We start from the raw sequence: 72089 nt of genomic DNA on the forward strand, positions 1-72089 counted from the left end.
ATATATATATCACATCGTGATACTAATGAGACCAGTAGTAGATGATGTAGGTGAAGACCAAAAGGATAGCAATCAAAGTGGTCCTAGTGGTAGTTTGAAGACCAATAGGAGAGCAACCAAACTAGTCCTGGTGGTAGTTTGAAGACCAATAGTAGCTGGTGTAGACCTGTGCAAACAATAAAACAGAGAGCAAACAAGTCAGTGCGCTTGGTCTTTCCACATACGGGTAAAGATATTTTTTTTAAAAATAATCCCCGCCTATTTGTACGAAAAACCAAATTGTATGACACCACATACATCCACACGTGGGATCATAAATGTACACGTGTATTCACACATGCGGTGGCCACACACGTGTGACCCCACGTCGACATGTGGGTTCCCATGTGTGGGCTATTTCACACATGCGAATCGCAGGTGCATGTAAATGGCATGGCCATGTGGTGTCAGTACCATTGCCACGTGGCCTCACGATGCTATAAATATCTGGTAAATTTGGGAAAAACATTTTCACCTCCAAGCTGCCCATTGCCACTGAGATGCCCTTTTTACCCATCCCCGTGAGATGCCGTTTCCCCCCTAGCCCTCTAAGCTGTGCCCAGCCCCCTTAGCTACATCCAGTAGCATTCTTGTGTCCCATAATTTTTCTCAATCAATTGCAAAAAAACTGCACGAATAGGTGGTTTGGATTGTAGTATTTGCCCTGTGTTTCCAACTCTCCTTGTTGCCACGCTGCCCTTTGCCCTCTTCTCATCTAGATGCCCCTAGCCTCCTCATCTACATCCAACAACATTCTTATGTCTCGTATTTTTTCTCCATTAACTGTAGAAAAATGGCATGAATAGGCGGATCCTGGACGTTCAGATTGTAGTATTCGTGCCTTGTTTCCAACTCTCCTTAGCAACCGAAATCCTATCTTCTCTTGTGCTACACCGTGCTAAGGTTATTTAAAGGTATTGTTGATGGAAACTTTCTACTTGGTTGTCCCACCTACCCCTATAGTTGCACCCAGGAGCATTTTTGTGCCCCCACAACTACTCCATCAATGGAAAAGAACGTGAATAGGGGGATCCTGATCAATTGGATTGCGGTAATCATGTCATTTTACCAACACTCTCCTTAGCTATTGAAGTCCTTGCTGCTATTGTGTGCTCATAAGCTACAACCTTGTAGGGTTCTTTAGAGGTGCTGTTGGCCGGATTCAAGGTTTACTACATAGAGATGGGTTCAAGTGATGAAGGTGTTCCTGTGACAGAGGAAACACCAATAGAGAGACTTTTTTACTTGCTACTGATTGTGCAGGTGCACAAGATTTGTTTGAGTGCTATAGGGAATGCTTCAATGAAAGATTTGAAATTAGTTTAGTGATTGAACACTTCAAGGAGTATTATGAAGAGAAAATGCAAGCTTTCTTTGCATTGAAAGATGACACTGCCATTCTATCTAAAGGTGTGAGGTTTGATCATCTTAGCATGTTGTCACATACATCTTCAGAGAAGGCCAGATTGCAGAAAAAATATGACATACTTCTTGACTATGTGAAAGTCACTATGGCGCATTACAGATTATATAGTAAGAAATGCAGGTTTCTTCATCATCATGTGGCTTTTCTTTTCTATCTTCATGCAAAATCAAGAATTGAGGATGCTGAAAAGAGCAGTCTTCATAGTTCTAGTGTCTAGCCTGTAGCATTTCTAGGGGACATTCAAAATGAAGAATAAATGCATGATGTAGAAATGGTTATGGATAAAGAGCACGAAGAAAGAATGAGCAAGGATTTTGATGCTGTAAATTTTAAAGCAAGTTTAATTCTTCCATAAGAAAAGAATGTTTCTATAGAGTATTCAGATAAGGATATCCTTCTCCCATGCTTACCATTGTTTCCACTAAAGGACAATAGAAGGTCTGTACAAATAGATATCCATAAGCTCTTGAATATAAGGGAGGACTATTGTCTTGGTGTAATAGCAGATGGATGCCAAGTTGCATCAGATCTTTTAGATCCAAATGCCACTGATGAATTTTCAATGCTTGATAGAGAAGTAGCCACAGTGACAATTTCGTCCGTGCACCTAAGGCTATAGAAATGTGTATAAGAAAGTTTGAAGAACAAGAAAGCACTCTTCCCATAGAAGAATAATTTTTGGCTATTCAAGAAAGCATGGGAATCTCTCATATGGGAAGGGAGCATCCAAGGATTCCATGCTTAGAAGGAGAGATGCCTCTACAAGGTTCAATTGACTTATGGGAGGATAGGCAACGTTGATGATGAGAACAAAAACAATACATATAATAATAAATTCATAACATTTTTTAATATTTGTATTGTTGTAAAGTAAATTTTTTCTGTTTATAGCTTGAGATAGTAGATAAAGATGTATTCCTCGGATGAGGTGGAGGTAAATGAACTTTTTTTGGCAGAGACAGCCCTCAGCCACTATATTTCAAGGATACCTTCAGGCGTGTTGATCATTTACCATTCAAAATATTCAGATGATCCACACATTCAATTGATGCCCTTAAAGGTTCTATCTACTTAAGATATGGAAGGATACAACAACATGCAAAAATGATAATTCTAATAGAGAAGCAAGAAGCTATACATATTTTTAGATATGCACCAGGGTTGTGCGCATTGAGGGCGGGGTATTTTTTGTGTTATGCGGCTATGCAAAGGTGGTTCCTGATTTGAACACCCATGCTTTTGGAGGTTATCAATCCAAAAGCTATTAAGGTATAGAGGAAAACTACCCAAAGAACATGAGGCTAAACAGTTATCCTAAGATGAGGGCAAACAACTGCCCAAAGAAAACCCCAAAAAGGAGAGGAGTCTCTTTTTAGAAGTCTTTTGTTACTTATATTGAGAACAATTCGTATTACAATTTGTGTCACTTTGACTTTTTCTCCTTCTCAATCACCATCCTTCATAAAGAAACGCTTTATTTAGCATGATAAGTGTTTATAATATATTGATGCTAATAACAATGACTGTTTTTGTGTTGTATAAACTAACCTGATTTTTTAAGAATTTCATTGTATTGTTACATTTGCCTTTGGAAGAATGTGTTGAAAATCTCTTGTACTACATTTGTTTTTTTCTTTTCCGCTACCATGTTGAGTTGTACAAAAATAGTTGATACGTGCAGCATAGTGTGATTTTCCCATGCCTTGAGTATTCCATGTAGTAAGAGACCCTTGGTTCCTCACAAAGTATGGGCCATGTGCAAACAAAAAATATGCTTTACATATAAAAAAACATATTAATAATCATTTTATATCATATTAATTAGTAAATGTACGAATTACATGAAGCAAAAAGTCTTACTAGGTAGAAGGTTATGTCCTTGTTCTCCTAGCAGACAATTGTTTCCACAAGTGTCTTGATTGTTATTTCAAATTGACCTGCGTAATCGCCTTTAGTCTTTTTTTTTGCATAAGAGTTTTATAAAATTATTAAGCTTTATCTAGACCCTCATACGAATATTTGTCATCCTTGGATCACTAGCTTGGTTAGTTGTGTGCTCGCATAGAGATTTCCAACATTCCCATACTGTTGTAACTTGTTTGTTTTCATAGTTTGACAAGAACCTCCTAGCTTTGGCTCCTCCCATTTACACATCTGCCAGAACATCACCAGTGGTACCTAATTTCCTGTCATCCTTTTTAAGTTGCACATGTCCACCATGAAAGCCCATGTTAGAGAGTAGAATCTCACATTGCTCTAAACATGTATTCAATAGCTGTAATGGCAAAATGGAATGAGCATAGTCAAGATGCAGCTTAATAGCTTGTCCACTATTCTAATTTTCGCATGTAAAGTAAAAATGTGAAATCTCTCTAGCTTTATAGGAAGTATGAGATCCCAATTGGGATCCTCATATGCACAATACATGGTTCACCCTTGAATTTGGTTATTTTTGGTGACTTTGCCTTGCTTGTGGTCTTTGATTTCCCTTTAGCCTTGGTCTAGTCTTTATCACCACTTACTTCACCATGGCTGATTGGACTATTCTTACATGTATAAATAAAGTGTTCCAGCGTGTCTTGCAAGGATTCTTCGACAATATCCTTCCATAGCTATTGTAAATTACATTTTCCTCATATAGAAATAATTGTCACCAGTGTTGACGCTTCATCAAACACTTCAATGTCTATGACTTTGTCGTCCATTACACTTGCGGCTTCCTGATCCATTGGTACCAACTCTCCATTGATGTAATGGGACCTGCTATATCAGAAGGACAAGATAAAAGTCTGAGTTACAATCATGTATCTCATAACTACTCTCTCCAGTGCAATGTTACAATGTATATCGTCGAAAACTTTACTCGGCCATCCTTCATCAAGAAGTCTTGCTAAGAGGAATGTGTCCAAATCTTTGTAGACAAGCATGGTTCTCGCTATCTTCACCTGAAATAAGCTAAAAAGTTCCACAAAGACAATAATTGGTTAGGTAAACAATAATTTTTACTACACGAGTTGGAATACTTCCTCGTAGGGAGCGTTGCATATCCTTGAAGAGCTTGCTCTTTGCTGACTCCATTACACTGAGGGGTCTGGGATAGGCCAATCCATGTAGTTCCACTCAACTTGCAAAGGTATCTCTTGAAAGTGGCCACGATTGTGTTTTTTGTTTAGCAGATGGTAGAAATGATCATAGAAAAAGATTCTTGTATCTACAAGGCTTTTGTTGCTCCTTCCCTCATACTGTAGCCAACCAATGTGTGCATGAACCACATTCATAATTCCAATGATGCACTGAACTGCCTCCCACTCCTCATATGATGAGGGATACACATTTGCAACCATAGACGTGGACAATTTACACAGTTCATTAGACCATTATGAGAAAATGAAAGATTGACAAGTGATAGATTTACTTACAGTTTTGTCTATGCGAAGGCAATTTTTTGTCATCTGGATTCTCAAGCGCAAGCTTATTATGCATATATATATACTGCACTAGGACTTACTTGATGGTTGACCTTCCAGTATCTATCTTGAAGTCTTTTACTTTTCCTTTCCATGACACCCCAAAATGTATTCTTGTTGCTTGTCTTTCTTTTCTTCCTTGACTGCAGAAGGACCCATGTGCCCTTGGCGATTAGCACTTTAGTCCACTGATTTTGCACATTGAGAGAGTTTGATACAAGTATAGCAAACATTGATGATCTTGGTCTCCTTGCCCTCGGAATTGAATCATCTATGATGGCATTAGTGCGGCAAAATTGGGATGATATAAAACGAGATTTGCTACCAATCTTTTCAAGAAGGAATGTGGTACAAAAGCCTGAAGCTTCAGAAAATGGAGTGCAGCAGACGAAGGTAGAGGAAACGAAAAGAGCGTGAGATATTGTTTAAGGCCAAGAGGAAGTTTGAGAGGGGGGGAATTTTTCCTCCTTTGCAAAAAAGGTGTATTTAATACATGGACTCGAATAGAAGTTTCCCTCCCTACAACAGTTCACGTGTGTTTAATGCATTATTCGGGTGTGAAAAGTGAATATCAAGTGTAAGTAGAGTACATTTTGACATGAGAAAGAAGAGTTTTTGGATTTAGAAAAAAAAAACCTATTTTTCAACGTAACGTTGTCTTCTTCCTGAATGGATGCGCTTCATTAGGAACTCAATGGAGTCTTCTTGGGCCCTTTTATTTGGCAGTTTAAGGGAGTCAAACCTTTTCTCTTAAGAAGAAACGTTTTCTAATTTGAAGCTTCAAAACGGCTACTTTATTTGAATTTGAATTTTGGGAAAAAAATGGAATTTAAAATCTAGCAGATAAAACCATATCATGTAACATATCTATGGAAAGCTCTTGATGCGTAGATCACGGATCTATAATCTCCGTTCAAATCGGAGCTTGTATGTAGAAGTTATGGAGGTCCAAAAATTGTAAAATTGCCCCCCCCCCCCTCTTTTGGGAGGAAAAGTGCACCCTTTGACCACTCTTACACCTCTCTTACAAACCCATGGTTTTTGCTTACATGGCGGGCTCCTATTTGTCAAAAAGTTAAACGTTTCAATAACCTCATGGCAAATTAAAAGGCCCAAAAAGACTCCATTGAGTTCCTAATGGTTTTTCTCTCTCTACTAAAAGGCCCTACGTATGACCTCCAAAATGTCCTAATGTGAAGAAAAGGAGGATGATTGGGCCTTTTTTATGCATAAAGAAATGGAAAATTATCTCAAGGCACATCACTCCAAGGTGAGCAACCCATACCTGTTAACACAAATAAGCTACTGGAAGGGTGGATGAAGGACATGCAGTGTTAATAGAGACATAACAACTCATAAAGTCAATCAAGAAAGATCAAAAGAAGAAGACTAACAAGAGGATGAGAGGACTACTAGTGGATGTCACCACAGAATCTCAACAATTGGAAGCGGCTGTGGCATCAGAGATCAAGACATACCAAGAGGCTCTCCAAGAAAAACTTCAAAGCCCCTATGCACAGGAACAGCACCAACACAACAAATATTCAAAGACCTCTCCCCGCTAAAGGATTCACAACTAGCGAAGATGCACACAGAGGAAGCTGGAGCACAAACACTGAAAGATCATACTTTGGAAGGACCAGTACACGAGGAGGCATCAGTTGCACAACAAGATTTAGTGATGTCAGCAGAATCTAGTAAGAGGCCACACTCCCCAGAAATGTCCATGCCAAGCAAATAAAGAACATTGGATGAAGACGAGCCACTGTTGCATCTTGGTTCCTTCAAGGAGATGGATTCTCAACAATTCCTCTAGGATACCTTGGAAGGCCTCGACACACTGTTCAATAATCCCCATACAAAAATAAGTGCAGTGCAGCCACTAATACCAACTGGGAATAGGAACAGAAGGTATGGCGTTGCCATTTGTTAACAATACACATGCTACACGACAGGAACGCCAGCCTACGCAATCAGTTACAAGAGGCCAATGCCCAAACACAAAGTGTGAAAGATACCTTGGCAGTAGTAGAGGAAACTCATAAAGAAGTAATCATAAGGAGTTTACAAGCTGCATAACAACAGGAAACAAGATACAGTGCATTGGAGAGCAATAACTTGGTTTTGAGTCAAACCATTGTACAAAAAATAAAAGAGAATACTGACTTGAATGCAAGGCTGGAGCAAGAAAAGGAGCAGATACAAAAGGAGATAGCTCATGACACAAAGGGCCTAACAACTAGGAATGCCAAGGAAATGGAGGAGTACCAGGAGAGCGCAAAGCATATTGCGGATATGCTTTGACAATAGATAGTGCTCCTCACAACCAACCTCAAAGAGGAACAAGAAAGAGTACAAGGACTGCAACAGGAACGAGAGTAGGTTAACAAAGCACATGCAGAAAAGCTAAAAGCTCTCAATGAAATAATCATCACGAACCAAACAGTGATACAAAGAAGCCAAGAAACAATATCACGACTAGAAAACCAATTACAGGATGCACACAGATTGGCAACACAACAGGTAGTTCAAATTACTGACACCAATCAAAGAGAAGCTACTGCCAGAAGAGCATAAGAAGTGGCAACAAGAAGATTTGAAGCGCTCGATGCTGAATGGATGATCAAAGAAACAACCATTTCTATAGAGCTCAACAATGCTAATATCCGCATGCAAGAACTAGCCTACCAACTAGTCACACAGGAAAGGAGTCGAAGACAGGAGCCCACAAATGACTTACGTACCCTCCTTGAGCACGCCTCGGAATCAGGACAATTTCCAGTAACTCCTCGGGCCCCTTCTCAAACTCTTACCGTATTTTTGTCTACACTAACACTCTCATGACTTCAATATGACATTAACTTAGCTGAAGATATAGGTTTAGGAGAATTAACCCTTATTAAACAAAATACCGAGCGCGATGTTGAGCCAACCATCATTATGGGAAATTTGAGGGGGGATCTGATATTAACTAACCCACAAGATATCTTCTTTTATCCTTTGCATCCAATAGTTTTAACCTCCGTAGTTGGTGTCGCGTCCTACAAAATTCAGAAATTCTGGACAACAGGGTGGTCGACAAACTTGACTTGTTTGTTCCATATGACATACCAGAAACACCAGCTAACTACGAGGTTGTGGCTAATACTTATCAATGGGTAATTAGTCACGGGTGGTTAGAAGTATATAATACCCACCAGCATTTAAATCTTTGTGGGTCTACCTTATATCAGTGGGCATCCTTAAGCTATATACTAATTAATATCCATAAGCATTTAGAAGCTATGCTTACTACCATAAGCAATAATTTTGATGCAACTCACATAAATTACCCAGATGTGGATAACAAAGAAATCTGTGAAATTCAAACCTTTCCACCCACCCCCTAGTTTAGGTCACCGTGAGGATGAGGATCTATCTTCTTTTTTCAAAAACACCTACCCTGTGTATACTAATATCGCCAGTAGGCTTCTTGATACCTATCCAAGCACACCTCCTACTACTTCTTCACAAGGTAGATGCATCTACTCTTCCTTCTCCCCACCAGAATTAGAATTTCCCACTAGCACTCTCGCCGTCGAGGAGATATTGGCACCTATTCCATCTCCACCAAGGCAACCTGAGGAGGGACGTAATCTGCCTCTAGTTGATAATATTACATCTTACGCTAACAGTAATGTTTTGGATTCCATGACAACTGCAAAATATGAACAATAATTCATATAACAAGGCAATCCACTGTTAAAGCCAGAGCTTATGTTCAATGCCCTGATGCATATTACCCTGTTCAATCCTACAAGCAAGATTCTCCGAGAGGCATATTCTGTGGTCATCCCCACTTGGCAACATTATGTGCCGTAGCCTCTCCGGGCCAGTCATCCATAATTACAGGAATTACTACCATCGACTGGAGAAGGAACATTATGGTCCAATGTGGCAAAACACATGAAGCTGGCAAACCCCCATCTCTCAGACTTGTTGGAAATTTGCCTGGTCACATTTATGGTCAGTTATTACAGAAGATGGAGGAGGAAACATCGAGTGCACACCACAGGTGGATACACTACCATACGCACAAATGAAGAGGCCCCACAACTGTAGGATTTTGGAGTGCAACCTTCATGGAGAAAGGAATTTCTAACAGTCACTGAATACAGGAGCATTTACATGAGTGCACCGACAGCATTACGAGTGGATCCACTATACATGCCTATCCTCAAGAGGAGGTGGACACCGCTGGAGTTTTCAACCAGCAAAAGAGAGGGATTCTCATATCTGCTACAATTTTTCAATATTTAACCCAGCAACATTTGCCAATATTCAGGCACAAAGACAACTACTTAGTTCGATCAATATACCAACTGTAGCGAGTGTTTGGTTCATGAAGTTATTAGTGGTTCTGATAGATCAACCTAGAGAACCTTATGATGGCTACAAGGCTCAACATCTACAATTTGACATGAACCAAGGGCCAAGAGACAGAGGTATAATGATATATTACCATCGTCTAAGATGTTTTCCAGGTTATATGCACATAACATTTGAAGACATGATCGACATTGGGTTCTGGAAGTCCCATTCGGCATTCCGGCGCACACTCAGGAAACTCCAGTCTCGCCACCGCAAATTCTATCGCCCATCTTCAGACATCGGTAACAAGTTCTGAGGACATAACCTACTTCAGGAAAGGGGGAATGTTAATCCCATTTGGATTAACACCATGATCCTCAATTGAGGACATTAATAAGTGTTATATAAAGGCACTATAAAGGTTGTACATTATGAGACATTGGCCACCCAAGGCCTAGTTAGTAAGTTTTGGGTGCCCAAGTGTGAATAAGGGCCAATTGTATATAAGGTATTTTCTCATAATTAAAGGACACAATCCCCTTTGTGCTATTGAGAGCTCTTCCTTTGTACTTGTGAGAGAGTGAGAAGTGAGATCATTCTAGCATTGTGCCTCTCTCATGTTTGTGTGTTTATGCTTGTATGAGAGAGTGAGAGAGAGTGTGATTGGGCTATGTGATGGTGTGAGCAACTCCATGGTGACAGTGAGGAGGTGGAGATTGGATTTTTGAGCATATATGCAAGCTTGGAGGCTTCAAGAGACATGAGCTCAAAGCATTGGTAAGTACCCCACGACTGTTGTGTTTCATTGCTCATCCATTAGGTGAATGTGTAGAGTTCCCTCTTGAATATGTGGTTTAGCATAACAAGGAGAAATTTCATTGCCTCTAGTATATATATATATCACGCCGTGATTCTAATGAGACCAGTAGTAGGCTGATGTAGGTGAAGACCAATAGGATAGCAATCAAAGTGGTCCTGGTGGTAGTTTGAAGAGCAATAGGAGAGTGACCAAACTGGTCCTGGTGGTAGTTTGAAGACCAATAGTAGCTGGTGTAGGTGCAAAGAATAAAAGAGAGAGCAAATAAGTCGGTGCGCTTGGTCTTTCCACATACGGGTAAACATTTTTTCTTTAATAATCCCCACCTATTTATAGAACTAGGAGAATAAGACATGTGGCATATGGAAAACCAAATTGTATGATGCCACGTGCATCCACACGTGGGAGCATAAATGTACACGTGTATTCACATGTGTAGCGGCCACACACATGTCACTCACACATGACCACACATCGACATGTGGGTTCCCACGTGTGGGCTATTTCACACGTGCAAATCGTAGGGTGCAAGTACATGGCGTGGCAATGTGGTGTCTGTACCATTGCCATGTGGCCTCACAACACTATAAATATCTAGTAAATCTGGGAGAAATAATTTCACCTCCAAGCTGCCCATTGGCATTGACCTGCCCGTTGCCATTGAGCGCTTTTTGCCCCCATCCCCCTGACCTGCCCTTTTCCCCCAGCCCCTTGAGCTCTGTGCCCAGCCCCCTCAGCTATATCTAGCAGCATTCTTATGTCTCAATAATTTTCTCAAAAAAAAACGGTGCAAATAGGTGGATCTTGGTGGTTTGGATTGTAGTATTCGCGCCGTGTTTCCAACTCTCCTTGCCACAGTGCCCTTTGCCCTTTGCCCCTCCCTTAGCTGCCCTTTGCCCCCAACCCAGTGAGATTCCCCTAGCCCCCTCAGCTACATCCAACAACATTCTTGTGTCTCGTATTTTTCTCCATTAACTGTAGAAAAAAGGCATGAATAAGTGGATCTTGGTCATTCAGATTGCAATATTCATGCCGTGTTTCCAACTCTCCATAGCAACCAAAATCCTATCTGCTCCTGTGCTACACCCTGCCAGGGTAATTGAGAGGTATTGTTGACAAACAATTTCTACTACTTGGTTGTCCCACCTACCCCCATAGTTGCACCCATGAGCATTTTTGTGCCCCCATAACTACTCCATCAATGAGGAACCCAGAATGGAGGAAGGGGTTACAACCAGAGAAGAAGAGGGTAATATAGCCAACTTGGTTGTAGAAGTTGAGGACCAGCTCTATACCAAGAAGGACATAGAGCTAATGATCAATCACCCTACATTCCTACAAGATATGGAGCTCTTAATTACACAAAGACACGTGGAAGCTACTATTGGGGAATCCCACCAGGATACCACAATCGGACAAGTCTACAAACCTGAGATACCAAGAAGAGCCAATATGGGTAGGAGACGAGGTCTAGGAAGGGGGGAACGATCCAACCATGGACCTTAATGGAGCCACAAGGACATACTTGTTAAATATTGCTGCTGAGATGGGTAGGGGGATGGTTAGGGAGTTGGGTTCTACTTTAGAACCTCGACCTTCACAAATGAAGCCCCATATCATCTCAAAACTTGTTCAAAAATTCTCTGGGGATGGAGATCCTATTCACCATGTAGAGATTTTTGAATCTACATGTGAAACCTATGGACCATGCTTTTTTGTGACCTTAGAAGGATAAGCTCATTAGTGGTTCAGAACCCTTAAGCCTGAGGACAAGGTTAACTTCACTAGGTTAAAAAATATTTTTGTGCCTAGCTTTGCACGTAGTGGTGATAGGTGGAGCCCTGTGGCCCCAACTACATAACATCAAATAGAAGGAAGATGAGTTTATGAGAGCCTGTGTTTCTCGCCTGAAACGCTTGAATTCAAGATGCAAAATTCGAGAAGATTGACCGACGATCAATTGTTGCCTTGTTTCAGGAGAGGGGTTAGGGACCATAAAATGCATGATTACTTGGTACTAGCCCGGCCAGCTACCCTTGATGCATGTTGCAAATTGGCAATCGAATATGAAGATAACATGTTAGAATTGCCACAACCTGAGGATGTTAGAACATCGACAGCAACCATGACTTCGCGTGTCTCAAGTCATCAAGAAATTGGAACTCGAAGCAAACAAGTCGGACATATGACTGTGGATGAGCTCACCAATGCTATATTGGGAAAATTAAAGGTAAGGGAAGGAAGAGAGATGTTGGGCCATGGGCATAGTCACCTTTATCCCCCGAAGGGAATCGATGTGGTGCTCCATGTGCAGACTAAACCATACCACCACTGAATGTCCGCAATTACGGGCAAGACCATTTCTCTATTGTGCACAGAGTAAAATTGGGCAATCATGACACATCATTGTGTAGATTTCCAAGGTTTCAAAATATAGCATAACTACAAACAAATAGAGCCCTAATGGCTTTGTCGGCACCACGTGTGAAAACCACTGCCACTGCTGTACAACACTGCTGTACAACCCAACCTTTCTTACTTACCTAAGGGGATGTTCCGGGTACAAGACGCTTTGCCCTTGCCACCACCAATTCTACTGCCACAACCACCACAGGCCAAGATCAATCAAGTAGTGATTGAAGAGCCATCAAAAGATATTGAACTGGTACGAGAACTAGAATTTAGTGGGGAATACTATGAGGATATGGGTGATGTCACGCCAGAGTATTTGTCCTATAGAATAACAAGCCAATACCTGTGTTTCAAGCCACGGTACAGCGGACGGGCAAGGAAATCCACTCAAACTTGAGACCAGGACCTTTACAATGCTATGGTTGTGGTGGGCCACATCGAGTAGCCGAATGCCCAAATAAGAATATGACTCATACACACCAACCACAACAAGTAGTGACCACACCCAATAACATGCCAGTGCTCACTTGCACTAAGTGTGGAATTGATCATCTGATTAAAGATTGTCCCTATCAAGCAAGCGGTTCAGCTTCCACTCCTAATCAGGCCACCATTCATACACCATTAGTGTACAGTCTGGGAAGATCACACCGATCAATGTCTTAACACGAGCTCAAGATCAGTTAGGTGACAAAGGGAGGAACCGGACGGATGCTACTATTTCCAAATCTGGTCGTAGGAGAAGAGTGAAGAATTAGGAAAAGGGATCCACACAATCAAAGGAAGAGGGGGGTCAAGGGATTAATCTGGAATGGTTAGACCGGGGAAAACAGGAGAAAAACCAACAACCCTAAGGGGGGTTGGTGAATATCCTAATGTTGACGAAGAAATAAGGAAGTTAGAAGATGCCAAGGCCCTAGTTGAAAAATACCAACAAATTTATAAAGCTGAGCCTAGGCCCAGCAGAGTAAGGAAGCACAAAAGGAGGCAATAAAAGAGAAGGCACGACAAGCAACTAAGGTAGCAAAAGTAAAATATCGTTGGAAGGGAGGAATCTAGAGAAAGACACCCTTAAAGAAAACCAATACACCCAAACTTAGAAAAACAGGACACAAAAATTGCAACAAAGCTTTAGCAAAGGCAAAATGTGAGGCCAAGAAAATCATGGAAGAAACAAAAAAAGACAATCAAGACAAAACGGATGTACTCTCAATGCCTAACCATTTCAAGAACTATACAATTAATGATTGAAGAGTGGCCCTATTAAACATCCACTAGGTTAAGAGAGGAAGGGCTGTCGACATCATATGATGGCCCGATAGAAGTCAAGGAGGTTGATATTACGGAATCAGGGGAAGAAGCAAGATCTGTATATATTGCCACCAAAGATTTGACCTCTGCAGACGAAGTAGAGCTTATTGCTCTTCTCAAGGAATACAAGGATTGTTTTGCCTAGAACTATAAGGAAATTTTCAAGGGGTACCACCCGAGGTGGTACAACATACGATTCCAATTATGGAAGGATCACGGCCTACCCACAGGCAAAAACCATATACCAGATGAATCCAAAGTATGCAGCAATTGTAAAAGAGGAAATTGAATAGCTCATTGCTGCTAACTTTATCTACGAGATCGAACATATGGATTGGTTATCACCCATTGTGATAGTGCCTAAAAAGAATGGAAAATTGAGAGTATGTGTCGATCTTAAAGAAAGTAAATGCAGCCACTCGAAAGGACCATTACCCCCATTGCCGTATACCGAACATGTCCTGGAAAGAGTGGCTGGAAGCATACAGCTTCTTGGATGGGTTTTCAGGGTACAATCAGGTGTCCATAACACCAAAAGACCAACATAAGACTGCCTTCCAATACTATGTGGGGGACATTTGCTTACAAGGTTATGCCGTTTCGGTCTTACAAATGCCCCGGTAACCTTTCAAAGATTGATGTGTGCACCGCTTTTAAGGACTACTTGCAAAAGTGGTTGGAAGTGTTTATTGATGATTTATGTGCACATTCTCAATGGGAAGATCATTTGAACTGTTTGAGGAAGGTGTTTTTGAACGTTTGCCGATTATATCGGATATCACTAAACCCTTTGAAGTGCCAGTTCTGGGTCAAGCATGGTATGATACTAGGACACATAGTCTTAAAAAATGGCATATCCACTGATGATAGCAAGTTGGTCAAGTTGATCTTGGAACTACCACCGCCCACCAACTACAAAGGTGTGTAAAGGTTTATGGGTCATGTGGGTTATTATCGATGCTTCATCATATTTTATGCGGAGATAGCCAGACCCTTGTATAAAGTGCTCATTGTCTTTGAGTGGACCAAGGAGTGTCAAGAGGCTTATGATCGTCTGAAGAAAGCCTTGACAAGTGCACCCATTTTGCAACCCCCCAATTGGGATCTTATATTCCACATACACATCGATGCGTCAAATTTTGCCATTGGTTACGTGCTAGCCCAACGTGGTGAATTCAAGCTAGACTATCCAGTTTGCTTTGCTAGTCATCAATTGAATGATGCAGAGGTGAACTACACCACTACTGAAAGAGAAGGATTGGCCAGCATGGTCTATGCAGTCAAGAAATACCGACATTATCCCTTGGCTAACAAATTCATATTTTTTGTGGACTATCAAGCTTTGCTATAGCTGGTCAATAAACCTTGCACCACAGGAAGAATCACATATTGGCTACTATTGTTCTTGGAATTTGACTTTACTGTCACAGTAAGAAAGGGAAAACATGTGTTGGCCGACCACCTCTCTAGAGTTCCAAATGGAGAACCAACAATTGGTGTAGATGATGAACTCCCTGGAGAGAGAGAGAGAGAGAGAGAGAGAGAGAGAGAGAGGAGCAATAAAACTTACCTGTTGCCATTTGCTTTCTGGTTACGTGGGCGTGGATTCTCTGTCTGTGGGTTGGGGCATGGTTTCCCACTCGGGGCCTCCGCCTCGAGTGTCTAGCCACAAGACTAAGCTGGTGGTCATTCCGAAAACCAAAACCAGGAAAATTTCCCATGCCCGAAAAAACGGGGACGATTCCACCACACAAGTACTCACCCACCCATAATTGAATGCCTTTCTTAACTTTTGCTTTAGAATACAGATAGGCACATACTCCTCTTTAAACTTTAACTTATAAAACAATCCATTGACAAACAATTAGTGGTTACAAATGTCATAACTCAAAATTTTCATTCAATCCTTGTTTCTCAAAAACATGTATCACTCTGGACTCTGCGTTGAGACCAGAAGGTCAGCAACGAGATCCAGTAACAGATTACAATAATTTTCTCATCCATAATATATATATATATCTTCCACGACATATGCATGGGTGTCCTAAGCACCACGAGCCCGTGCATAGCCTGGTCAAAACCCTCCAGGATCCTCCTTAGGTGTCCTGGCACTTCACTCAGGGACCACTTCCTTGGCCCTTGCCCATCGTACACTGGAAGCACACCATTTTTCACCATACAGTGGTCTAGACCTGGGCAGGCTTTGTCGCGTGAGCTGTCCTTTGAGAACTCCCCCTGCGTGCTATTGCAACTGAACTTCCCTTAGAAAAACACATATACCAAATGCTCCCTCCAGCGTTCTGGCGTAAGACAGTCCTTTAAGAAAACACAGTTTCTATGCAAGTTTTGAGTTTTGATTTTCTTTTAAATACAATGAGTATATCTTAAATCCGTATCCCAATATTTCTAGATCACACGTCTAAAATTCCAATAGAATTTCTTGAATTCTGTAACCTTGATCCTCAGATCAGAATCAAGGGACTTAACTTGATTTCAGATTCGGTGGGTGATTTGAGTGAAATTTTCTTGAACTGGTCACATCGTCTTTTCTTGAAACTGACAAAGGAGATTAAGTCTTGGTCATAGTCTGATTCAGGGTTTGTGTTTGGAAAGGTTCTTGGTCACATCATCTTTTCTTGAAACTGATGAAAGAGATTAAGTCTTGGTCATAGTCTGATTCAATGTTTGAGTCTGGAAAGGTTCTTCTTGAACTATCTTTCCCGAAGGGTAATATTTCAATTACTACTTTACTGAATTTCATTCATTGAGTATTTTGCTTAATTGAATATAAAACTAATCATGAATTGCTATGAATAAATTAATCATTTATCTAAAATTTCGACTTCGATAGTTTTTTGAAAATCTTCTCATTACCATCCTAGAGAATATGAAACGGTAGAATTTTTTTTCACAGAGTATTTACTTATTCATTTACCAATATTCATGGGATTTAAACATAGGATTAAAGAGAACTCTTATTTTGATATAAAAATTCAGTATGTATCTATTTATGCATAAAACCCAACTTCTATGGACATAACACTTTTATATAAAAGAAAATCCTATTATGCATCTATTTATGTAAAAATATCAATTTTGATGAAAGTAACACTTTTATAATAAAAAAAATTCTCTTATGCATCATTTTATGCAAAAAAATCAATATTGGTGAAAGTAACACTTTTATAATAAAAAAATTCTTTTATGCATCATTTTATGCATAAAAATCAATATTGGTGAAAGTAACACTTTTATAATAAAAAAAATCTTTTATGCATCATTTTATGCAAAAAAATCAATATTGGTGAAAGTAATACTTTTATAATAAAAAACTTCTTGTATGCATCATTTTATGCATAAAAATCATTATTGATGAAAGTAACACTTTTATAATTAAAAAATTTATTTCCAATATGCATCTTTCTATGCAAAGAATTTAAATCTAACGAAAATCACTCTTTTATACTAAAAAAATAACCAATATGCATCTTTCTATGCATAGAATTTAAATCTAACGAAAATCACTCTTTTATAATAAAAAAACAACCAATATGCATCTTTCTATATGCATAGAATTTAAATCTAATGAAAATCACTCTTTTATAATAAAAAAATAACCAATATGCATCTTTCTATGCATAGAATTTAAATCTAATGAAAATCACTCTTTTATAATAAAAAATAACCAATATGCATCTTTCTATGCATAGAATTTAAATCTAATGAAAATCACTCTTTTATAATAAAAAAATAACCAATATGCATCTTTCTATGCATAGAATTTAAATTTGAATGAAAATAACACTTTTATAATAAAAATATTTCTACTATGCAATTTTCTATGCCTAGAATGAAAATAACACTTTTAGAATACACAAATGGTGGGGATTACTCTTTTTGAATAATAAAAGATAAAACTTATTTCACAAAATTTAAAAAAATTTTGCCATAACCTCCTTTGTATGGCTGACCATTTTTTAATTTTTTTTCTATCCTCAAGTTACTTAAAAATTATCCCAAATGGTTTAAAGCATTCTAAACTAATCAAATTTCACTTTTAAAAGAGAAACAATATGAAAAGTTTAATTCTAACAATTTGATTACTTATTTCTTCAATTTATCTCCTCCACACATTTGGATGAATGTGATTGGCCCCTCAGAACCTTAATTTAAAATTTTCAAAAAATCTGGACCCTTAGGATAAGGCCTTTTGAACAGATTATAATTTATTTCTAATGCACCTTTTGAAAATCTTTTTGAACTTCTGTTTCGGGGGAATTTATTTTAATAAGAAGAGATATTTTTCCATCCAAAAAATATCTAAAATCTGAATAATCTCTCTCTAGAATATTTTCTCTCTCTAAGCCAAAATAGGTAGAAACAAGATCTTTTATTATTCTAAAGAGGGAATTGATTACAAGGGAAGATATTGGACATCTTGAGGGGCTGGGGAGGAATCTTACAGTGTTTATTGATGATTTATGTGCACATTCTCAATGGGAAGATCATTTGAACTGTTTGAGGAAGGTGTTTGAACGTTTGCCGATTATATCTGATATCACCAAACCCTTTGAAGTGCCAGTTCTGGGTCAAGCATGGTATGATCATTTTCATGTGCCTTCATTCCGGTGAGGACAACTTCCTTCAGCGATGTTTTGTTGAGATTAATACAGCACAAAGCTTTTCAAAAATTACTTAAGAAATTGGGTCAAGCATTGCTAATGCGTCACACAGGCTGATTCGTTCCCTTGCGACTCTAGTGCCACAATATTTGAAGCCTAGCTAAAGTGTCACTATTAGCAAAACTTCAACAAGAATCGAGGCTTTAGTGAGGTGGCCCATCAAATTTTCCTTCAAAGCACGCTACCTTTTGCAAAGTGTCTCATAAAAAGCCTTGGTATGCTGTGATAGTGATACTATTGTAGTGAGATTAATAGAGCACAAAGCTTTTCAAAAATTACTTAAGAAATTGGGTCAAGTATCATTTTCTACCTCAATGGCATAGACTACCCATTCCTTATTCTTGTTCTTAGTGCTTCACTATAGGAAAACCCATTTCCTTGGGGCAAGCGAGAGAATGCCCAACCTTCATCGTTAAAAAATTGAGCCGTGTAGGAAAGCACAACTCGAATTTTGAAATTTTGAAAGTGTGAGAATTGGAATTGACATCGTCAACGATACAAGGTCCTACATTGTACAGACTTAGGCGCGTTGGCACACGCGGACGTTGGACTCTCTCTCTCTCTCTCTCTCTCTCTCTCACATAACACTCATCAGCTTTTTAAGTGTGGTTGTTTGACTAGCCTTTGCATCCCTCCACCTCCGCACCCACACCCACACATACAATCTCTGCTTGAACTCTACGTACGTTACAGCTCCTCTAGCTCTTGGAGATCACCTCTGCAAATTCAGCTCCATCTGTGATCGATCCGGCACACTTCGCTAGCTTATAGCAGGTGCAGTGATCAGTTTGATTGAATCAAAGCAGATTACCGCCCTTCTCTCCATCCCCATATTAGGTGCCGGCATATGGCTTGCAACCAAGCACAGCACAGCCTGCATGCGCTTCCTGCAATGGCCGGTCATCATCATCGGCCTGTTCTTACTGCTGGTATCTCTGGCGGGGCTGGTGGGCTCCTGCTGCCGCGTCACGTGGGTGATGTGGGTTTATTCCGCGGTGATGCTGCTCCTCATTGTGTTGTTGCTGTGCTTCACGGTGTTCGCCTTCGTGGTGACCAACGAGGGCGCCGGCGACGCCGTCTCCGGCAAAGGATTCAAAGAATTCCACCTGGGCAGCTACTCTAGCTGGCTGCAGAAGCAGGTGAACAAGGCCAGCAACTGGGACAAGATCAAGAGCTGCCTGGCCGACTCCAAGCTCTGCAGCCGCCTCGACGACGACTACACCACCAGCGCCGACCTCTCCGCCATCCAGGTATGCAAGAAGGCCATCGGATTCATGGATATTGCTCTCAAATTAAGGGGCGCATTTGATCATAGTTCATAATATAGTTTTCTATTGACCGCTTGCTTTGCTCAGAATTAAAGCGTATACTTAATTTTCAATGTTGATGATCATGCAGTCCGGATGCTGCAAACCTCCCACCGCTTGCAATTTCACCTTCGTAACCTCTACCAACTGGACCATAATCGCAACCAATGAGGGCGCAGACGCAGATTGCCAAGCTTGGAGTGATGATGCCTCCCAGCTGTGCTACGCCTGCAACTCTTGCAAGGCGGGGGTTCTTCAAAACGTGAAGCAAGACTGGCGCAAGGTCGCCATCGTCAACGTCGTCGTGCTGGTGTTCCTCATCATCGTCTACAGTGTAGCTTGCTGCGCTCTCAGAAACGTGAGGAGAGACAAATCCTACGGTTATAATGCCTAAGCACGGAGTCTCTCAAGGTCATGTTCACAGTCCCACCATCTCTCGAGCCCATGCGTTAATTTTGTTTCTTAACATTTTTTCAGAAAACGATATAGTTTTCCACATCCTCTTTCATAAAACGTGTGGTCATCATTAAGTCTCCATACTGCCGATTTAATTTTAATGATAAAATATGTGCTCCCATGATCGTTTATTATGTACCGATAGGTCTCCATGTTCCTGATTTGATCGATATAAAGTTGCGACGTACATCCAATTTTTGAATCATTTCATGATAGTACATGATAGTACATGGTGTGCCTCAGGGATTGGTACGGCATCATCCAAAAAAAACGATAGTACATGGTGTGCCTCGGGGATTGGTACGGCACTATCCCAAAAAATGGCCCTGTGTTACGGCAAGTTGGATTGATGAACAAGGTTCATTGCAAGGGGGAAAGAAGGGTGTCTCACAATGAATTGCTTAGAAGCCTCACAAATTTTTAATTTTTGTATTAGCCTTTTCACCCTTTGCAAATATTCAATCTACTCCTGAGCAACTGTTTTTAGCCCCATGCACATTTTAATTTGGTAGAAAGTTGTTGCCTTATGAAAGAAAAATTTCATGATATTTTGAGAGGATGGAGAGTTATGAGATCAAAATCGGCTTCTCTATTAAGCTCTAAGGCCCTCTTGTAGGCTCTAAAAGGTTTTATAAGGACTCCAAGGCTTAAAAGTTGGGCTTTAAAGCTTAGTACCATGATGTAGCAAAATATCCAATGGCCATAAGACTTTTAAAAGATATGTATCTATGTCTTCTTCATGATATTAGAAAGTTTCATGGCCTCCATCACATCAAAATAAGACTCTCTTCTATGCTCGAAGACCCAACTTTAAGGCCTAATGCATAGGAAGGCTCCTAGGATTCGATGGAGACATGATAGGTCCTTTCTTTTTCGATTGCTTCTTTGCCATTATAGGTGGGGTTGATGGTTGTGGTGAATCTGGATCTGCGGGAAGATCCACACTATTGTTGAGCATTAATATAATTGCCTTTGCTCTCACCCACCAAATGTATGTTGTTGAATAACATGAAGTTGTGAACTACAAAACATTATGACGAAAATCTTAGTATATATTAGTAGAATATGAAAGTCCAAGGAAAATATTTAATTTTTTCACAACTCTTTTTGATGTGTCTATCGAGAATACTCAAAGGCTACTCTTTTTAATATGTCTACTAGAAATTTTGATTGCATGTATCTCCATGTGTTTTGCGACCACTCTCCATTCACATGAGCTTCCATTAGTTTGTAATGGAACCGATGGTAATGATAGTCCTTGTTTAGACTTTTAGCTAAAGCTTTATTACAAACTTAAAAGTTATCATTTATGTTATTATAACTTGCAGGCAAAATGAAAAAATGATGTGGAGTTTTATTGTTAAGGAGTGGAGGATGGAGTGTTTCTAATGTGCTTATTATGCATTTAGATGCCCTGCAAAATAACAAACCACATAAATTATTCAATCTAATACAAATTGAATCTTAAACAAAATCTCTATTAAAATTAAAAACTTACAATTTGGCTTCTCCATGCATACCAAGCATGGAATTCAAGACACATGTCTTTCTTTTCTTGATATCAATTATAATTACACTCAATGGCTCCTAGAAAATAGAGAAAAGAAAAAAACAATCGTTAGAGATGTATAAAAGGACATAAAACAAAGTAAAACATATTTAAAATAAAATACTTACATTTCCTTATAAGGTACAATTACATATTGCATCTTTTCAAAGTCGCATCTCCTCAACCATTCTTCCGGTCTACTAAAATTGGTGCTTGTTTCTCTAACATAAAAAGAGAGACTATGGGGTCTAATAAAAAATAGGATAATAGGCCTCTGGGGGTAGAGTGGCCAAAAGAAGCCTACAAAAAACAAATAACAGGATAAATTAGGCATTTATGTTGAAAAAATAGTAGATAAATTTTTTAAAAAGATAGCTTACATACATGGGAGATATCAAGATCACAACATCATTTATTTCTCGATTTCTCTTTGATAACATCTCTGTATTTGAAGGTGCCATATCAAAATACTCTGCACCATCAGCAAGCAAAATATTTCACCTGAACAACAAGTTGTTTAGGTACATTCTCTAAATCATGAAGATTCTTCTCTTCAAGGTCCATCAACTCATCTCCCATCAATATTTCATTATCAATTGCCCTTTCTTCCTCAGAAGCCATATGTTATTTGCCCTTCTAACTAAGTCTTTAATATGCAGTCCTAGTATCCCTATCATGCGTAAAATCCTCAATCTTAATACTTGCATCCTTAGGTTTGCTAGTTGGTGGGACACTCAAGATATTGAATGCACTAGAGTCACTCAATGGTATAGGATGCAATAACTTCTCAAATCTATATCTTATAATCCTGGTGGTGTGCATGTCCTTGTCCATAAGTCACCCTATGCGCATGGGTAGAACAAATGTAGCTGTCAATAAAAAAGTATATAATGAAGTCTTCTGCAGTCTGTTGAAGGGCACATATTGCATCGCCGACCCATCTCATCCCGAGCTTCCATTTATCACAAATATATCTCACAACTCTCATGAAGGTAAGCTTAGGTATGAGTAACTCAACATGTTTCTGAGCTTTCCTTGTCTCTCTCAGGGCATTCACATGCTGGTTGTTTCTCTTTTTTAGCTTTTGTTTTAATAATGTGTTTTCACTCACTACTTTCTCTGCCAACCCTGGTCTTGGTCCCACTGGTCTTGGTCCAACCCTCCTTGCTATTTTCTTTGTTCTAGCCATCTATGGCCTGTCAATCAAACATGTAATGAAATATGACCAATAAGAGAGCAATCAAAGTGGGTCATGTTGGAATTTTGAAGACCAATAGGTGAAGAAAATTAGGAGAGCAATCAAAGTGGGTCCCAGTGGAATTTTAAATACCAATTGGGTCTGGTGTAGGTGAAGAACAACTGGTGTAGGTGAAGAACAAATAAAGGTCAGCTAGAGTGCCTAATGTTCTCTTCTAACAACATTTATCCATCAACATTTATTGTACACAACAAAAAATTTGAGACATAAGAATAACTTTGGCCTGATGGAAGAATGGTTCATAGGTGCAATTCCGATGACTCAGGTATGTTCATATCACACAATGATTGTAGTGACATGAACAGGAGCTCATGTAGGTGAAGACCAATAGGAGAGCACTCAAAGTGGGTCCTGGTGGTATTTTAAAGAATAAAAGGAGCTGGTGTAGGTGAAGCACAGCCGGGCAGGTGAAGAAAAAAAATAGGTCAAATAGTGTGCTTAATACTCTCTTCTAACAACATTTCTCCATCAACATTTTTTGTACACAACAAAAAATTTGAGCCGTAAGCATAACTTTGGCCTGAAGGAAGAACGACACACGTAGCTGAAATTCTGATGCCTTAGGTATGTTAATATCGTGTTGTGATTCTAGTGACACGAATAGGAGTTGGTGCACGTGAAGACGAATAGGAGAGTACTCAAAGTGGCCCCTGGTGGGATTTTGTAGAAGAAAAGGAATTGGTGTAGGTGAAGCACAACTGGTGTAGGTGAAGAAAAAATATTGGTCAGACATAGTGCTTAATGTTCTCTACTAACAACATTTCTCCATCAACATTTTTTGCATACAACAAAAAATTTGAGACGTAAGCATAACTTTGGCCTAATGGAAGAACAACGCATATGTGAAATTTTGCTGCCTGAGGTATGTTCATATCGCATCGTAATTCTGGTGACACGAAATGGAGATTGTGTAGGTGAAAACCAATAGGAGAGCAATCAAAGAGGGTCCTAGTGGTATTTTGAAGACCAATAGGAGTTGGAAAAGCTGATGTAGGTGAAGAAGAACAAGTGCTTAATAATCTCTTCTAACAACATTTATTGCACACAACAAACAAATTCGAGATGTAAGCATACTTATGGCCTGATGGAAGAATGACGCATAGGAGCAATTTCGATGCCTCTGGTCTATATATATCGCATCGTGATTCTAGTGAGACCAGTAGTAGCTGATGTAGGTGAAGAAAATTAGGATAGCAATCAAAGTGGTCTTGGTGGTAGTTTGAAGACCAATAGGAGATCAACCAAACTGGTTCTGGTGGTAGTTTGAAGACCAATAGGAGAGCAACCAAACTGGTCCTGGTGGTAGTTTGAAGACCAATAGCTGGTGTAGGTGCAAATAGTAAAACAAAGAACAAGTGCTTAATAATCTCTTCTAACAACATTTATTACACACAACATACAAATTCGAGACGTAAGCATACCTGTGGCATGAAGGAGAAACGCAACGTAGGAAAAATTCCGTTGCCTTTGGTATATATATATCACATCGTGATACTAATGAGACCAGTAGTAGATGATGTAGGTGAAGACCAAAAGGATAGCAATCAAAGTGGTCCTGGTGGTAGTTTGAAGACCAATAGGAGAGCAACCGAACTGGTCCTGGTGGTAGTTTGAAGACCAATAGTAGCTAGTGTAGACCTATGCAAATAATAAAACAGAGAGCAAACAAGTCAGTGCCCTTGGTCTTTCCACATACGGGTAAAGATATTTTTTTTAAATAATCCCCACCTATTTAAATAATCCCTGCCTATTTATACGAAAAACCAAATTGTATGACACCACATGCATCCACACGTGGGAGCATAAATGTACACATGTATTCACACATGCGGTGGTGGCCACACACGTCACTCACACGTGTGACCGCACATCGACATGTGGGTTCCCATGTGTGGGCTATTTCACACATGCGAATCGCAGGTGCATGTACATGGCGTGGCCATGTGGTGTCAGTACCATTGCCACGTGGCCTCACGATGCTATAAATATCTGGTAAGTTTGGGAAAAATAATTTCACCTCCGAGCTGCCCATTGCCACTGAGCTACCCTTTGCCCCCATCCCCCTGCCCTTTTCCCCCCAGCCCCCTAAGCTGCGCCTAGCCCCCATAGCTACATCTAGTAGCATTCTTGTGTCGTATAATTTTTCTCAATCAATTGCAAAAAATCTGCGCGAATAGGTGGTTTGGATTGTAGTATTCGCGCTATGTTTCCAACTCTCCTTTTGCCACACTGACCTTTTCCCTTTTCCCCTGCCGAGATGCCCCTAGCCCCCTCATCTTGTGTCTCGTATTTTTCTCCATTAACTATAGAAAAATGATGTGAATAGGCGAATCTTGGACGTTCAGATTATAGTATTTGTGCCTTGTTTCCAACTCTCCTTAGCAACCTACTTGGTGACAGACACTTTCTACTTGGTTGTCCCACCTACCCCCATAGCTGCACCCATGACCATTTTTGTGCCAACACAACTACTCCATCAACGATAGAAAAACAACGTGAATAGGGGGATCCTGATCAATTGGATTGCGGTAATCACGCCGTTTTACCAACACTCTCCTTAGCTATTGAAATCCTTGCTTCTATTGTGTGCTCATAAGCTACAACCTTGTAGGATTCTTTAGAGGTGCTGTTGGCTGGATTCAAGGTTTCCTACATAGAGATGGGTTCAAGTGATGAAGGTGTTCCTCTGACAGAGGAAACACCAATAGAGAAACTTTTTTACGTCCTACTGATTGTGCAGGTGCACAAGATTTGTTTGAGTGCTATAGGGAATGCTTCAATGTAAGATTTGAAATTAGTTCAGTGATTGAGCACTTCAAGGAGTATTATGAAGAGAAAATGCAAGATTTCTTTGCATTGAAAGATGACAGTGCCATTCTAACTGAAGGTGTGAGGTTTGATCATCTTAGCATGTTGTCACAGACATCTTTAGAGAAGGCCAGATTGCAAAAAAAGTATGACATACTTCCTGACCATGTGAAAGTCACTATGGCGCATTACAGATTACATAGTAAGAAATGCAGGTTTCTTCACCATCATGTGGCTTTTCTTCTCTATCTACATGCAAAATCAAGAATTGAGGATGTTGAAAAGAGCAATCTTGATAGTTCTAGTTTCCAGCCTGTAGCATTTCTAGGGGACATTCAAAATGAAGAAGAAATGCATGATGTAGAAATGGTTATGGATAAAGAGCAAGAAGAAAGAATGAGCAAGGATTTTGATGCTGTAAATTTTAAAGCAAGTTTAAATCTTGCATAAGAAAAGAATGTTTCTATAGAGTATTCAGATAAGGATATCCTTCTCCCATGCTTACCATCGTTTCCACTAAAGGATAATAAGAGTTTTGTACTACTATAATAGATATCCAGAAGCTCTTGAATATAAGGGAGGACTATTGTCTTGGTTTAAAAGGCAGATGGATGTCAAGTTGCATCATCAGATCTTTTAGATCCAAATGCTTGATACAGCAGCAACTGCAGTTGGTGCACCTAAGGCTATAGAAATGTGTATAAGAAAGTTTGAAGAACAAGAAAACACTCTTCCCATAGAAGAAGAATTTTTGGCTATTCAAAAAAGCATGGGAATCTCTCAAATGGGAAGGGAGCATCCAAGAATTCCATGCTCAGAAGGAGAGATGCCTCTACAAGGTTCAATTGACTTATGGGAGAATAGGGGACGTTGACGATGAGAACAAAAACAATACATATAATAATAAATTCATAACATTTTTTAATATTTGTATTGTTATAAAGTAAATGTTTTCTTTGTTTGGAGCTTGAGATAGTAGATAAAGATGTATTCCTCAGATGAGGTGGACGTAAATGAACTTTTTTTGGCAGAGACTTAGCCCCCCTCAGCCACTATATTTCAAGGATACCTCCAGGCATGTTGATCATTTACCATCAAAATATTCAGATGATCCACACATTCAATTGATGGCCTTAAAGGTTTCGTCTACTTAGGACAAAAATGTTATGAATTTATTATTATATGTATTGTTTTTGTTCTCATCATCAACGTTGCCTATCCTCCCATAAGTCAATTGAACCTTGTAGAGGCATCTCTCCTTCTGAGCATGGAATCCTTGGATGCTCCCTTCCCATATGAGAGATTCCCATGCTTTCTTGAATAGCCAAAAATTATTCTTCTATGGGAAGAGTGCTTTCTCGTTCTTCAAACTTTCTTATACACATTTCTATAGCCTTAGGTGCACGGACGAAATTGTCACTGTGGCTACTTCTCTATCAAGCATTGAAAATTCATCAGCGGCATTTGGATCTAAAAGATCTGATGCAACTTGACATCCATCTGCTATTACACCAAGACAATAGTCCTCCCTTATATTCAAGAGCTTATGGATATCTATTTGTACAGACCTTCTATTGTCCTTTAGTGGAAACAATGGTAAGCATGGGAGAAGGATATCCTTATCTGAATACTCTATAGAAACATTCTTTTCTTATGGAAGAATTAAACTTGCTTTAAAATTTACAGCATCAAAATCCTTGCTCATTCTTTCTTCTTGCTCTTTATCCATAACCATTTCTACATCATGCATTTCTTCTTCATTTTGAATGTCCCCTAGAAATGCTACAGGCTAGACACTAGAACTATGAAGACTGCTCTTTTCAGCATCCTCAATTCTTGATTTTGCATGAAGATAGAAAAGAAAAGCCACATGATGCTGAAGAAACCTGCATTTCTTACTATATAATCTGTAATGCGCCATAGTGACTTTCACATAGTCAAGAAGTATGTCATATTTTTTCTGCAATTTGGCCTTCTCTGAAGATGTATGTGACAACATGCTAAGATGATCAAACCTCACACCTTCAGATAGAATGGCACTGTCATCTTTCAATGCAAAGAAAGCTTGCATTTTCTCTTCATAATACTCCTTGAAGTGTTCAATCACTAAACTAATTTCAAATCTTTCATTGAAGCATTCCCTATAGCACTCAAACAAATCTTGTGCACCTGCACAATCAGTAGCAAGTAAAAAAGTCTCTCTATTGGTGTTTCCTCTGTCACAGGAACACCTTCATCACTTGAAACCATCTCTATGTAGTAAACCTTGAATCCGGCCAACAGCACCTCTAAAGAACCCTACAAGGTTGTAGCTTATGAGCACACAATAGCAGCAAGGACTTCAATAGCTAAGGAGAGTGTTGGTAAAATGACATGATTACCGCAATCCAATTGATCAGGATCCCCCTATTCACGTTGTTTTCCATTGATGGAGTAGTTGTGGGGGCACAAAAATGCTCCTGGGTGCAGCTATAGGGGTAGGTGGGACAACCAAGTAGAAAGTTTCCATCAACAATACCTTTAAATAACCTTAGCACGGTGTAACACAAGAGAAGATAGGATTTCGGTTGCTAAGGAGAGTTGGAAACAAGGCACGAATACTACAATCTGAACGTCCAAGATCCGCCTATTCATGCCATTTTTCTACAGTTAATGGAGAAAAAATACGAGACATAAGAATGTTGTTGGATGTAGATGAGGGGGATAGGGGCATCTAGATGAGAAAAGGGCAAAGGGCAGCGTGGCAACAAGGAGAGTTGGAAACACAGGGCGAATACTACAATCCAAACCACCTATTCGCGCAATTTTTTTGCAATTGATTGAGAAAAATTATGGGACACAAGAATGCTACTGGATGTAGCTAAGGGGGCTGGGCGCAGCTTAGAGGGCTAGGGGGGAAACGGCATCTCACGGGGATGGGTAAAAAGGGCATCTCAGTGGCAATGGGCAGCTCGGAGGTGAAAATGTTTTTCCCAAATTTACCAGATATTTATAGCATCGTGAGGCCACGTGGCAATGGTACTGACACCACATGGCCATGCCATTTACATGCACCTGCGATTCGCATGTGTGAAATAGCCCACACATGGGAACCCACATGTCGACGTGGGGTCACACGTGTGTGGCCACCGCATGTGTGAATACACGTGTACATTTATGATCCCACGTGTGGATGTATGTGGTGTCATACAATTTGGTTTTTCATACAAATAGGCGGGGATTATTTTTTAAAAAAATATCTCTACCCGTATCTGGAAAGACCAAGTGCACTGACTTGTTTTCTCTCTGTTTTATTGTTTGCATAGGTCTACACCAGCTACTATTGGTCTTCAAACTACCACCAGGACTAGTTTGGTTGCTCTCCTATTGGTCTTCAAACTACCACTAGGACCACTTTGATTGCTATCCTTTTGGTCTTCACCTACATCATCTACTACTAGTCTCATTAGTATCACGATGTGATATATATATACGAGAGGCAGCGGAATTTCTCCTACGTGGCGTTTCTCCTTCATGCCACAAGTATGCTTACCTCTCGAATTTGTTTGTTGTGTGTAATAAGTGTTGTTAGAAGAGATTATTAAGCACTTGTTCTTTGTTTTACTATTTGCACCTACACCAGCTATTGGTCCTTAAACTACCACCAAGACTAGTTTGGTTGCTCTTCTATTGGCCTTCAAACTACCACCAGGACGAGTTTGGTTGCTCTCTTATTGGTCTTCAAACTACCACCAGGACCACTTTGATTGCTATCCTATTGGTCTTCACCTACATCAGCTCTACTACTAGTCTCACTAGAGTCACGATGCGATATATATAGACCAGAGGCATCAAAATTGCTCCTATGCGTCATTCTTCCCTTAGGCCATAGGTATGTTACATCTCGAATTTGTTTGTTGTGTGCAATAATTGTTGTTAGAAGATATTATTAAGCACTTGTTCTTCCTTACCTACAGCAGCTTTTCCAACTCCTAATGGTCTTGAAAATACCACCAGGACCCTCTTTGATTTCTCTCCATTTGTTTTCTTACCTACACCATCTTGAATTTGTGTCACTAGAATTACGACGCGACATGAACATACCTCAGGCAGTAGAATGAGTCACATATTCGTTGTTCTTCCATTAGGCCAAAGTTATGCTTACGTCTCAAATTTTTTGTTGTATGCAAAAAATGTTGATGGAGAAATGTTGTTAGTAGAGAACATAATGCTTCACCTACACCAGTTGTGCTTCACCTACACCAGCTCCTTTTCTTCTACAAAATCCCACCAAGTCCCACTTTGAGTGCTCTCCTATTCGTCTTCACCTGCACCAACTCCTATTCGTGTCACTAGAATCATGACACGATATGAACATACCTAAGGCATCAGAATTTCACCTACGTGTCGTTCTTCCTTCAGGACAAAGTTATGCTTACGTCTCAAATTTTTTGTTGTGTACGAAAAATGTTGATGGAGAAATGTTGTTAGAAGAGAGTATTAAGCACACTATTTGACCTATGTTTTTGCTTCATCTACCCGCTGTGCTTCACCTACACCAGCTTCTTTTGTTCTTTAAAATACCACCAAGACCCACTTTGAGTGCTCTCCTATTGGTCTTCACCTACACAAGCTCTTGTTCGTGTCACTACAATCATTGTGTGATATGAACATACCTGAGTCATCGGAATTGCACCTACGCACCATTCTTCCATGAGGCCAAATTTATTCTTATGTCTCAAATTTTTTGTTGTGTGCAATAAATGTTGATGGATAAATGTTTTTTTAGAAGAGAACATTAAGCACTCTGGCTAACCTTTATTTGTTCTTCACCTACACTAGTCGTTCTTCACCTACACCAAACTCGATTGGTATTCAAAATTCCACCGAGACCCACTTTGATGCTCTCCTAATTTTCTTCACCTATTGGTCTTCAAAATTTCACCATGACCTACTTTGATTGCTCTCCTATTGGTCATATTTCATTACGTGTTTGATTGACAGGCCATAGATGGCTAGAACAAAGAAAATAGCAAGGAGGGTTGGACCAAGACCGGCGTTGGCAGAGAAAGTAGTGAGTGAAAACATATTATCAAAGCAAAAGCTAAAAAATAGAAACAACCAGCATGTGAAACCCAAGAGAGAGACAAGGAAAGCTCAGGAACATGTTGAGTTACTCATTCCTAAGCTTACCTTCATGAGAGTTGTGAGATATATTTGTGATAAATGGAAGCTTGGGATGAGATGGGCCGACAATGCAATATGTGCCCTTCAAGAGACTGCAGAAGACTTCATTATATACTTTTTTATTATTGACAGCTACATTTGTTCTACCCATGCGCATAGGGTGACTCTTATGGACAAGGACATGCACACTTGTAGGCTTATAAGATATAGATTTGAGAAGTTATTGCATCCTATACCATTGAGTGACTCTAGCGCATTCAATATCTTGAATGTCCCACCAACTAGCAAACCTAAGGATGCAAGTATTAAGATTGAGGATTTTATGCATGATAGGGATACTAGAACTGCATATCAATTAAAGACTGAGAAGGGCAAATAATATATGGCTTCTAAGAAAGAAAGGGAAATTGATGAAGAAAGAATGATGGGAGATGAGTTGATGGACCTTGAAGAGAAGAATCTTCAGGATTTAAAGAATGTACCTAAACAACTTGTTGTTCAGGTGAAATATTTTGCTAATTGTGCAGAGTATTTTGATATAGCACCTTCAAATACAGAGATGTTATCAAAGAGAAATCGAGAAGTAAATGATGTTGTGATCTTGATATCTCCCAAGTATGTAAGCTATCTTTTTTAAAAATTTATCTACTGTTTTTTCAAGATAAATGCCTAATTTATCCTTTTATTTGTTTTTTGTAGGCTTCTTTTGGCCACTCTACCCCCAGAGGCCTATTATCCTATTTTTTATTAGACCCCATAGTCTCTCTTTATGTAAGAGAAACAAGCACCAATTTTAGTAGGCTGGAAGAATGGTTGCGGAGATGCGACTTTGAAAAGATGCAATATATAATTGTACCTTATAATGGCATGTAAGTACTTTATTTTGAGTATGTTTTACTTTGTTTTATGTCCTTTTATACATCTCTAACAATTGTTTTTTTCTTTTCTCTATTTTGTAGGAGCCATTGAGTGTAATTAAATTGATATCAAGAAAAGAAACACGTGTCTTGAATTCCATGCTTGGTATGCATGGAGAAGCCAAATTGTAAGTTTTTAATTTTAATAGAGATTTTGTTTAAGGTTCAATTTGTACTAGATTGAATAATTTATGTGGTTTGTTATTTTGCAGGGCATCTAAACGCATAATAAGCACATTAGAAACACTCCATGCTCCTCCACTCCTTGACAATAAAACTCCACATCATTTTTTTATTTTGCCTATAAGTTATAATAACATAAATGATAACTTTTAAGTTTGTAATAAAGCTTTAGCTAAAAGTCTAAACAAGGACTATCATTACCATAGGTTCCATAACAAACTAATGGAAGCTATTGTGGATGGAGAGTGGTCGCAAAACACATGGGGAAACATGCAATCAAAATTTCTAGTAGACATATTAAAAAGAGTAGCCTGTGACAATTTTCGATAGACACATCAAAAAGAGTTGTGAAAAAATTAAATATTTTCCTTGAACTTTCATATCCTAGTAATATATACTAAGATTTTCGTCATAATGTTTTTTAGTTCAAAACTTTATGTTATTTAGACACATACATTTGGTGGGTGAGAGCAAAGGCAATCATATTAATGCTCAACAATAGTGTGGATCTTCCTGCATATCCAGATTCACCACAACCATAAATCCCACCTATAATGGCAAAGAAGCAATCGAAAAAGAAAGGACCTATCATGTCTCCATCGAACCCTAGGAGTCTTCCTATGCATTAGGCCTTAAAGTTGGGTCTTGGAGCATAGAAGAGAGTCTTATTTTGATGTGATGGAGGCCATGAAACTTTCTAATATCATGAAGAAGACATAGATACATATCTTTCAAAAGTCTCATGGCCATTGGATATTTTGCTACATCATGGTGCTAAGCTTTAAAGCCCAACTTTTAAGCCTTAGAGTCCTTATAAAACCTTTCTGAGACTACAAAAAGAGGGCCTTAGAGCTTAATAGAGAAGCCGATTATAATCTCATCACTCTCCATCCTCTCAAAATGTCATGAAATTTTCCTTTCATAAGGCAACAACTTTCTACCAAATTAAAATGTGCATGGGGCTAAAAACAGGCTAATACAAAATTTAAAAAATTTGTGAGGCTTCTATGCAAAAACAGGCTAAAAACAGGTGAGTAGATTGAATATTTGCAAAGGGTGAAAAGGCTAATACAAAAATTAAAAATTTGTGAGGCTCCTATGCAAGTTCATTGCGAGATAGCCTTCTTTTCCCCTTGCAAAATGAGCCTTGATAAAAGCCTCTCTAAAGCCTCATATGTAGTCCCATGTCCACATTTACTAATAGCTTATAGAAATTCTTCTTAAAGACTATCTTTTTTGGTAGAGACCCTATTCAGGAGCCTCTCTAGCTTTCTTCATTTCCATATTATTTTTGCAAAACACGTTTATGGAAGCACATGCATGCACACATGACTCTCCAGCTATTGACATAAAGATGATCCTCCACCCTCTAGGTAGTTTGCTACCCTCTCCCTCTATCATATATTGCCATAGATACTAGCCTAATGTATATGCTCCTTTGTCTTATCTTTTATGCATGCATGCATCTCCTTTTTTAAAAATTCCACGACCATTCTTGTGACTATCTAACTAACTACAATAGCACTTAAGCCTGAAGGTTTCATCCAAATCACATGTGAAATCGCGTATAGAATCCTTTTTATGTGCTATATGTGGACTTGGAGTTAAGAATTATATGTGCTCTGTGTGTTTGTGTAGGCTGGCTGTTATATAAGCAAATCCAATTCTCTTTTAAATATTATTGCAATGCCAAGGAGTAAAAAATTGCATAGCATGTCTATGATATCAGCAAATCCAATTCGTTTTTTAATCCTGTTGCAATGCCAAGGAGATAAAAATTGCATAGCATGTCGCTTGTTCATCAATCCAACTAGCCATAAGGAGGAATTATGAATCTCTATAACACAGGGCCGTTTTTTGCACAAACTATGCATAAGAGCAAGACAAACCAAGTGAAGATGAAGACGAAGATTGTGCAGAAAGGATTCTAATGAGGATGACGATTGGTCATCCTTTTTGCTTTATGCTTTATTTTGTACATGGCCATATCGCTAAAGGCCTTACCATTGGCCTTGTCTATAAATGTTCTAATTTACAAATGCATAAAACCCATTTTATATTCGCTTCTTTCTTTTATATTTTCAAGTTTTATTGTGTTACTATCTCTTCTGTATTCTTTAAAAAAAAAAGCTGGGATAGACATGTGCATCTATGATGACTCTCGCGTCTGCCCCAGCTTTTTCTTACAAGTCTGTTTTTGCTACTCTAGCAGCATTTCTATTAGCTAAATATTGTTTCCCAATAGCAAAATAAAGTGGCATTTCACTGCTATATTTGCTACTCAACGATCTTGTTGCAGGGAAAATAGTAGCGTCTATAGCATGAGGCAATGAAATAGCCCCGACATTTCCCATACTTATAGTTATAAAAACAGTGCTATTTTCGTTGCTATACCCTCATTCTGTTGTAGTGCAATACCATGAAATTTCCAAGTTTCATAAGGCGCCAATGACTAAATATAGGGCTTTTCCAAGTGTTTGGGCTTTCTATTGAGTTTTGTCATCTTTTGACCATGGCATAAGTGACTCACGAGCAAAGAGTCCTTCTAACATCAATTGATGGGAATTACAATACAACTAAAGACACTCATTTCAAAATTTGTGGATGATATCGATGAAGAATAATGTCAATCGAAAGTGGTTTAACAATTTGGTGCATGAATACAATATAAGTAGACACACTTATTTCAAAGTGTATGGATGTTATCGATGAAGAATAATGTTAATCAAAAGTGCTTAACAAGATGGGACATGCATACAAAAAATTGGGCCTTGGAGCAAGGCACCATGCAAATTTTGATCCGATGTCCATGAAAGATTACAAGAGTGTGTAGAGAATCAAGATATGGCTCTTCCAAAGTTTCATAGCCATAAGATACAAATTTGCCATGGCAGTGGTCTCAAAGGTCCAATTTTAAATCCTAGGAATCTTCCTATGATTAGGCTTCGAAGTTGGGACTTGGAGCATAGAAGAGAATCTTATTCTGATGTGATGGAGGCCATGAAACTTTCTAACATCATGAAGAAGACATAAATACATATCTTTTAAAAGTCTCATGGCCATTGGATATTTTGCTACATCATGGTACTAAGCTTTAAAGCCCAACTTTTAAGCCTTGGAGTCCTTATAAAACCTTTCAGAGCCTACAAGCGGGCCTTAGAGCTTAATGGAGAAGCCGATTTTGATCTCATCACTCTCCATCCTCTCAAAATATCATGAAATTTTCCTTTCATAAGGCAACAACTTTCTACCCAATTAAAATGTGCATGGGGCTAAAAATAGTTGCTCAGGAGTAGATTGAATATTTGCAAAGGGTGAAAAGGCTAATACAAAAATTAAAAATTCGTGAGACCATTCTTGTGAATATCTAACTAACTACAATAGCACTTAAGCCTGCAAGTTTCATCCAAATCACACTTGAAATCATGTATAGAATCCTTTTTATGTGCTATATGCCACGACCATTCTTGTACTAACTACAATAGCACTTAAGCCTGCAAGTTTCATCCAAATCACACCTGAAATCATGTTTAGAATCTTTTTTATGTGCTATATATGGACTTGGAGTTAAGAATTATATGTACTATGTGTGTCTGTGTAGGCTGAGGCTTCTCTTTTTAATCCTGTTGCAATGCCAAGGAGTAAAAAATTGCATAGCATGTTTGTGATATAACCAAATCCAATTCTCTTTTTAATCCTATTGCAATGCCAAGGACTGGCATTGCAAGGAGCTAAAAATTGCATAGCATGTCGCTTGTTCATCAATCCAACTAGCCATAAGGAGGAATTATGAATCTCTGTAACACAGGGCCGTTTTTTTGGATGATGCCGTACCAATCCCTGAGGCACACCATGTACTATCATGAAATGATTCAAAAATAGGATGTAGGTCGCAACTTTATATCGATCAAATCAGGAACATATCGGTACATAATAAACGATCATGGGAGCACATATTTTATCATTAAAATTAAATCGGCAGTATGGACACTTAATGATGACCACACGTTTTATGAAAGATATCGTTTTCTGAAAATGTTAAGAAACAAAATTAACGCATGGGCTCGAGAGATGGTGGGACTGTGAACATGACCTTGAGAGACTCCGTGCTTAGGCATTATAACCGTAGGATTTGTCTCTCCTCACGTTTCTGAGAGCGCAGCAAGCTACACTGTAGACGATGATGAGGAACACCAGCACGACGACGTTGACGATGGCGACCTTGCGCCACTCTTGCTTCACGTTTTGAAGAACCCCCGCCTTGCAAGAGTTGCAGGCGTAGCACAGCTGGGAGGCATCATCACTCCAAGCTTGGCAATCTGCGTCTGCGCCCTCATTGGTTGCGATTATGGTCCAGTTGGTAGAGGTTACGAAGGTGAAATTGCAAGCGGTGGGAGGTTTGCAGCATCCGGACTGCATGATCATCAACATTGAAAATTAAGTATACGCTTTAATTCTGAGCAAAGCAAGCGGTCAATAGAAAACTATATTATGAACTATGAGCAAATGCGCCCCTTAATTTGAGAGCAATATCCATGAATCCGATGGCCTTCTTGCATACCTGGATGGGGGAGAGGTCGGCGCTAGAGAAGGCGGCGCTGGTGGTGTAGTCGTCCTCGAGGCGGCGCAGAGCTTGGAGTCGGCCAGGCAGCTCTTGATCTTGTCCCAGTTGCTGGCCTTGTTCACCTGCTTCTGCAGCCAGCTAGAGTAGCTGCCCAGGTGGAATTCTTTGAATCCTTTGCCGGAGACGGCGTCGCCGGCGCCCTTGTTGGTCACCACGAAGGCGAACACCGTGAAGCACAGCAACAACACAATGAGGAGCAGCATCACCGCGGAATAAACCCACATCACCCACGTGACGCGGCAGCAGGAGCCCACCAGCCCCGCCAGAGATACCAGCAGTAAGAACAGGCCGATGATGATGACCGGCCATTGCAGGAAGCGCATGCAGTCTGTGCTGTGCTTGGTTGCAAGCCATATGCCGGCACCTAATATGGGGATGGAGAGAAGGGCGGTGAGGAAATTGAGGATCCCTATCAGATGGTTGCTCACGCCCATATTAATCTGCTTTGATTCAATCAAACTGATCACTGCACCTGCTATAAGCTAGCTAAGTGCGCCGGATCGATCACAGATGGAGCTGAATTTGCAGAGGTGATCTCCAAGAGCTAGAGGAGCTGTAACGTACGTAGAGTTCAAGCAGAGATTGTATGTGATGCGTGTGTGGGTGTGGGTGCGGGGGTGGAGGGCTAGTCAAACAACCACACTTAAAAAGCTGATGAGAAACCTTCAGCGATATATATATATAGAGAGAGAGAGAGATCTTGGCCTACGTTCATGAGCACGTGGCTATCAGCCTATCGAGACGGAGTCCAACGTCCGCGTGTGCCAACGCGCCTAATGTCTGTACAATGTAGGACCTTGTATCGTTGACGATGTCAATTCCAATTCTCACGCTTTCAAAAGTTCAAAATTCGAGTTGTGCTTTCCTACACGCCTCAATTTTTTAACGGACGAAGGTTAGGCATTCTCTCGCTTACCCCAAGGAAATGGGTTTTCCTATAGTGAAGCACTAAGAACAAGAATAAGGAATGGGTAGTCTATGCCATTGAGGTAGAAAATGATACTTGACCCAATTTCTTAAGTAATTTTTGAAAAGCTTTGTGCTCTATTAATCTCACTACAATAGTATCACTATCACAGCATACCAAGGTTTTTTATGAGACACTTTGCAAAAGGTAGCGTGCTTTGAAGGAAAATTTGATGGGCCACCTCACTAAAGCCTCGATTCTTGTTGAAGTTTTGCTAATAGTGACACTTTAGCTAGGCTTCAAATATTGTGGCACTAGAGTCGCAAGGTAACGAATCAACCCCCAACTCTTGTGTGACGCATTAGCAATGGTTGACCCAATTTCTTAAGTAATTTTTGAAAAGCTTTGTGCTGTATTAATCTCAACAAAACATCGCTGAAGGAAGTTGTCCTCACCGGAATGAAGGCACATGAAAATGATCATACCATGCTTGACCCAGAACTGGCACTTCAAAGGGTTTGGTGATATCCGATATAATCGGTAAACGTTCAAACACCTTCCTCAAACAGTTCAAATGATCTTCCCATTGAGAATGTGCACATAAACCATCAATAAACATTGTAAGATTCCTCCCCAGCCCCTCAAGATGTCCAATATCTTCCCTTGTAATCAATTCCCTCTTTAGAATAATAAAAGATCTTGTTTCTACCTATTTTGGCTTAGAGAGAGAAAATATTCTAGAGAGAGATTATTCAGATTTTAGATATTTTTTGGATGGAAAAATATCTCTTCTTATTAAAATAAATTCCCCCGAAAATAGAAGTTCAAAAAGATTTTCAAAAGGTGCATTAAAAATAAATTATAATCTGTTCAAAAGGCCTTATCCTAAGGGTCCAGATTTTTTGAAAATTTTAAATTAAGGTTCTGAGGGGCCAATCAGATTCATCCAAATGTATGGAGGAGATAAATTAAAGAAATAAGTAATCAAATTGTTAGAATTAAACTTTTCATATTGTTTCTCTTTTAAAAGTGAAATTTGATTAGTTTAGAATGCTTTAAACCATTTGGGATAATTTTTAAGTAACTTGAGGATAGAAAAAAAATTAAAAAATGGTCAGCCATACAAAGGAGGTTATGGATACAAGAGCTAGAGGAGCTGTAACGTACGTAGAGTTCAAGCAGAGATTGTATGTGATGCGTGTGTGGGTGCGGGGGTGGAGGGATGCAAAGGCTAGTCAAACAACCACACTTAAAAAGCTGATGAGTGTTATGTGAGAAACCTTCAGCGATATATATATATAGAGAGAGAGAGAGAGAGAGAGAGAGAGAGAGAGATCTTGGCCTCGTGGCTATCAGCCTATCGAGACGGAGTCCAATGTCCGCGTGCGCCAACGCGCCTAAGTCTGTACAATGTAGGACCTTGTATCGTTGACGATGTCAATTCCAATACACTTTCAAAATTTCAAAATTCGAGTTGTGCTTTCCGACACGCCTCAATTTTTTAACGATGAAGGTTAGGCATTCTCTCGCTTACCCCAAGGAAATGGGTTTTCCTATAGTGAAGCACTAAGAACAAGAATAAGGAATGGGTAGTCTATGCCATTGAGGTAGAAAATGATACTTGACCCAATTTCTTAAGTAATTTTTGAAAAGCTTTGTGCTCTATTAATCTCAACAAAACATCGCTGAAGAAAGTTGTCCTCACCGGAATGAAGGTGTTGGCATTGATAACACACTTTAATCAAGATGATGTAAATTAAGTTTGACATGAATGGCGTCACTACAATAGTATCACTATCACAGCATACCAAGGCTTTTTATGAGACACTTTGCAAAAGGTAGCATGCTTTGAAGGAAAATTTGATGGGCCACCTCACTAAAGCCTCGATTCTTGTTGAAGTTTTGCTAATAGTGACACTTTAGCTAGGCTTCAAATATTGTGGCACTAGAGTCGCAAGGTAACGAATCAGCCCCCAACTCTTTTCTGATACATTAGCAATGCTGCCTTAGCAATGCTACGACTGCTTGCTACTTTCTCAGCTCTTCTCACACTATACAACACTTCCCTCGTATTATGAGGGAAAACACCACTTGGCTATACCAGAACCAAATGTTGAGCCTTGTGTGATTAACCCTCGAAATTTCAGAGGATTATTATGACGGAGACATCGATGCTCTTTTGTAACTCACTACTATCTCAATGATATAGCAAGCCTTTTGTAGAGAGTAGACATAATAAATTGCATAATATGTCCCTTGTTCATCATCAAGCCAACTAGCTATAAGCAAATTTTGGACTGAAAAATAACCCTCTAAGAAATGCCATGTTAGCTTTTTCTTTAAAAAATGGGCTAATGGTTAATTTTTTGCAAATCAAACCAAAAAAGGAATCTACAGTTCGTCGCGATCTTTTCAATGATATATAGCATGCTGGATAATTTTCCTTATTCAAGAAGTCTCAGGAGGTGTACTACTAAGAAACCCTTTGTATCATGTGCGTTCAAGGGGTATTAAAAAATCCCTTACCTACTATGATTTTTTTATGAATAAAATAACCCCTTTTTCTTTATGGACTTAGAAGTTTTTTTTTCAAAATCGATTTAAAAAACCCCTTCTATAAATGTATTGCTGTAAAATTACCTTAAATGTTTGAATTAAAAAACCCCTTTATTTCAACTCACCTAAAAACCCCTTTTTAAGTGAACCCTCCGAGCAAGAAGTTCCCAAATTGGTGATGACATGGCATGTTACCAATTTTCTATCCATTAGGGGCAAAAATGAAAAACAAAAGGGTCGTGTAAGGATTGGATTAACTTTCTTAATCAAAGTGATTTAACTAAAATAGTAGAGACTCGAATTTGTTTGTTGTATGTAATAAATGTTGTTAGAAGAGATTATTAAGCACTTGTTCTTTATTTTACTATTTGCACCAGCTATTGGTCTTCAAACTACCACCAGGACCAGTTTGGTTGCTCTTCTATTGGCCTTCAAACTACCACCAGGACCAGTTTGGCTGCTCTCCTATTGGTCTTCAAACTACCACCAGGACCACTTTGATTGCTATCCTATTGGTCTTCACCTACATCAGCTACTACTAGTCTAACTAGAATCACGATGTGATATATATAGACCAGAGGCATCACAATTACTCCTATGCGTCATTCTTCCCTTAGGCCATAGGTATGCTTACATCTCGAATTTGTTTGTTGTGTGCAATAAATGTTGTTAGAAGAGATTATTAAGCACTTGTTCTTCTTCACCTACATCAGCTTTTCCAACTCCTATTGGTCTTCAAAATACCACCAGGACCCTCTTTGATTTCTCTCCTATTGGTTTTCAGCTACACCATCTTGATTTTGTGTCACTAGAATTACGACGCGATATGAACATACCTGAGAAAACAGAATTTCACATATTCGTTGTTCTTCCATTAGGCCAAAGTTATGCTTACGTCTCAAATTTTTTGTTGTATGCAAAAAATGTTGATGGAGAAATGTTGTTTTTAGTAGAGAACATAATGCACTGTGTCTGACCTATATTTGTTCTTCACCTACACCAGTTGTGCTTCACCTACACCAGCTCCTTTTCTTCTACAAAATCCCACCAGGGCCCACTTTGAGTGCTCTCCTATTCGTCTTCACCTGCACCAACTCCTATTCGTGTCACTAGAATCACGACACGATATGAACATACCTAAGGCATCAGAATTTCACCTACGTGTCGTTCTTCCTTCAGGACAAAGTTATGCTTACGTCTCAAATTTTTTGTTGTGTACAAAAAATGTTGATGGAGAAATGTTGTTAGAAGAGAGTATTAAGCACACTATTTAACCTATGTTTTCACTTCACCTACCCGGCTTTGCTTCACCTACATCAGCTCCTTTTGTTCTTTAAAATACCACCAGGACCCACTTTGAGTGCTCTCCTATTGGTCTTCACCTACACGAGCTCCTGTTCATGTCACTACAATCATTGTGTGATATGAACATACTTGAGTCATCAAAATTGCACCTACGCACCATTCTTCCATCAGGCCAAAGTTATTCTTATGTCTCAAATTTTTTGTTGTGTGCAATAAATGTTGATGGATAAATGTTGTTTTAGAAGAGAACAATAAGCACTCTGGCTGACCTTTATTTGTTCTTCACCTACACCAGTCGTTCTTCACCTACACCCCAGACCCGATTGGTATTCAAAATTCCACCGGGACCCACTTTGATTGCTCTCCTAATTTTCTTCACCTATTGGTCTTCAAAATTCCACCATGAACTACTTTGATTGCTCTCCTATTGGTCATATTTCATTACGTGTTTCATTGATAGGCCAGAGATGTCTAGAACAAAGAAAACAGCAAGGAGGGTTGGACCAAGACCGGCGTTGGCAGAGAAAGTAGTGAGTGAAAACATATTATCAAAGCAAAAGCTAAAAAAGAGAAATAACCAGCATGTGAATGCCCTGAGAGAGACAAGGAAAGCTGAGGAACATGTTGAGTTACTCATACCTAAGATTACCTTCATGAGAGTTGTGAGATATATTTGTGATAAATGGAAATATGTGCCCTTCAAGAGACTATAGAAGAGACTCCCCTCCTTTTTGGGGTTTTCTTTGGGCAGTTGTTTGCCCTCATCTTCGGATAAGTGTTTAGCCTCATCTTCTTCGGGTAGTTTTCCTCTATACCTTAATAGCTTTTGGCATTGATAACCTCCAAGAGCATGGGTGTTCAAATCAGGAACCACCTTTGCATAGCCGCATAACACAAAAAATACCCTGCCCTCAATGCGCGCACAACCCTAGTGCATATCTAAAAATACGTAAAGCTTCTTGCTTCTCTATCAGGATAATCTTTTTTGCATGTTGTTGTATCCTCCCATGTCCTAAGTAGACAGAACCTTTAAGGCCATCAATTGAATGTGTGGATCATCTGAATATTTTGATGGTAAATGATCAACATGCCTGGAGGTATCCTTGAAATATAGTGGCAGAGGGGGGCTGAGTCTCGGCCAAAAAAAGTTCATTTACCTCCACCTCATCTGAGGAATACATCTTTATCTACTATCTCAAGCTCTAAACAAAGAAAATATTTACTTTATAACAATACAAATATTAAAAAATGTTATGAATTTATTATTATATGTATTGTTTTTGTTCTCATCGTCAACGTCCCCTATCCTCCCATAAGTCAATTGAACCTTGTAGAGGCATCTCTCCTTCTGAGCATGGAATTCTTGGATGCTCCCTTCCCATTTGAGAGATTCCCATGCTTTTTTGAATAGCCCAAAATTCTTCTTCTATGGGGGAAGCGTGTTTTCTTGTTCTTCAAACTTTCTTATACACATTTCTATAGCCTTAGGTGCACCAACGAAATTGTCACTGCAGTTGCTTCTGTATCAAGCATTTGGATCTAAAAGATCTGATGATGCAACTTGACATCCATCTACCTATTAAACCAAGACAATAGTCCTCCCTTATATTCAAGAGCTTCTGGATATCTATTTTAAACTTGCTTTAAAATGTACAGCATCAAAATCCTTGCTCATTCTTTCTTCTTGCTCTTTATCCATAACCATTTCTACATCATGCATTTCTTCTTCATTTTGAATGTCCCCTAGAAATGCTACAGGCTGGAAACTAGAACTATCAAGACTGCTCTTTTCAACATCCTCAATTCTTGATTTTGCATGTAGATAGAGAAGAAAAGCCACATGATGGTGAAGAAACCTGCATTTCTTACTATGTAATCTGTAATGCGCCATAGTGACTTTCACATGGTCAGGAAGTATGTCATACTTTTTTTGCAATCTGGCCTTCTCTAAAGATGTCTATGACAACATGCTAAGATGATCAAACCTCACAACATGCTAAGATGATCAAACCTCACAACTTCAGTTAGAATGGCACTGTCATCTTTCAATGCAAAGAAAGCTTGCATTTTCTCTTCATAATACTCCTTGAAGTGTTCAATCACTGAACTAATTTCAAATCTTACATTGAAGCATTCCCTATAGCACTCAAACAAATCTTGTGCACCCGCACAATCAGTAGTAGGAAGTAAAAAAGTCTCTCTATTGGTGTTTCCTCTGTCACAGGAACACCTTCATCACTTGAACCCATCTCTATGTAGTAAACCTTGATAGCAGCACAACAACACCTCTAAAGAACCCTACAAGGTTGTAGCTTATGAGCACACAATAGAAGCAAGGATTTCAATAGCTAAGGAGAGTGTTGGTAAGGCGGCGTGATTACGCAATCCAATTGATCATGATCCCCCTATTCGTGTTGTTTTTCTATCGTTGATGGAGTAGTTGTGGGGGCACAAAAATGGTCATGGGTGCAGCTATGGGGGTAGGTGGGACAACCAAGTAGAAAGTGTCTGTCACCAAGTAGGTTGCTAAGGAGAGTTGGAAACAAGGCACAAATACTATAATCTGAACGTCGAGGATCCGCCTATTCACATCATTTTTCTATAGTTAATGGAGAAAAATACGAGACACAAGATGAGTGGGCTAGGGGCATCTCGGCGGGGGAAAAGGGAAAAGGTCACTGTGGCAAAAGGAGAGTATATTTTGCTACATCATGGTACTAAGCTTTAAAGCCCAGCTTTTAAGCCTTGGAGTCCTTATAAAACCTTTCAGAGGCTACAAGAGGGCCTTAGAGCTTAATAGAGAAGCCGATTATGATCTCATCACTCTCCATCCTCTCAAAATATCATGAAATTTTCCTTTCATAAGGCAACAACTTTCTAGCAAATTAAAATGTGCATGGGGCTAAAAACAGGCTAATACAAAATTTAAAAAATTTGTGAGGCTTCTATGCAAAAATAGGCTAAAAACAGGCGAGTAGATTGAATATTTGCAAAGGGTAAAAAGGCTAATACAAAAATTAAAAAATTGTGAGGCTTCTATGCAAGTTCATTGTGAGACAACCTTCTTTTCCCCTTGCAAAATGAGCCTTGATAAAAGCCTCTCTAAAGCCTCATATGTAGTCCCATGTCCACATTTACTAATAGCTTATAGAAATTCTTCTTAGGGACTATCTTTTTTGGTAGAGACCCTATTCAGGAGCCTCTCTAGCTTTCTTCATTTCCATATTATTTTTGCAAAACACGTTTATGGAAGCACATGCATGCACACATGACTCTCCAGTTGTTGACATAAAGATGATCCTCCACCCTCTAGGTAGTTTGCTACCCTCTCCCTCTATCATATATTGCCATAGATACTACCCTATTGTATATGCTCCTTTGTCTTATCTTTTATGCATGCATGCATCTCCTTTTTTAAAAATGCCACGACCATTCTTGTCACTATCTAACTAACTACAATAGCACTTAAGCCTACAAGTTTCATCCAAATCACACGTGAAATCGTGTATAGAATCCTTTTTATGTGCTATATGTGGACTTGGAGTTAAGAATTATATGTGCTCTATGTGTCTGTGTAGGCTGAGGCTGTTATATAAGCAAATCCAATTCTCTTTTTAATATTATTGCAATGCCAAGGAGTAAAAAATTGCATAGCATGTTTGTGATATCAGCAAATCCAATTTGTTTTTTCATCCTATTGCAATGCCAAGGAGATAAAAATTGCATAGCATGTCGCTTCTTCATCAATCCAACTAGCCATAAGGAGGAATTATGAATCTCTATAACACAGGGCCATTTTTTGCACAAACTATGCACAAGAGTAAGACAAACCAAGTGAAGATGAAGACAAAGATTGTGCAAAAAGGATTGTAATGAGGATGACGATTAGTCATCCTTTTTGCTTTATGCTTTATTTTGTACATGGCGGGGGAAAAGGGCAGATCAGGGGGGTGGGGGCAAAGGGCAGCTCAATGGCAACGGGCAGGTCAATGCCAACGGGCAGCTCGGAGAGGCGAAATTATTTCTCCCAGATTTACCAAATATTTATAGCGTTGTGAGGCCACATGGCAATGGTACGGACACCACATTCCCACGCCATGTACTTTCACCCTGCAATTCGCACGTGTGAAATAGCCCACACCTGGGAACCCACATGTTGATGTGCGGTCACACGTGTAATAGCCCACATGTGGGAACCCACATGTTGATGTGCGGTCACATGTGTGAGTGACATGTGTGTGTGGCGGCCGCCGCATTTGTGAATACATGTGTACATTTACGCTTCGAGGTGTGGATGCACGTGGCATCATACAATTTGGATTTCCATATACCGCATCCACCTCTGGTGTGCACTCGGTGTGTCGATGTTTCCTCCTCCATCTTCTGTAATAACTGACCATAAAACGTTACATTGAAAAATAGGTTATTTCTTTTTTCTAAATCCAAAAACTCTTCTTTCTCACGTCAAATGTACTCTACTTACACTTGATATTCACTTTTCACACCCGAATGCATTAAACACACGTGCACTATTGTAGGGAGGGAAACTTCTATTCGAGTCCATGTATTAAATACACCTTTTTGCAAAGGAGGGAAAATTCCCCCCCTCTCAGACTTCATCTTGGTCTTAAACAATATCTCACGCTCTTTTCATTTCCTCTACCTTCTGCTGCACTCCATTTTCTGAAGCTTCAGGCTTTTGTACCACATTCCTTCTTGAAATGATGGGTAGCAAATCTCGTTTTATATCATCCTAATTTTACCCCACTAATGCCATCATATATGATTCAATTCCGAGGGCAAGGAGACCAAGATCATCAGTGTTCGCTATACTTGTATCAAAAACTCTCAATGTGCAAAATTAGTGGGCTGAAGTGCTAATCACCACATGGGTCCTTATGCAGTCAAGGAAGAAAAGAAAGCCAAGCAACAAGAATACATTTAGGGTGTCATGGAAAGGAAGAGTAAAAGACTTCAAGATAGAGTCTGGAAGGACAACCGTCTAGGAAGTCCTAGGGCACCATATATATGTGCATATAATAAGCTTGTGCTTGAGAATCCAGATGACATAAAATTGCCTTCGCATAGACAAAACTATAAGTAAATCTATCACTTGTGTCAATCTTTTATTTTCTCATAATGGTCTAATGAACTGTGTAAATTGTCCACGTCTATGGTTGTAAATGTGTATCCCTCATCATATGAGGAGTGGGAGGCAGTTCACTGCATCATTGGAATTATGAATGTGGTTCACGCACACATTGGTCGGCTACAGTATGAGGGAAGGAGCAACAAAAGCCTTGTAGATTCAGGAATCTTTTTCTATGATCATTTCTACCATCTGCTAAACAAAAACCACAATTGTGGCCGCTTGAAGGAGCTACCTTTGCAAGTTGAGTGGAACTACATGGATTGGCCTATCCCAGACCCCTCAGTAATGGAGTCAGCAAAGAGCAAGCTCTTCAAGGATGTGCAACACTCCCTACTACGAGGGAGTATTCCAACTCGTGTAGTAAAAATTATTGTTTACCTACCAACAATTACTGTGTTTGTGGAACTTTCTAGCTTATTTCAGGTGAAGATAGCGAGAACCATGCTTGTCTGCAAAGATTTGGACACAATCCTCTTAGCAAGACTTCTTGATGAGGGATGGCCGAGTAAAGTTTTTGACGATATACATTGTAACATTGCACTGGAGACAGTAGTTATGAGGTACATGTTCGCAACTCAAACTTTTATCTTGTCCTTCTGGTATAGTAGGTCCCGTTACATCAATGGAAAGTTGGTACCAATGGATCAGGAAGCCGCAAGTGCAATGGACGACAAAGTCATAGACATTGACGTGATTGATAAAGCTTCAACACTGGTGTGACAATTATTTCTATACGAGGAAAATGTAATTTACAACAGCTACGGAAGGATGTTGTCGCAGAATCCTTGCAAGGCACGCCGGCACACTTTATTTATAGATGTAAGAATAGTCCAATCAGCCATGGTGAAGTAACTGGTGATAAAGACTAGACCAAGGCTAAAGGGAAATCAAAGACCACGAGCAAGGCAAAGTTAACAAAAATAACTGAATTCAAGGGTGAGCCATGTATTGTGCATGAGGATCCCAATTGGGATCTCATACTTCCTATAAAGCTAGAGAGATTTCACATTTGTACTTTACATGCAGAAATTAGAATAGTGGACAAGCTATTAAAGTTTCATCTTGACTATGCTCATTCCATTTTGCCATTAGAGCTATCGAATACATGTTTAGAGCAATGTGAGATTTTACTCTCTAACATGGGCTTTCATGGTGGACATGTGCAACTTCAAAAGGATGACAAGAAATTAGGTACCACTGGTGATGTTCTGGCAGATGTGTAAATGGGAGGAGCCAAAGCTAGGAGGTTCTTGTCAAACTATGAAAACAAACAAGTTACAACAGTATGGGAATGTTGGAAATCCCTATGGGAGCACACAACTAACCAAGCTAGTGATCCAAGGATGACAAATATTCATATGAGGGTCTAGATAAAGCTTAATAATTTTATAAAACTCTTATGTAAGAAAATGACTGAAGGCAATTATAGAGGTCAGTTTGAAATAGCAATCAAGACACTTGTGGAAACAATTGTCTGCCTAGGAGAACAAGGACATAACCTTCTACCTACTAAGACTTTTTGCTTCATGTAATTCATACATTTCCTAATTAATATGATGTAAAATGATTATTAATATGTTTTTTTATATGTAAATCATATTTTGTTTGCACATGGCCCATACTTTGTGAGGAACCAAGGGCCTCTTACTACATGGAATACTCAAGGCATGGGAAAATCACACTATGCCGCACGTATCAACTATTTTTGTACAATTCAACATGGTAGCGGAAAAAAAAAACAAATATAGTACAAAAGATTTTCAACACATTCTCTGAAGGCAAATGTAACGATACAATAAAATTCTTAAAAAATCAAGTTAGTTTATACAACACAAAAACAATCATTGTTATTAGCATTAATATATTATAAACACTTATCATGCTAAATAAAGTGTTTCTTTATGTAGGATGGTAATTGAGAAGAAGAAAAAGTCAAAGTGACACAAATTGTAATAAGAATTGTTCTCAATATAAGTAAGAAAAGACTTTTAAAAAGTCTTCTTCTTTTTTGCTTCAACTTTTTGTCTTCCTCAAAGAGACTCCCCTCCTTTTTGGGGTTTTCTTTGGGCAGTTGTTTGCCCTAATCTTCGAATAAGTGTTTAGCCTCATCTTCTTCGGGTAGTTTTCCTCTATACCTTAATAGCTTTTGGCATTGATAACCTCCAAGATCATGGGTGTTCAAATCAGGAACCACCTTTGCATAGCCGCATAACACAAAAAATACCCTACCCTCAATGCGCGCACAACCCTAGTGCATATCTAAAAATACGTAAAGCTTCTTGCTTCTCTATCAGAATAATCTTTTTTGCATGTTGTTGTATACTCCCATGTCCTAAGTAGACAGAACCTTTAAGGCCATCAATTGAATGTGTGGATCATCTGAATATTTTGATGGTAAATGATCAACACGCTTAGAGGTATCCTTGAAATATAGTGGCTGAGGGGGGCTAAGTCTCTGCCAAAAAAAGTTCATTTACCTCCACCTCATCTGAGGAATACATCTTTATCTACTATCTCAAGCTCTAAACAAAGAAAACATTTACTTTATAACAATACAAATATTTAAAAATGTTATGAATTTATTATTATATGTATTGTTTTTGTTCTCATCGTCAACGTCCCCTATCCTCCCATAAGTCAATTGAACCTTGTAGAGGCATCTCTCCTTCTGAGCATGGAATTCTTGGATGCTCCCTTCCCATTTGAGAGATTCCCATGCTTTTTTGAATAGCCCAAAATTCTTCTTCTATGGGGAAGCGTGTTTTCTTGTTCTTCAAACTTTCTTATACACATTTCTATAGCCTTAGGTGCACCAACGAAATTGTCACTGCAGTTGCTTCTGTATCAAGCATTTGGATCTAAAAGATCTGATGATGCAACTTGACATCCATCTACCTATTAAACCAAGACAATAGTCCTCCCTTATATTCTGGATATCTATTATAGTAGTATAAAACTCTTATTATCCTTTAGTGGAAACGATGGTAAGCATGGGAGAAGGATATCCTTATCTGAATACTCTATAGAAACATTCTTTTCTTATGCAAGATTTAAACTTGCTTTAAAATTTACAGCATCAAAATCCTTGCTCATTCTTTCTTCTTGCTCTTTATCCATAACCATTTCTACATCATGCATTTCTTCTTCATTTTGAATGTCCCCTAGAAATGCTACAGGCTGGAAACTAGAACTATCAAGACTGCTCTTTTCAACATCCTCAATTCTTGATTTTGCATGTAGATAGAGAAGAAGAGCCACATGATGGCGAAGAAATGTGCATTTCTTACTATGTAATCTGTAATGCGCCATAGTGACTTTCACATGGTCAGGAAGTATGTCATACTTTTTTTGCAATCTGGCCTTCTCCAAAGATGTCTGTGACAACATGCTAAGATGATCAAACCTCACACCTTCAGTTAGAATGGCAGTGTCATCTTTCAATGCAAAGAAAGCTTGCATTTTCTCTTCATAATACTCCTTGAAGTGTTCAATCACTGAACTAATTTCAAATCTTACATTGAAGCATTCCCGATAGCACTCAAACAGATCTTGTGCACCTGCACAATTAGTAGGAAGTAAAAAAGTCTCTCTATTGGTGTTTCCTCTGTCACAGGAACACCTTCATCACTTGAACCCATCTCTATGTAGTAAACCTTGAATCCAGCCAACAGCACCTCTAAAGAACCCTACAAGGTTGTAGCTTATGAGCACACAATAGAAGCAAGGATTTCAATAGCTAAGGAGAGTGTTGGTAAAACGGCATGATTACCACAATCCAATTGATCATGATCCCCCTATTCGCATTGTTTTTCTATCGTTGATGGAGTAGTTGTGGGGGCACAAAAATGGTCATGGGTGCAGCTATGGGGGTAGGTGGGACAACCAAGTAGAAAGTGTCTGTCACCAAGTAGGTTGCTAAGGAGAGTTGGAAACAAGGCACAAATACTATAATCTGAACGTCCAGGATCCGCCTATTCACATCATTTTTCTATAGTTAATGGAGAAAAATATGAGACACAAGATGAGGGGGCTAGGGGCATCTCAGCGGGGGAAAAGGGAAAAGGTCAGTGTGGCAAAAGGAGAGTTGGAAACACAGCGCGAATACTACAATCCAAACCACCTATTCGCACAGATTTTTTGCAATTGATTGAGAAAAATTATGGGACACAAGAATGCTACTAGATGTAGCTAAGGGGGCTATGCGCAGCTTAGGGGGCTGGGGGGAAAAGGGCAGCTCAGGGGGATGGGGGCAAAGGGCAGCTCAGTGGAAATGGGCAGCTCGGAGGTGAAATTATTTTTCCCAAACTTACCAGATATTTATAGCATCATGAGGCCACATGGCAATGGTACTGACACCACATGGCCACGCCATGTACATGCACCTGCGATTCGCATGTGTGAAATAGCCCACACATGGGAACCCACATGTCGACGTGCGATCACACGTGTGTGTGACGTGTGTGGCCACCACCGCATGTGTGAATACACATGTACATTTATGCTCCCACATGTGGATGCACGTGGTGTCATACAATTTGGTTTTTCGTATAAATAGGCGGGGATTATTTTAAATAAAATATCTTTACCCGTATGTGGAAACACCAAGGGCACTGACTTGTTTTATCTCTGTTTTATTGTTTGCATAGGTCTACACTAGCTACTATTGGTCTTCAAACTACCACCAGGACCAATTTGGTTGCTCTCCTATTGGTCTTCAAACTACCACCAGGACCTCTTTGATTGCTATCCTTTTGGTCTTCACGTACATCATCTACTACTGGTCTCATTAGTATCACAATGTGATATACATATACCAAAGGCAACGAATTTCTCCTACGTTGCGTTTCTCCTTCATGCCACAGGTATGCTTACATCTCGAATTTGTATGTTGTGTGTAATAAATGTTGTAAGAAGAGATTATTAAGCACTTGTTCTTTGTTTTACTATTTGCACCTACACCAGCTATTGGTCTTCAAACTACCACCAGGACCAGTTTGGTTGCTCGCCTATTGGTCTTCAAACTACCACCAGAACCAGTTTGGTTGGTCTCCTATTGGTCTTCAAACTACCACCAAGACCACTTTGATTGCTATCCTAATTTTCTTCACCTACATCAGCTCTACTACTGGTCTCACTAGAATACACGATGCGATATATATAGACGAGAGGCATCGAAATTGCTCCTATGCGTCATTCTTCCATCACGCCATAGGTATGCTTACATCTCGAATTTGTTTGTTGTGTGCAATAAATGTTGTTAGAAGAGATTATTAAGCACTTGTTCTTCTTCACCTACAGCAGCTTTTCCAACTCCTATTGGTCTTGAAAATACCACCAGGACCCTCTGATTGCTCTCCTATTGGTTTTCACCTACACAATCTCCATTTCGTGTCACTAGAATTACGACGCGATATGAACATACCTCAGGCAGCAGAATTTCACATATGCGTTGTTCTTCCATTAGGCCAAAGTTATGCTTACGTCTCAAATTTTTTGTTGTGTGCAAAAAATGTTGATGGAGAAATGTTGTTAGTAGAGAACATTTAATATTTGTATTGTTGTAAAGTAAATTTTTTCTGTTTATAGCTTGAGATAGTAGATAAAGATGTATTCCTCGGATGAGGTGGAGGTAAATGAACTTTTTTTGGCAGAGACAGCCCTCAGCCACTATATTTCAAGGATACCTTCAGGCGTGTTGATCATTTACCATTCAAAATATTCAGATAATCCACACATTCAATTGATGCCCTTAAAGGTTCTATCTACTTAAGATATGGAAGGATACAACAACATGCAAAAATGATAATTCTAATAGAGAAGCAAGAAGCTATACATATTTTTAGATATGCACCAGGGTTGTGCGCATTGAGGGCGGGGTATTTTTTGTGTTATGCGGCTATGCAAAGGTGGTTCCTGATTTGAACACCCATGCTTTTGGAGGTTATCAATCCAAAAGCTATTAAGGTATAGAGGAAAACTACCCAAAGAACATGAGGCTAAACAGTTATCCTAAGATGAGGGCAAACAACTGCCCAAACAAAACCCCAAAAAGGAGAGGAGTCTCATTTTAAAAGTCTTTTGTTACTTATATTGAGAACAATTCGTATTACAATTTGTGTCACTTTGACTTTTTCTCCTTCTCAATCACCATCCTTCATAAATAAACGCTTTATTTAGCATGATAAGTGTTTATAATATATTGATGCTAATAACAATGACTGTTTTTGTGTTGTATAAACTAACCTGATTTTTTAAGAATTTCATTGTATTGTTACATTTGCCTTCGGAAGAATGTGTTGAAAATCTCTTGTACTACATTTGTTTTTTTCTTTTCTGCTACCATGTTGAGTTGTACAAAAATAGTTGATACGTGCAGCATAGTGTGATTTTCCCATGCCTTGAGTATTCCATGTAGTAAGAGACCCTTGGTTCCTCACAAAGTATGGGCCATGTGCAAACAAAAAATATGCTTTACATATAAAAAAACATATTAATAATCATTTTATATCATATTAATTAGTAAATGTACGAATTACATGAAGCAAAAAGTCTTACTAGGTAGAAGGTTATGTCCTTGTTCTCCTAGCAGACAATTGTTTCCACAAGTGTCTTGATTGCTATTTCAAATTGACCTACGTAATCGCCTTTAGTCTTTTTTTTTGCATAAGAGTTTTATAAAATTATTAAGCTTTATCTAGACCCTCATATGAATATTTGTCATCCTTGGATCACTAGCTTGGTTAGTTGTGTGCTCGCATAGAGATTCCCAACATTCCCATACTGTTGTAACTTGTTTGTTTTCATAGTTTGACAAGGACCTCCTAGCTTTGGCTCCTCCCATTTACACATCTGCCAGAACACCACCAGTGGTACCTAATTTCCTGTCATCCTTTTTAAGTTGCACATGTCCACCATGAAAGCCCATGTTAGAGAGTAGAATCTCACATTGCTCTAAACATGTATTCAATAGCTGTAATGGCAAAATGGAATGAGCATAGTCAAGATGCAGCTTTAATAGCTTGTCCACTATTCTAATTTTCACATGTAAAGTAAAAATGTGAAATCTCTCTAGCTTTATAGGAAGTATGAGATCCCAATTGGGATCCTCATATGCACAATACATGGTTCACCCTTGAATTTGGTTATTTTTGTTGACTTTGCCTTGCTTGTGGTCTTTGATTTCCCTTTAGCCTTGGTCTAAACTTTATCACCACTTACTTCACCATGGCTGATTGGACTATTCTTACATGTATAAATAAAGTGTGCCAGCGTGTCTTGCAAGGATTCTTCGACAATATCCTTCCGTAGCTATTGTAAATTACATTTTCCTCATATAGAAATAATTGTCACCAGTGTTGACGCTTCATCAAACACTTCAATGTCTATGACTTTGTCGTCCATTACACTTGCGGCTTCCTGATCCATTGGTACCAACTCTCCATTGATGTAATGGGACCTGCTATATCAAAAGGACAAGATAAAAGTTTGAGTTACAATCATGTACCTCATAACTACTCTCTCCACCAGTGCAATGTTACAATGTATATCGTCAAAAACTTTACTCGGCCATCCTTCATCAAGAAGTCTTGCTAAGAGGAATGTGTCCAAATCTTTGCAGACAAGCATGGTTCTCGCTATCTTCACCTGAAATAAGCTAAAAAGTTCCACAAAGACAGTAATTGGTTAGGTAAACAATAATTTTTACTACAGGAGTTGGAATACTTCCTCGTAGGGAGCGTTGCATATCCTTGAAGAGCTTGCTCTTTGCTGACTCCATTACACTGAGGGGTCTGGGATAGGCCAATCCATGTAGTTCCACTCAACTTGCAAAGGTAGCTCTTGAAAGCGGCCACGATTGTGTTTTTTGTTTAGCAGATGGTAGAAATGATCATAGAAAAAGATTCCTGTATCTACAAGGCTTTTGTTGCTCCTTCCCTCATACTGTAGCCAACCAATGTGTGCGTGAACCACATTCATAATTCCAATGATGCACTGAACTGCCTCCCACTCCTCATATGATGAGGGATACACATTTGCAACCATAGACATGGACAATTTACACAGGTCATTAGACCATTATGAGAAAATGAAAGATTGACAAGTGATAGATTTACTTACAGTTTTGTCTATGCGAAGGTAATTTTTTGTCATCTGGATTCTCAAGCGCAAGCTTATTATACATATATATATACTGCACTAGGACTTCCTTGATGGTTGACCTTCCAGTATCTATCTTGAAGTCTTTTACTTTTCCTTTCCATGACACTCCAAAATGTATTCTTGTTGCTTGTCTTTCTTTTCTTCCTTGACTGCATAAGGACCCATGTGCCCTTGGCGATTAGCACTTTAGTCCACTGATTTTGCACATTGAGAGAGTTTGATACAAGTATAGCAAACACTGATGATCTTCGTCTCCTTGCCCTCGGAATTGAATCATCTATGATGGCATTAGTGGGGCAAAATCGGGATGATATAAAACGAGATTTGCTACCAATCTTTTCAAGAAGGAATGTGGTACAAAAGCCTGAAGCTTCAGAAAATGGAGTGCAGCAGAAGAAGGTAGAGGAAACGAAAAGAGCGTGAGATATTGTTTAAGGCCAAGAGGAAGTTTGAGAGGGGGGGAATTTTCCCTCCTTTGCAAAAAAGGTGTATTTAATACATGGACTCGAATAGAAGTTTCCCTCCCTACAACAGTTCACGTGTGTTTAATGCATTATTCGGGTGTGAAAAGTGAATATCAAGTGTAAGTAGAGTACATTTTGACATGAGAAAGAAGAGTTTTTGGATTTAGAAAAAAAAAACCTATTTTTCAACGTAACGTTGTCTTCTTCCTGAATGGATGCGCTTGTTTTTCTCTCTCTACTAAAAGGCCCTACAAATGACCTCCAAAATGTCCTAATGTGAAGAAAAGGAGGATGATTGGGCCTTTTTTATGCACAAAGAAATGAAAAATTATCTCAAGGCACATCACTCCAAGGTGAGCAACCCATACTTGTTAACATAAATAAGCTACTGGAAGGGTGGATGAAGGACATGCAGTGTTAATAGAGACATAACAACTCATAAAGTCAATCAAGAAAGATCAAAAGAAGAAGACTAACAAGAGGATGAGAGGACTACTAGTGGATGTCACCACAGAATCTCAACAATTGGAAGCGGCTGTGGCATCAGAGATCAAGACATACCAAGAGGCTCTCCAAGAAAAACTACAAAGCCCCTATGCACAGGAACAGCACCAACACAACAAATATTCAAAGACCTCTCCCCGCTAAAGGATTCACAACTAGCGGAGGAAGCTGGAGCACAAACACTGAAAGATCATACTTTGGAAGGACCAGTACACGAGGAGGCATCAGTTGCACAACAAGATTTAGTGATGTCAGCAGAATCTAGTAAGAGGCCACACTCCCCAGAAATGTCCATGCCAAGCAAATAAAGAAGATTGGATGAAGACGAGCCACTGTTGCATCTTGGTTCCTTCAAGGAGATGGATTCTCAACAATTCCTCTAGGATACCTTGGAAGGCCTTGACACACTGTTCAATGATCCCCATACAAAAATAAGTGCAGTGCAGCCACTAATACCAACTGGGAATAGGAACAGAAGGTACGGCGTTGCCATTTGTTAACAATACACATGCTACACGACAGGAACGCCAGCCTACGCAATCAGCTACAAGAGGCCAATGCCCAAACACAAAGTGTGAAAGATACCTTGGCAGTAGTAGAGGAAACTCATAAAGAAGTAATCATAAGGAGTTTACAAGCTGCAGAACAACAGGAAACAAGATACAGTGCATTGGAGAGCAATAACTTGGTTTTGAGTCAAACCATTGTACAAAAAATAAAAGAGAATACTGACTTGAATGCAAGGCTGGAGCACCAATAGCTCACACAAAGGGCCTAACAACTAGGAATGCCAAGGAAATGGAGGAGTACCAGGAGAGCGCAAAGCATATTGCGGATATGCTTTGACAATAGATAGTGCTCCTCACAACCAACCTCAAAGAGGAACAAGAAAGAGTACAAGGACTGCAACAGGAACGAGAGTAGGTTAACAAAGCACATGCAGAAAAGCTAAAAGCTCTCAATGAAATAATCATCACGAACCAAATAGTGATACAAAGAAGCCAAGAAACAATATCACGACTAGAAAACCAATTACAGGATGCACACAGATTGGCAACACAATAGGTAGTTCAAATTACTGACACCAATCAAAGAGAAGCTACTGCCAGAAGAGCACAAGAAGTGGCAACAAGAAGATTTGAAGCGCTCGATGCTGAATGGATGATCAAAGAAACAACCATTTCTATAGAGCTCAACAATGCTAATATCCGCATGCAAGAACTAGCCTACCAACTAGTCACACAGGAAAGGAGTCGAAGACAGGAGCCCACAAATGACTTACGTACCCTCCTTGAGCACGCCTCGGAATCAGGACAATTTCCAGTAACTCCTCGGGCCCCTTCTCAAACTCTTACCGTATTTTTGTCTACACTAACACTCTCATGACTTCAATATGACATTAACTTAGCTGAAGATATAGGTTTAGGAGAATTAACCCTTATTAAACAAAATACCGAGCGCGATGTTGAGCCAACCATCATTATGGGCAATTTGAGGGGGGATCTGATATTAACTAACCCACAAGATATCTTCTTTTATCCTTTGCATCCAATAGTTTTAACCTCCGTAGTTGGTGTCGCGTCCTACAAAATTCAGAAATTCTGGACAACAAGGTGGTCGACAAACTTGACTTGTTTGTTCCATATGACATACCAGAAACACCAGCTAACTAGGAGGTTGTGGCTAATACTTATCAATGGGTAATTAGTCACGGGTGGTTAGAAGTATATAATACCCACCAGCATTTAAATCTTTGTGGGTCTACCTTATATCAGTGGGCATCCTTAAGCTATATACTAATCAATATCCATAAGCATTTAGAAGCTATGCTTACCACCGTAAGCAATAATTTTGATGCAACTCACATAAATTACCCAGATGTGGATAACGAAGAAATCTCTGAAATTCAAACCTTTCCACCCACCCCCTAGTTTAGGTCACCGTGAGGATGAGGATCTATCTTCTTTTTTCAAAAACACCTACCCTGTGTATACTAATATCGCCAGTAGGCTTCTTGATCCCTATCCAAGCACACCTCCTACTACTTCTTCACAAGGTAGATGCATCTACTCTTCCTTCTCCCCACCAGAATTAGAATTTCCCACTAGCACTCTCGCCGCCGAGGAGATATTGGCACTTGTTCCATCTCCACCAAGGCAACCTGAGGAGGGACGTAATCTGCCTCTAGTTGATAATATTACATCTTACGCCTAACAGTAATGTTTTGGATTCCATGACAACTGCAAAATATGAACAATAATTCATATAACAAGGCAATCCACTGTTAAAGCCAGAGCTTATGTTCAATGCCCTGATGCATATTACCCTGTTCAATCCTACAAGCAAGATTCTCCGAGAGGCATATTCTGTGGTCATCCCCACTTGGCAACATTATGTGCCGTAGCCTCTCCGGGCCACTCATCCATAATTACAGGAATTACTACCATTGACTGGAGAAGGAACATTATGGTCCAATGTGGCAAAACACACGAAGCTGGCAAACCCCCATCTCTCAGACTTGTTCGAAATTTGCCTGGTCACATTTATGGTCAGTTATTACAGAAGATGGAGGAGGAAACATCAAGTGCACACCACAGGTGGATACACTACCATACGCACAAATGAAGAGGCCCCACAACTGTAGGATTTTGGAGTGCAACCTTCATGGAGAAAGGAATTTCTAACAGTCACTGATACAGGAGCATTTACATGAGTGCACCGACAGCATTACGAGTGGATCCACTATACATGCCTATCAAGAGGAGGTGGACACCGCTGGAGTTTTCAAGCAGCAAAAGAGAGGGATTCTCATATCTGCTACAATTTTTCAATATTTAACCCAGCAACATTTGCCAATATTCAGGCACAAAGACAACTACTTAGTTCGATCAGAACTTGGCGAAATATACCAATTGTAGCGAGTGTCTGGTTCATGAAGTTATTAGTGGTTCTGATAGATCAACCTAGAGAACCTTATGATGGCTACAAGGCTCAACATCTACAGTTTGACATGAACCAAGGGCCAAGAGACAGAGGTATAATGATATATTATCATCGTCTAAGATGTTTTCCAGGTTATATGCACATAACATTTGAAGACATGATCGACATTGGGTTCTGGAAGTCCCATTCGGCATTCCGACGCACACTCAGGAAACTCCAGTCTCGCCGCCGCAAATTCTATCGCCCATCTTCAGACATCGGTAACAAGTTCTGAGGACATAACCTACTTCAGGAAAGGGGGAATGTTAATCCCATTTGGATTAACACCATGATCCTCAATTGAGGACATTAATAAGTGTTATATAAAGGCACTATAAAGGTTGTACATTATGAGACATTGGCCACCCAAGGCCTAGTTAGTAAGTTTTGGGTGCCCAAGTGTGAATAAGGGCCAATTGTATATAAGGTATTTTCTCATAATTAAAGGACACAATCCCCTTTGTGCTATTGAGAGCTCTTCCTTTGTACTTGTGAGAGAGTGAGAAGTGAGATCATTCTAGCATTGTGCCTCTCTCATGTTTGTGTGTTTATGCTTGTATGAGAGAGTGAGAGAGAGTGTGATTGGGCTATGTGATGGTGTGAGCAACTCCATGGTGACAGTGAGGAGGTGGAGATTGGATTTTTGAGCATATATGCGAGCTTGGAGGCTTCAAGAGACACGAGCTCAAAGCATTGGTAAGTACCCCACGACTGTTGTGTTTCATTGCTCATCCATTAGGTGAATGTGTAGAGTTCCCTCTTGAATATGTGGTTTAGCATAACAAGGAGAAATTTCATTGCCTCTAGTATATATATATATCATGCCGTGATTCTAACGAGACCAGTAGTAGGCTGATGTAGGTGAAGACCAATAGGATAGCAATCAAAGTGGTCCTGGTGGTAGTTTGAAGAGCAATAGGAGAGTGACCAAACTGGTCCTGGTGGTAGTTTGAAGACCAATAGTAGCTGGTGTAGGTGCAAAGAATAAAAGAGAGAGCAAACAAGTCGGTGCGCTTGGTCTTTCCACATACGGGTAAATAATTTTTCTTTAATAATCCCCACCTATTTATAGAACTAGGAGAATAAGACATGTGGCATATGGAAAACCAAATTGTATGATGCTACGTGCATCCACACGTGGGAGCATAAATGTACACGTGTATTCACATGTGTAGCGGCCACACACATGTCACTCACACGTGACCACACATCGACATGTGGGTTCCCACGTGTGGGCTATTTCACACGTGCAAATCGTAGGGTGCAAGTACATGGCGTGGCAATGTGGTGTCTGTACCATTGCCATGTGGCCTCACAACACTATAAATAATTTCTGGGAGAAATAATTTCACCTCCAAGCTGCCCATTGGCATTGACCTGCCCGTTGCCATTGAGCGCTTTTTGCCCCCATCACCCTGACCTGCCCTTTTCCGCCAGCCCCCTGAGCTCTGTGCCCAGCCCCCTCAGCTATATCCAGCAGCATTCTTATGTCCCAGTATTTTTCTCAATCAATTACAAAAAAACGGTGCAAATAGGTGGATCTTGGTGGTTTGGATTGTAGTATTCGCGCTGTGTTTCCAACTCTCCTTGCCATAGTGCCCTTTGCCCTTTGCCCCTCCCTTAGCTGCCCTTTGCCCCCAACCCAGTGAGATTCCCCTAGCCCCCTCAGCTACATCCAACAACATTCTTGTGGCTCGTATTTTTCTCCATTAACTGTAGAAAAAAGGCATGAATAAGTGGATCTTGGTCATTCAGATTGCAGTATTCATGCCGTGTTTCCAACTCTCCATAGCAACCAAAATCCTATCTTCTCCTGTGCTACACCCTGCCAGGGTTATTGAGAGGTATTGTTGACAAACAATTTCTACTACTTGGTTGTCCCACCTACCCCCATAGTTGCACCCATGAGCATTTTTGTGCCCCCACAACTACTCCATCAATGAGGAACCCAGAATGGAGGAAGGGGTTACAACCAGAGAAGAAGAGGGTAATATAGCCAACTTGGTTGTAGAAGTTGAGGACCAGTTCTATACCAAGAAGGACATAGAGCGAATGATCAATCACCCTACATTCCTACAAGATATGGAGCTCTTAATTACACAAAGACACGTGGAAGCTACTATTGGGGAATCCCACCAGGATACCACAATCGGACAAGTCTACAAACCTGAGATACCAAGAAGAGCCAATATGGGTAGGAGACGAGGTCTAGGAAGGGGGGGAATTCCTAGAGACCTAGAAACGATCCAACCATGGACCTTAATGGAGCCACAAGGACATACTTGTTAAATATTACTGCTGAGATGGGTAGGGGGATGGTCAGGGAGTTGGGTTCTACTTTAGAACCTCGACCTTCACAAATGAAGCCCCATATCATCTCAAAACTTGTTCAAAAATTCTCTGGGGATGGAGATCCTATTCACCATGTAGAGATTTTTGAATCTACATGTGAAACCTGTGGACCATGCTTTTTTGTTGACCTTAGAAGGAAAAGCTCATCAGTGGTTCAGAACCCTTAAGCATGAGGACAAGGTTAACTTCACTAGGTTAAAAAATATTTTTGTGCCTAGCTTTGCACGTAGTGGTGATAGGTGGAGCCCTGTGGCCCCAACTACATAACATCAAATAGAAGGAAGATGAGTTTATGAGAGATTATGTTTCTCGCCTGAAACACTTGAATTCAAGATGCAAAATTCGAGAAGATTGACCGACGATCAATTGTTGCCTTGTTTCAGGAGAGGGGTTAGGGACCATAAAATGCATGATTACTTGGTACTAGCCCAGCCAGCTACCCTTGATGCATGTTGCAAATTGGCAATCGAATACGAAGATAACATGTTAGAATTGCCACAACCTGAGGATGTTAGAACATTGGCAGCAACCATGATTTCGCGTGTCTCAAGTCATCAAGAAATTGGAACTCGAAGCAAACAAGTCGGACATATGACTGTGGATGAGCTCAGCAATGCTATATTGGGAAAATTAAAGGTAAGGGAAGGAAGAGAGATGTTGGGCCATGGGCATAGTCACCTTTATCCCCGAAGGGAATTGGTGTGGTGCTCCATGTGCAGACTAAACCATACCACCACTGAATGTCCGCAATTACGGGCAAGACCATTTTTGTATTGTGCACAGAGTAAAATTGGGCAATCATGACACATCATAGTGTAGATTTCCAAGGTTTCAAAATATAGCATAACTGCAAACAAATAGAGCCCTAATGGCTTTGTCGGCACCACGTGTGAAAACCACTGCCACTGCTGTACAACACTGCTGTACAACCCAACCTTTCTTACTTACCTAAGGGGATGTTCTGGGTACAAGACGCTTTGCCCTTGCCACCACCAATTCTACTGCCACAACCACCGCACGCCAAGATCAACCAAGTAGTGATTGAAGAGCCATCAGAAGATATTGAACTGGTACGAGAACTAGAATTTAGTGGGGAATACTATGAGGATATGGGTGATGTCACGCCAGAGTATTTGTCCTATAGAATAACAAGCCAATACCTGTGTTTCAAGCCACGTGTTTCAAGCCATGGTACATCGGAAGGGCGAGGAAATCCACTCAAACTTGAGAAGAGGACCTTTACAATGCTATGGTTGTGGTGGGCCACATCGAGTAGCCGAATGCCCAAATAAGAATATGACTCATACACACCAACCACAACAAGTAGTGACCACACCCAATGACATGCCAGTGCTCACTTGCACTAAGTGTGGAATTGATCATCTGATTAAAGATTGTCCCTATCAAGCAAGCGGTTCAGCTTCCACTCCTAATCAGGCCACCATTCATACACCATTAGTGTACAGTCTGGGAAGATCACACCGATCAATGTCTTAACACGAGCTCAAGATCAGTTAGGTGACAAAGGGAGGAACCGGACGGATGCTACTATTTCCAAATCTGGTCGTAGGAGAAGAGTGAAGAATTAGGAAAAGGGAGACACACGGGTTACAATCCAATATGGATCCGAATACTGGATCCACACAATCAAAGGAAGAGGGGGGTCAAGGGATTAATCTGGAACGGTTAGACCGGGGAAAACAAGGAGAAAAACCAACAACCCTAAGGGGGGTTGGTGAATATCCTAATGTTGACGAAGAAATAAGGAAGTTAGAAGATGCCAAGGCCCTAGTTGAAAAATACCAACAAATTTATAAAGCTGAGCCTAGGCCCAGCAGAGTAAGGAAGCACAAAAGGAGCCAATAAAAGAGAAGGCACGACAAGCAACTAAGGTAGCAAAAGTAAAATATCATTGGAAGGGAGGAATCTAGAGAAAGACACCCTTAAAGAAAACCAATACACCCAAACTTAGAAAAACAAGACACAAAAATTGCAACAAAGCTTTAGCAAAGGCAAAATGTGAGGCCAAGAAAATCATGGAAGAAACAAAAAAAGACAATCAAGACAAAACGGATGTACTCTCAATGCCTAACCATTTCAAGAACTATACAATTAATGATTGAAGAGTGGCCCTATTAAACATCCACTAGGTTAAGAGAGAAAGGGCTGTCGACATCATACGATGGCCCGCCGACAGAAGTCAAGGAGGTTGATATTACGGAATCAGGGGAAGAAGCAAGATCCGTATATATTGCCAAAGATTTGACCTTTGCAGACAAAGTAGAGCTTATTGCTCTTCTCAAGGAATACAAGGATTGTTTTGCCTGGAACTATAAGGAAATTTTCAAGGGGTACCACCCGAGGCGGTACAACATACGATTCCAATTATGGAAGGATCACGGCCTACCACAGGCAAAAACCATATACCAGATGAATCCAAAGTATGCAGCAATTGTAAAAGAGGAAATTGATTAGCTCATTGCTGCTAACTTTATCTACGAGATCGAACATATGGATTGGTTATCACCCATTGTGATAGTGCCTAAAAAGAATGAAAAATTGAGAGTATGTGTCGATCTTAAAGAAAGTAAATGCAGCCACTCGAAAGGACCATTACCCCCATTGCCGTATACCGAACATGTCCTGGAAAGAGTGGCTGGAAGCATACAGCTTCTTGGATGGGTTTTTAGGGTACAATCAGGTGTCCATAACACCAAAAGACCAACATAAGACTGCCTTCAATACTATGTGGGGGACATTTGCTTACAAGGTTATGCCGTTTCGGTCTTACAAATGCCCCGGTAACCTTTCAAAGATTGATGTGTGCACCGCTTTTAAGGACTACTTGCAAAAGTGGTTGGAAGTGTTTATTGATGATTTATGTGCACATTCTCAATGGGAAGATCATTTGAACTGTTTGAGGAAGGTGTTTTTGAACGTTTGCCGATTATATCGGATATCACTAAACCCTTTGAAGTGCCAGTTCTGGGTCAAGCATGGTATGATACTAGGACACATAGTCTTAAAAAATGGCATATCCACTGATGATAGCAAGGTCAAGTTGATCTTGGAACTACCACCGCCCACCAACTACAAAGGTGTGTAAAGGTTTATGGGTCATGTGGGTTATTATCGATGCTTCATCATATTTTATGCGGAGATAGCCAGACCCTTGTATAAAGTGCTCATTGTCTTTGAGTGGACCAAGGAGTGTCAAGAGGCTTATGATCGTCTGAAGAAAGCCTTGACAAGTGCACCCATTTTGCAACCCCCCAATTGGGATCTTATATTCCACATACACATCGATGCGTCAAATTTTGCCATTGGTTACGTGCTAGCCCAACGTGGTGAATTCAAGTTGGACTATCCAGTTTGCTTTGCTAGTCGTCAATTGAATGATGCAGAGGTGAACTACACCACTACCGAAAGAGAAGGATTGGCCAGCATGGTCTATGCAGTCAAGAAATACCGACATTATCCCTTGGCTAACAAATTCATATTTTTTGTGGACTATCAAGCTTTGCTATAGCTGGTCAATAAACCTTGCACCACAGGAAGAATCACATATTGGCTACTATTGTTCTTGGAATTTGTCTTTACTGTCACAGTAAGAAAGGGAAAACATGTGTTGGCCGACCACCTCTCTAGAGTTCCAAATGGAGAACCAACAATTGGTGTAGATGATGAACTCCCTGGAGAGAGAGAGAGAGAGAGAGAGAGAGAGAGAGAGAGGAGCAATAAAACTTACCTGTTGCCATTTTCTTTCTGGTTACGTGGGCGTGGATTCTCTGTCTGTGGGTTGGCGCATGGTTTCCCACTCGGGGCCTCCGCCTCGAGTGTCTAGCCACGAGACTAAGCTGGTGGTCATTCCGAAAACCAAAACCAGGAAAATTTCCCATGTCCGAAAAAACGGGGACGATTCCAAAACCAGGAAAATTTCCCATGTCCGAAAAAACGGGGACGATTCCACCAAACAAGTACTCACCCACCCATAGTTGAATGCCTTTCTTAACTTTTGCTTTAGAATACAGATAGGCACATACTCCTCTTTAAACTTTAACTTATAAAACAATCCATTGACAAACAATTAGTGGTTACAAATGTCATAACTTAAAATTTTCATTCAATCCTTGTTTCTCAAAAACATGTATCACTCTGGACTCTGCGTTGAGACCAGAAGGTTAGCAACAAGATCCAGTAACAGATTACAATAATTTTCTCATCCATAATACATATATATATCTTCCATGACATATGCATGGGTGTCCTAAGCACCACAAGCCCGTGCATTGCCTGGTCAAAACCCTCCAGGATCCTCCTTAGGTGTCCTGGTACTTCACTCAGGGACCACTTCCTTAGCCCTTGTCCATCGTACACCGGAAGCACACCATTTTTCACCATATAGTGGTCAAGACCTGGGCAGGCTTTGTCGCGTGAGCTGTCCTTTGAACACTCCCCCCGCGTGCTATTGTAACTGAACTTTCCTTAGAAAAACACATATACCAAATGCTCCCTCCAGTATTCTGGCGTAAGACAGTCCTTTAAGAAAACACAGTTTCTATGCAAGTTTTGAGTTTTGATTTTCTTTTAAATACAATGAGTATATCTTAAATCCGTATCCCAATATTTCTAGATCACACGTCTAAAATTCCAATAGAATTTCTTGAATTCTGTAACCTTGATCCTCATATCAGAATCAAGGGACTTAACTTGATTTCAGATTCGGTGGGTGATTTGAGTGAAATTTTCTTGAACTGGTCACATCGTCTTTTCTTGAAACTGACGAAGGAGATTAAGTCTTGGTCATAGTCTGATTCAGGGTTTGAGTTTGGAAAGGTTCTTGGTCACATCATCTTTTCTTGAAACTGATGAAGGAGATTAAGTCTTGGTCATAGTCTGATTTAATGTTTGAGTCTGGAAAGGTTCTCCTTGAACTATCTTTCTCGAAGGGTAATATTTCAATTACTACTTTACTGAATTTCATTCATTGAGTATTTTGCTTAATTGAATATAAAACTAATCATGATTTGCTATGAGGAATAAATTAATCATTTATCTAAAATTTCGACTTCAATAGTTTTTCTGAATTTTCTCATTACCATCCTAGAGAATATGAAACGGTAGAATTTTTTCTCACAGAGTATTTACTTATTCATTTACCAATATTCATGGGATTTAAACATAGGATTAAAGAGAACTCTTATTTTGATATAAAAATTCAGTATGTATCTATTTATGCATAAAACCCAACTTCTATGGACATAACACTTTTATATAAAAGAAAATCCTATTATGCATCTATTTATGTAAAAAAATCAAATTTGATGAAAGTAACACTTTTATAATAAAAAAAATTCTCTTATGCATCATTTTATGCAAAAAAATATTGGTGAAAGTAACACTTTTATAATAAAAAAATTCTTTTATGCATCATTTTATGCATAAAAATCAATATTGGTGAAAGTAACACTTTTATAATAAAAAAATTCTTTTATGCATCATTTTATGCATAAAAATCAATATTGGTGACAGTAATACTTTTATAATAAAAAACTTCTTGTATGCATCATTTTATGCATAAAAATCAATATTGATGAAAGTAACACTTTTATAATTAAAAAAATTATTTCCAATATGCATCTTTCTATGCAAAGAATTTAAATCTAATGAAAATCACTCTTTTATAATAAAAAAATAACCAATATGCATCTTTCTATGCATAGAATTTAAATCTAATGAAAATCACTCTTTTATAATAAAAAAATAACCAATATGCATCTTTCTTTATGCATAGAATTTAAATCTAATGAAAATCACTCTTTTATAATAAAAAAATAACCAATATGCATCTTTCTATGCATAGAATTTAAATCTAATGAAAATCACTCTTTTATAATAAAAAATAACCAATATGCATCTTTCTATGCATAGAATTTAAATCTAATGAAAATCACTCTTTTATAAAAAAAAAAAACCAATATGCATCTTTCTATGCATAGAATTTAAATTTGAATGAAAATAACACTTTTATAATAAAAATATTTCTACTATGCAATTTTCTATGCCTAGAATGAAAATAACACTTTTAGAATACACAAATGGTGGGGATTACTCTTTTTGAATAATAAAAGATAAAATTTATTTCACAAAATTTAAGAAAATTTTGCCATAACCTCCTTTATATGGCTGACCATTTTTTAATTTTTTTTCTATCCTCAAGTTACTTAAAAATTATCCCAAATGGTTTAAAGCATTCTAAACTAATCAAATTTCACTTTTAAAAGAGAAACAATATGAAAAGTTTAATTCTAACAATTTGATTACTTATTTCTTTAATTTATCTCCTCCATACATTTGGATGAATCTGATTGGCCCCTCAGAACCTTAATTTAAAATTTTCAAAAAATCTGGACCCTTAGGATAAGGCCTTTTGAACAGATTATAATTTATTTTTAATGCACCTTTTGAACTTCTATTTTCGGGGGAATTTATTTTAATAAGAAGAGATATTTTTCCATCCAAAAAATATCTAAAATCTGAATAATCTCTCTCTAGAATATTTTCTCTCTCTAAGCCAAAATAGGTAGAAACAAGATCTTTTATTATTCTTAAGAGGGAATTGATTACAAGGGAAGATATTGGACATCTTGAGGGGCTGGGGAGGAATCTTACAGTGTTTATTGATGGTTTATGTGCACATTCTCAATGGGAAGATCATTTGAACTGTTTGAGGAAGGTGTTTGAACGTTTACCGATTATATCGGATATCACCAAACCCTTTGAAGTGCCAGTTCTGGGTCAAGCATGGTATGATCATTTTCATGTGCCTTCATTCCGGTGAGGACAACTTCCTTCAGCGATGTTTTGTTGAGATTAATACAGCACAAAGCTTTTCAAAAATTACTTAAGAAATTGGGTCAAGCATTGCTAATGCGTCACACAAGAGTTGGGGGCTGATTCGTTACCTTGCGACTCTAGTGCCACAATATTTGAAGCCTAGCTAAAGTGTCACTATTAGCAAAACTTCAACAAGAATCGAGGCTTTAGTGAGGTGGCCCATCAAATTTTCCTTCAAAGCACGCTACCTTTTGCAAAGTGTCTCATAAAAAGCCTTGGTATGCTGTGATAGTGATACTATTGTAGTGAGATTAATAGAGCACAAAGCTTTTCAAAAATTACTTAAGAAATTGGGTCAAGTATCATTTTCTACCTCAATGGCATAGACTACCCATTCCTTATTCTTGTTCTTAGTGCTTCACTATAGGAAAACCCATTTCCTTGGGGTAAGCGAGAGAATGCCTAACCTTCATCCGTTAAAAAATTGAGGCGTGTAGGAAAGCACAACTCGAATTTTGAACTTTTGAAAGCGTGAGAATTGGAATTGACATCGTCAACGATACAAGGTCCTACATTGTACAGACATTAGGCGCGTTGGCACACGCGGACGTTGGACTCCGTCTCGATAGGCTGATAGCCACGTGCTCATGAACGTAGGCCAAGATCTCTCTCTCTCTCTCGCTGAAGGTTTCTCATCAGCTTTTTAAGTGTGGTTGTTTGACTAGCCCTCCACCCCCGCACCCACGCATCACATACAATCTCTGCTTGAACTCTACGTACGTTACAGCTCCTCTAGCTCTTGGAGATCACCTCTGCAAATTCAGCTCCATCTGTGATCGATCCGGCGCACTTAGCTAGCTTATAGCAGGTGCAGTGATCAGTTTGATTGAATCAAAGCAGATTAATATGGGCGTGAGCAACCATCTGATAGGGATCCTCAATTTCCTCACCGCCCTTCTCTCCATCCCCATATTAGGTGCCGGCATATGGCTTGCAACCAAGCACAGCACAGACTGCATGCGCTTCCTGCAATGGCCGGTCATCATCATCGGCCTGTTCTTACTGCTGGTATCTCTGGCGGGGCTGGTGGGCTCCTCCTGCCGCGTCACGTGGGTGATGTGGGTTTATTCCGCGGTGATGCTGCTCCTCATTGTGTTGTTGCTGTGCTTCACGGTGTTCGCCTTCGTGGTGACCAACAAGGGCGCCGGCGACGCCGTCTCCGGCAAAGGATTCAAAGAATTCCACCTGGGCAGCTACTCTAGCTGGCTGCAGAAGCAGGTGAACAAGGCCAGCAACTGGGACAAGATCAAGAGCTGCCTGGCCGACTCCAAGCTCTGCAGCCGCCTCGAGGACGACTACACCACCAGCGCCGCCTTCTCTAGCGCCGACCTCTCCCCCATCCAGGTATGCAAGAAGGCCATCGGATTCATGGATATTGCTCTCAAATTAAGGGGCGCATTTGCTCATAGTTCATAATATAGTTTTCTATTGACCGCTTGCTTTGCTCAGAATTAAAGCGTATACTTAATTTTCAATGTTGATGATCATGCAGTCCGGATGCTGCAAACCTCCCACCGCTTGCAATTTCACCTTCGTAACCTCTACCAACTGGACCATAATCGCAACCAATGAGGGCGCAGACGCAGATTGCCAAGCTTGGAGTGATGATGCCTCCCAGCTGTGCTACGCCTGCAACTCTTGCAAGGCGGGGGTTCTTCAAAACGTGAAGCAAGACTGGCGCAAGGTCGCCATCGTCAACGTCGTCGTGCTGGTGTTCCTCATCATCGTCTACAGTGTAGCTTGCTGCGCTCTCAGAAACGTGAGGAGAGACAAATCCTACGGTTATAATGCCTAAGCACGGAGTCTCTCAAGGTCATGTTCACAGTCCCACCATCTCTCGAGCCCATGCGTTAATTTTGTTTCTTAACATTTTTTCAGAAAACGATATAGTTTTCCACATCCTCTTTCATAAAACGTGTGGTCATCATTAAGTCTCCATACTGCCGATTTAATTTTAATGATAAAATATGTGCTCCCATGATCGTTTATTATGTACCGATAGGTCTCCATGTTCCTGATTTGATCGATATAAAGTTGCGACGTACATCCAATTTTTGAATCATTTCATGATAGTACATGATAGTACATGGTGTGCCTCAGGGATTGGTACGGCATCATCCAAAAAAAACGATAGTACATGGTGTGCCTCGGGGATTGGTACGGCACTATCCCAAAAAATGGCCCTGTGTTACGGCAAGTTGGATTGATGAACAAGGTTCATTGCAAGGGGGAAAGAAGGGTGTCTCACAATGAATTGCTTAGAAGCCTCACAAATTTTTAATTTTTGTATTAGCCTTTTCACCCTTTGCAAATATTCAATCTACTCCTGAGCAACTGTTTTTAGCCCCATGCACATTTTAATTTGGTAGAAAGTTGTTGCCTTATGAAAGAAAAATTTCATGATATTTTGAGAGGATGGAGAGTTATGAGATCAAAATCGGCTTCTCTATTAAGCTCTAAGGCCCTCTTGTAGGCTCTAAAAGGTTTTATAAGGACTCCAAGGCTTAAAAGTTGGGCTTTAAAGCTTAGTACCATGATGTAGCAAAATATCCAATGGCCATAAGACTTTTAAAAGATATGTATCTATGTCTTCTTCATGATATTAGAAAGTTTCATGGCCTCCATCACATCAAAATAAGACTCTCTTCTATGCTCGAAGACCCAACTTTAAGGCCTAATGCATAGGAAGGCTCCTAGGATTCGATGGAGACATGATAGGTCCTTTCTTTTTCGATTGCTTCTTTGCCATTATAGGTGGGGTTGATGGTTGTGGTGAATCTGGATCTGTGGGAAGATCCACACTATTGTTGAGCATTAATATAATTGCCTTTGCTCTCACCCACCAAATGTATGTTGTTGAATAACATGAAGTTGTGAACTACAAAACATTATGACGAAAATCTTAGTATATATTAGTAGAATATGAAAGTCCAAGGAAAATATTTAATTTTTTCACAACTCTTTTTGATGTGTCTATCGAGAATACTCAAAGGCTACTCTTTTTAATATGTCTACTAGAAATTTTGATTGCATGTATCTCCATGTGTTTTGCGACCACTCTCCATTCACATGAGCTTCCATTAGTTTGTAATGGAACCTATGGTAATGATAGTCCTTGTTTAGACTTTTAGCTAAAGCTTTATTACAAACTTAAAAGTTATCATTTATGTTATTATAACTTGCAGGCAAAATGAAAAAATGATGTGGAGTTTTATTGTTAAGGAGTGGAGGATGGAGTGTTTCTAATGTGCTTATTATGCATTTAGATGCCCTGCAAAATAACAAACCACATAAATTATTCAATCTAATACAAATTGAATCTTAAACAAAATCTCTATTAAAATTAAAAACTTACAATTTGGCTTCTCCATGCATACCAAGCATGGAATTCAAGACACATGTCTTTCTTTTCTTGATATCAATTATAATTACACTCAATGGCTCCTAGAAAATAGAGAAAAGAAAAAAACAATCGTTAGAGATGTATAAAAGGACATAAAACAAAGTAAAACATATTTAAAATAAAATACTTACATTTCCTTATAAGGTACAATTACATATTGCATCTTTTCAAAGTCGCATCTCCTCAACCATTCTTCCGGTCTACTAAAATTGGTGCTTGTTTCTCTAACATAAAAAGAGAGACTATGGGGTCTAATAAAAAATAGGATAATAGGCCTCTGGGGGTAGAGTGGCCAAAAGAAGCCTACAAAAAACAAATAACAGGATAAATTAGGCATTTATGTTGAAAAAATAGTAGATAAATTTTTTAAAAAGATAGCTTACATACATGGGAGATATCAAGATCACAACATCATTTATTTCTCGATTTCTCTTTGATAACATCTCTGTATTTGAAGGTGCCATATCAAAATACTCTGCACCATCAGCAAGCAAAATATTTCACCTGAACAACAAGTTGTTTAGGTACATTCTCTAAATCATGAAGATTCTTCTCTTCAAGGTCCATGAACTCATCTCCCATCAATATTTCATTATCAATTGCCCTTTCTTCCTCAGAAGCCATATGTTATTTGC

The 72089-nt window shown here is 39.4% G+C and overlaps 2 protein-coding genes and 1 pseudogene across 3 annotated transcripts; 2 read left to right on the forward strand and 1 right to left on the reverse strand.

The window, feature by feature from the left end:
* Positions 1-6517: 6517 nt before the first annotated feature.
* Positions 6518-20881, forward strand: LOC147638213 (tetraspanin-8-like). Its single transcript, XM_086798755.1, has 6 exons — positions 6518-6629; positions 9456-9584; positions 10923-11050; positions 11117-11194; positions 19269-19754; positions 19903-20881. The coding sequence occupies exons 1-6, from the start codon at positions 6518-6520 to the stop codon at positions 20203-20205; spliced, it is 1236 nt and encodes a 411-aa protein (XP_086654881.1). The 3' UTR covers positions 20206-20881.
* Positions 20882-36058: 15177 nt separating this feature from the next.
* On the reverse strand, positions 36059-37243 carry LOC147638214 (tetraspanin-8-like; annotated as a pseudogene). Its single transcript, XR_015265396.1, has 2 exons — positions 36710-37243; positions 36059-36561 (listed from the first exon to the last, which is right to left on the reverse strand). The product of XR_015265396.1 is annotated as a tetraspanin-8-like (transcript).
* Positions 37244-68731: 31488 nt separating this feature from the next.
* LOC147638215 (tetraspanin-8-like) lies at positions 68732-70508 on the forward strand. The gene is made up of 2 exons (XM_086795133.1): positions 68732-69395; positions 69544-70508. The coding sequence occupies exons 1-2, from the start codon at positions 68898-68900 to the stop codon at positions 69844-69846; spliced, it is 801 nt and encodes a 266-aa protein (XP_086651259.1). The 5' UTR covers positions 68732-68897; the 3' UTR covers positions 69847-70508.
* Positions 70509-72089: the final 1581 nt, after the last annotated feature.

This window comes from Cibotium barometz, chromosome 5 (genome assembly GCF_041138505.1).
Source record: "Cibotium barometz isolate CiBa-2024 chromosome 5, ASM4113850v1, whole genome shotgun sequence".
Taxonomy (NCBI): domain Eukaryota; kingdom Viridiplantae; phylum Streptophyta; class Polypodiopsida; order Cyatheales; family Cibotiaceae; genus Cibotium; species Cibotium barometz.

What these genes read in the sequence shown, in the direction of transcription:
- LOC147638213 (XM_086798755.1), top strand. Translation starts at nt 6,518, where the DNA reads ATGCACACAGAGGAAGCTGGAGCACAAACACTGAAAGATCATACTTTG. An exon ending in AGTGATGTCAGCAGAATCTA is followed by an intron (nt 6,630 to 9,455) that starts GTAAGAGGCCAC and finishes GATGTTTTCCAG; the next exon opens with GTTATATGCACATAACATTT. An exon ending in TCGCCCATCTTCAGACATCG is followed by an intron (nt 9,585 to 10,922) that starts GTAACAAGTTCT and finishes TTTGGATTGTAG; the next exon opens with TATTCGCGCCGTGTTTCCAA.
- LOC147638215 (XM_086795133.1), top strand. Translation starts at nt 68,898, where the DNA reads ATGGGCGTGAGCAACCATCTGATAGGGATCCTCAATTTCCTCACCGCC. An exon ending in CCGACCTCTCCCCCATCCAG is followed by an intron (nt 69,396 to 69,543) that starts GTATGCAAGAAG and finishes ATGATCATGCAG; the next exon opens with TCCGGATGCTGCAAACCTCC.